At 51.9% G+C, this 70,734-nt stretch overlaps 3 protein-coding genes and 1 long non-coding RNA gene across 5 annotated transcripts in view; 2 read left to right on the top strand and 2 right to left on the bottom strand.

Moving 5' to 3' along the window:
- ntmt1 (N-terminal Xaa-Pro-Lys N-methyltransferase 1) overlaps window positions 1–739 on the top strand; it is a 6,236-nt gene extending 5,497 nt beyond the window's left edge. Inside the window, 1 exon segment of the mRNA XM_067969983.1 lies at window positions 1–739. This exon segment is cut by the window's left edge and continues 941 nt beyond it. The gene's annotated coding sequence lies outside the window, so the exon portion shown is untranslated.
- Window positions 740–6,723: 5,984 nt separating this feature from the next.
- Window positions 6,724–16,897, bottom strand: asb6 (ankyrin repeat and SOCS box containing 6). 2 transcript variants are annotated; one of them, XM_067969982.1, is made up of 7 exons: window positions 16,876–16,897; window positions 14,685–14,889; window positions 13,013–13,188; window positions 11,471–11,577; window positions 9,878–9,986; window positions 9,700–9,786; window positions 6,724–7,473 (listed from the first exon to the last, which is right to left on the bottom strand). In XM_067969982.1, exons 2-7 carry the CDS (start codon window positions 14,804–14,806, stop codon window positions 6,791–6,793), a joined length of 1,284 nt encoding a protein of 427 aa, XP_067826083.1. In that variant the 5' UTR covers window positions 14,807–14,889; window positions 16,876–16,897; the 3' UTR covers window positions 6,724–6,790. The 2 variants fall into 2 exon arrangements, with proteins under 2 accessions (XP_067826083.1, XP_067826082.1); XM_067969981.1 differs by lacking the exon at window positions 16,876–16,897 and adding an exon at window positions 15,189–16,820.
- A 2,480-nt stretch (window positions 16,898–19,377) lies between these two features.
- LOC137300356 (proline-rich protein 2-like) lies at window positions 19,378–20,904 on the top strand. The gene has a single exon (XM_067969439.1). The coding sequence runs from the start codon at window positions 19,378–19,380 to the stop codon at window positions 20,902–20,904; it is 1,527 nt and encodes a 508-aa protein (XP_067825540.1).
- Window positions 20,905–29,202: 8,298 nt separating this feature from the next.
- LOC137300445 (uncharacterized) lies at window positions 29,203–46,032 on the bottom strand. The gene is made up of 3 exons (XR_010958093.1): window positions 45,979–46,032; window positions 45,712–45,815; window positions 29,203–30,164 (listed from the first exon to the last, which is right to left on the bottom strand). It is a non-coding gene; the product is annotated as an uncharacterized lncRNA (long non-coding RNA).
- Window positions 46,033–70,734: the final 24,702 nt, after the last annotated feature.

The following is a 70,734-nucleotide window of genomic DNA, read 5'->3' as shown; positions in this document are numbered from 1 at the left end:
AGTGATCTGATTGAAATCTCAGCAAAGGAGAAGGCCATTTGGCCCATCATGCCTGTGCCGGCACGAGCTCTTCAACTGGAGCCTTCTCATCCCAATTCCCCGCTCTTTGTGTTCACCTAATTCCCTCTTAAATGCTGTGACTGATGTGGTTTCAATAACCCCTGTGGTAATCTATTCCGTATCCCAACAATCCTTTGTGTGTAAAAATTCCATCTTCCTCTCCCTCTGTTACCTAGTACTAATCCCGACTTTGTGCCTCCATGTTAGTGATTCACCAACTGGTGAAAATCGTTCATTATTTGCCCTTCGGATGTTTCTATTAGATTTCCCCCCCAACCTTAACTGCAGTAATCACAGCCCTAGTAAGTCGTTCAACATCCCAAGTCAATTTATATCACACCTTTCCCACAACAGACTGGCCCACTGCGAAGAGGAAGAGAGTTTTGGGATTTACGGATCGCAGGGAAAAACCAGGGCGGCACGAAGGGAGAAGTCACAATGATTCTTGTAAAGTTTTTCTTTTTAAAAGGTAATCTCTGTCCTTTCCCCCTCCATCCCCAGTAACTGAGCCTGAAGAAAATTATGCGCTGTTTGAAAACGGCTGATCTGCATCTTGAAAGGGGAACACTGGTTCCATGATCAAATAGCACAATTCATCGCAAATAATTTATTACTGTAAAAGTCAACTTTTACCAAAGCCATTTCTGCTTTTCAGGTATGAAAAATCCTGTTTAGTAAAAAAAAAAATCTGTAACTTTTTTTCTGGTTCTTTTCCTTGAGGGGATGGAGTTAACGGCCAGGGTAAGGTCAGTGCTATGGGCGGAACACTGTCCCACGCATGGGGCCCAGGTTCCACAGTAGAGGACCGTTCTGTAACAGGCTGGCCACTCGCTATCCCCTCCGCCCTTGGTGGATTACAAGTGGTGGATTCATCATCAATGTGCTTCAACAGTGCTTGACAACCGGCTGTTGGACTGTGGGGAACGTCAGAACTCGGGCTGATCCAAACACACAAACCTATCAGCCGGTGTCAACGGCACAGGAACCGAGGGCAGATTTTCCCTTTTCTAACCAAGGGGCGCTGAGGCCAATTGCTCCCTTAGCACAGGTGGGAATTTAAGTCCAGGCCCTCTGTCTGAGGACTCTTACTCCCTTCAACCACCCGCTGAAACAATGAAAGACCCGAGTCATGTCGATACACAGATGTATTGATTTAAACCGATTCTCGTTTTCAGAAGGTGCATTGCATGTTGTTGACACTGAGCAGACCTTAAAACATTCACTGTCATGTTGCACACAGCAGCGACAGACAAGTTAGTTGATTTAAAGTCTGTGACACGGACAAAATACCCCGTTTGTGGTACTGGCACCAGTACTGGGGAAAGAGGGAGCTTTGTTCCGACAGGACGGGCTCCACTTAAACCGAGCTGGGACCAGCGTCCTAGCGAATTGAATAACCAGGGCTGTAACTAGGGCTTTAAACTAAATAGGGGGGGGGGGTCAGGTGAGAGGAAATTTAGAAATCTAATGAGAGAAGTTAAGACAATAGAAAACAGTGTAGTGACTTGGGTAAAGATAAGCAGAGTGTGGCAGGAAGGGACAGAGAGTTTACCAATAATAGAGCAACAACAAGTAAGGTCAAAGCAGGAAAAAATGGTAAAAAGTCAAAATTAAAGGCTCTTTATCTGAATGGACGGAGCATTTGAAACAAGATCGATGAATTAATTGCGAAAATAGAGATAAATGGGTTTGACCTAATAGCCATTACAGAGACATGGTTGCAAAATGACCACAGTTGGGAACTAAATATTCCAGGGTACACGACGTTTAGAAAAGACAGGCAGAGTGGAAAAGGAGTGGGTGCAGCCCTAATAATAAAGGATCCTGGCTCGGAAGATCAGGAAGTAGAATCAATATGGGTGGAAATTAGAAATAACAAGGGGCAGAAAACACTGGTGGGAGTAGTTTATAGGCCCTCTAATAGTAGCAATACCATTGGACAGAGTATTAATCATGAAATAATAGGAACTTGTAACAAAGGGAATGCAGTCATCATGGGGGACTTTAATCTGCATATAGACTGGGCAAATGAAATTCACAAAGGTAGTTTGGAAGACGAGTTAATGGAATGTATTCGAAACTGTTTCCTAGAGCAATACTTCATGCAACCAGGGAACAGGCTATTTTAGATCGTATATTATGTAATGAGATAGTTAATTAGTAATCTCGGAGAAAAGAACCTCTGGGGAACAGCGATCATAATATGATAGAATTTCACATTCAGTTTGAAAGTAATGTACTTAAGACAGAATCTAGAGTCTTCAACTTAAATAAAGCCAATTACATAGGTATGAGGGGAGAGTTGTCAAAGGTAGATTGGAAGGTAGATTGGGAAAAATTAAATTAAAGGGTTTGACAATTGAAAAGCAATGGCAAACATTTGAAGAAATATTTCAATATTCTCAACAAGTATACATTCTATCGAGAAACAAAAACTCCACGGGAAAAGCGATCCACCCGTGGCTAACTAAAGAAGTTAAGGAGAGTATTAGATTGAAAGAGGCCTATAATGTTGCCAAGAAGAGTAATAAGCCTGGGGATTGGGAGCATTTTAGAAACCAATAAAGGACGACCGAAAAATTGAAAAAAAGGGAGAAAATAGAATGAGAGTAAACTAGCAAGAAATATAAAAACAGATTGTAAGAGCTTCTACAAGTTTGTAAAAAGAAAGCAGCAAAATTAAACTGTCCCTTAGAGGCTGAGATGGAAGAAATTATAATGGGGATCAGGAAATAGCAGAAATATGAAACAAATATTTTGTATCTGTCTTCACAGTAGAAGACACAAAAAAATGCCAAAAATAGTGGGGAACCAAGGGGTAAATGAGAGTGAGGAACTTAAAACAATTAATATCACTAGAGGAAAAAGTACTGGACAAACTAATGGGACCGAAAGCCAACAAATCCCTTGGACCTGATGGCCTACATCTGAGGGTTCTAAAAGAGGTGGCTGCAGAGATAGCGGATGCATTGGTTATGATCTTCCAAAATTCCCTAGATTCTGGAACTGTCCCAGTGGACTGGAAGGTAGCAAATGTAACCCAGCTATTCAAGGAGGGAGAGAGAAAACAGGGAACGACAGGCCAGTTAGCCTGACATCGGTCATTGGGAAAATGCTAGAATCCATTATTAAGGAAGTAGTAACAGGGCACTTAGAAAATCATAATATGATTAGGCAGAGTCAACATGGTTTTATGAAAGAGAAATCATTTCTGACAAATTTATTAGAGTTTTTTGAGGATATAACGAGCAGGGTAGATAAAGGGGAACCAGTGGATGTAGTATATTTGGATTTTCAAAAGGCATTCGATAAGGTGCCACAAAAAAGGTTGTTACACAAGGTAAGGGCTCATGGGGTTGGGGGTAATATATTAGCATGGATAGAGGATTGGTTAAAGGACAGAAAACAGAGAGTAGGGATAAATGGGTCATTCTCAGGTTGGCAGGCAACAACTAGTGGGGTGCCGCAAGGATCAGTGCTTGGGCCTCAGCTATTTACAATCTATATTAATGACTTAGATGAAGGGACCGTGTGTAGTGTATCCAAGTTTGCTGATGATACAATACTAGTTGGGAAAGTAAGCTGTGAGGAGGACACGGAGTCTGCAAAGGGATATAGACGGATTAAGTGAGTGGACAAGAAGGTGGCAGATGGATAATGTGGGGATTATTCACTTTGGTAGGAAGAACAGAAAAACAAAATATTTTTTAAATGGTGAGAAACTATTAAATGTTGGTGTTCAGAGAGACTTGGGTGTTCTCGTGCAAGAAACACAAAAAGTTAGTATGCAGGTACAGCAATTAGGAAAGCAAATGGCATGTTGGCCTTTATTGCAAGGGGGTTGGAGTACTAGAGTAAGGGAGTCTTACAACAGTTTTACAGGGCTTTAGTGAGACCTCACCTGGAATACTGAGCACAGTTTTGGTCCCCTTATCTAAGGAAGGATATACTTGCCTTCGAGGCGGCACAACAAAGGTTCATTAGATTAATTCCTGGGATGAGAGGGTTGTCCCATGAGGAGAGGTTGAGTAGAATGGGCCTATACTCTCTGGAGTTTAGAAGAATGAGAGGTGACCTAATTGAAACATAAGATTCTGAGGAGGCTCGACAGGGTAGATGCTGGGAGATTGTTTCCCCTGGCTGGAGAGTCTAGAATTAGGGGGCATGGTCGCAGGATAAGGGGTCAGCCATTCAAGACTGAGATGAGGAGGAATTTCTTCACACAGAGAGTTGCGAATCTTTGGAATTCTCTACCCCAGAGGGCTATGGATGCTGAGTCATTGAATATATTCAAGGCTGAGATCGACAGATTTTTGATCTCTGGAGGAATCAAGGGATATGGGGATCGGGCGGGAAAGTGGAGTTGAGGTCGAAGATCAACCGTGATCTGAATGAATGGCGGAGCAGGCTCGAGGGGCCGCAGGGCCTACTCCTGCTCCTCCTACTTATGTTTAGTGCTCAGTCTCTCTGCAGTAAACTGTGTGGATCGGGGACTCTCAGACTGGTGAAAATCTTATTACAGTATGGGGGGGGGGGGGGTGCACTACCCCCACCCCGTGTCATCTCACCCAGCATCCCCTGACCGCAGTCCCTGGGGGAAAAGCACAGTCAGGGTCCACATGCCCCCTCCTGTGAGAAAAACAGATAATGCTGGAAATGCAGCGGGGAATCTGTCAGCATCTTAAAAATGTTGATGGGGGAGATGAGTGGGAGCATCAACACCGACATAGACTGGTTGGGCCAAATGGCCTGTTTCTGTTCTGTAAATTCTATGTAGAAACAGTCAGCCTTTCAGGTACCGACCCTTCAGCAGCCTGTGTCAGCCGTGGCTCACTGGGTGGCTCTCTTGCTTCTAGATCAGAGGCTTGTGGGTTCAAGCCCCAATCCAGAGACTTGAGCACCAAATCTAGGCTGACACTCCCAGTACAGTACTGAGGGAGCGCTGCACTGTCGGAGGTGCCGTCTTTCAGATGAGACGTTAAATCGAGGACCCGTCTGCCCTCTCAGGTGGACGTGAAAGATTCCACGACCACTATTTCGAAGAAGAACAAGGGAGTTTTCCCGGGGTCCTAGCCAATATTTATACCTCAATCATTATCTCATTGCTGTTTGTGGGATCTTGCTGTGCGCAAATTGGCTGCCGCATTTCCTACAGCAGTGACACTTCGAAAGTACTTCATTGGCTGTGAAGCGCTTTGGGACATCCGGAGTTCATAAAAGGTACTATAAAAATGCAAGTCTTTCTTTCTTTGCTCGGAATGGGTCTACATCCAAATCATTCACTTGTTTTCTCACTTGCCTGTACCAATGACCCTGCTGTAGGCTGCCTTTGAATCTGGCATCTAACCCCCCTCTTCAGGCGATGTGACTACAGTTCCCGATTCAACCAGGGTGTGGAATTTTGTATTCTACGCAGTTATTTTGTCCCTGTCCCATGCTCCCTCTTAGCGAGGAGGGTTACCCGTGCTGTGAACAGGCCCCCGGGAGAGGTGTGAAAATTGTTGTAACTTCTCTTTCCCATCAAATAAGAGGAAATTGAACTTTGGAATCAGAAATCAAACAGAAGATGCTGGAAATACACCGCCAGAGAGGAGGGAGGATGGGGCCGTGGGGAGGGGCCAAGGGGGGAGCTTCACCCCAGCCCCTCCATAGTCACTTAACAATCGGTGCTGGGCCCACATGACCATCCCCATTCCCACTCAAATTACTGGCCCCTCACTTACACATTACCTCATCTGGCTGCTGCCAAACTCCCATTATGCAACACATCATTTAATCTGTTTGTAAGGAGCCTTGCCTTTATACAGCGCCCCATCACATCTCAAAAACAAAGCACTTGTTTTTGCAGTGCAGCAACCTGTTTTGGAGTGAAACGTGGAAGACATTATATGCACAGCAAGATTCCACAAACAGCAATGCGATGACCAACCGACCTGCTTTGGCAGAGGGTGGAATGTTGGCCAGGAGAACGAGAGAGCTCCCTGCTCTAAATGTGTCATGGACCACCGGTAAAGGGGAGGGGTGGTCTTGGTTTAATATCTCAATCAAAGGATGGCACCTCCGACAGTCCAGCACTCTCTCAGTACTGCACCAGAGTATCAGCCTAGTCCCAATGTGGCACTTGGAGTTCATAATTCTCAATATTGGACAGTTAATCTGGTCACACATTCTCTGTTTGCAACCATTAGAACTGGGAGGAAGGAAATGAGACAATGGAATGTACAGGCTGACTATTCAGACTCATGATCTCACTGAATAATCATGAGATTACTCGAATACAGTGGAATCTCTGGAACTAAACTGATCCGCAGATTAAGCAATATGGATCCACCCTGGGCTACAGCCTCTTCATGATCCTGCCTGTCGAATTGCCCAAGTTCAATGACCAGATGAGATTCCAATTAACAGCTACACCACGGCAGGCAACACAAACCCACAGTAGGTACAGTCCTGCACTAACTCCAACCATGTCAGTGCCCCTAATGTCCAGCATCCAAAGCTCAATGTGTACTAAAGCTCAACAAAAACATCAAGGGACCAACATCAACAGGACAACTCTTTCTCCACTTGACTAGAGTCTGTTCATATTCCCGTATCCCCAATACTGGTTCAAGCAGTCAAATGTGTTGAGGTTACTGAAGATTACCGTACAGCCAACCAACACAAAAGTTGAGAGTGCCTCCCACAGACACCAGCCGGTCTTCAATCGCTGCCAAGTTGCCCTCGGCCATTACTGTTGCGCCTCCTCTTCCTCGTCTTTGCCGTTTTCCAGCAACAGGAACCACTTCAGCCGGTCTGGCAGAGGCAAAGACTTCACCTTGGGATCCAAGGGCACGGGCCTCAGAAGCCGTCGAATGTCCACCCTGCAGAGGTGCTTCAGTGAGGCTGGAGAAAGCTCCAGCAGTTTCAGGGGCCTGTACAACGCCAGCACTTGGTCCGTGTAGATGGAGTAGGCCGTAGGTTTGATTACCCACCCCGGAGGTAGCCAGGGACGAGTTGTACTGCCCACCATCAGCTCCAGGACCGTGTCTGCCCGTTGCAAAGCCTCTCGGTGGGTGATGCCGGACTCGGGGCCGTTTAACAGCGCGCGCAGTCTCTCGAAGAGAAGGGTGAATCCGGACCAGCAGGAAGGGCCGTGGTCGGGGCAATGGCCGGAAGCCCCAGAGTCCAGGAGAACTCGTATGATGGGAAGGTGGACTTCAAACTGGTTGATGCAGGTATAGAGGAGGGAGTCCTCGGGCTGACAGGCATCAGGGTTAGCGGTGTGGGTGAGCAGCAGCTGCGTGGTCTGCAGGCAGTAACGCCTGAGGGTCTCTGCCTCCTCCTGGTCTCTACCTTCTGTCTCGCCCAGAAGAAAGACGATAAATGTGAAGACATTGTCGCCATCCATCATGATTGCTTTGACATTTGCACCTAAGAATCAACACATGAACTTTAGATTAGGTGCTTCAGATAGGAATGGATTAAAAAGAACTTGCATTTATTTAGTACCTCTCAACCTCAGGACATCCCAAAGTGCTTTACAGCCAATGAGGTACTTTTGAAGTGTAGTCGCTGTTGTAATGTAGGAAACGTGGCAGCCAATTTGCGCACAGCAAGATCCCACAAACAGCAATGTTTTCAAGACTGAGATCGATAAGATTTTTGTTAGGTAAGGGTATCGAGGAATACGGAGCAAACGTAGGTAAATAGAGTTAAGGTGCAGATCAGCGGTGATCCTATTGTATGGCGGAACAGGCTCGAGGGGCTGAATGGTCTCCTCCTGTTCCTGTGTCTCGCCTCACAAATGAGGAATGGCCACTTCAGTAAGGTTCTGGAGCGCATCTGGTCCCCAAGAAACTCTGAATTCAGCGTCAGTCCAGAGAGGAGGGGAGAAAATTCATGGGATCGTTTTTCTTTGGAAAAGCAAATAAATTACAACCCTCGCCTGTGTGCGGAGTAAATGGGATCCCAGCTCTGAGCAAGAAGCAGGAAGGCCTCACCGCTGAACTGTTGTACTGTCTTGATGCAGATCAGGACTAATGATGTGTATCTGATGAGATCAGAGGGATGAGGCAGTTAAGTAATTTGCTGAAAGGTACAAGAGGATTAGCGTAGGGATTACAGTGGTTCAGGGAGCAGTTGACGTGATATTTATGATGGTGTCTCTACAGAAAGTGATCTGACGGGGGCGCCAAAGCTCTACCAAAATTTCCATCTACCTCACCCACTGACAGCCCCCCCCGGGAAATCCCAACGCTGCTCTGAACGAGTCACTGGGAGACCCCTGCAGCAGATTACGGTGAGTTTCCCCCTCCCTGCCTGTGAAGAAATACCCATCATCCTCAAGATTAGAAAAGGTGCCAAAACTGTTATCCTCTTGTAACACCTCACACTGGACACAGGAGTCCACCCAGCCAAGGATACCTTTGCAACTGTGAGTCCCACCACTAATGGGTTAGAGCACCTTCCTCCACCTTGCTGATAACACCCCCTATTCTACCCACTTCACATCCCATCAAAAAACTTAAGACAGTCACTAATAAATTCAATAAGGAATTCAGTAGAAACTTCTTTACTCAGTGGTTAGAATGTAGAACTCGCTACCACAAGGAGTGGCTGAGACGAATAGCAAAGATGCATTTAAGGGGAAGCTTGATAAACACATGAGGGGAGAAAGGAATAAAAGAATATGCTGATAAGGTGAGATGAAGTAGGCAGGGAGGAGGCTCGTACGGAGCATAAACACCGGCATGGACCAGTTGGGCTGAATGGCCTGTTTCTGTGCTGTAATTTCTATGTAACACAGCCCAGGGCAACCAAGACAGTGCTGGGGGCCCCAGCACACCAGTGCTTCCCAGACCTCCATTCACCCAGGCCCAGACCTCCGACCCATCACTCCGTGGGGAGGGGGGTCCCCTGGCCAAGACCTCCGACCCATCACTCCGTGGGGAGGGGGGTCCCCAGGCCAAGACCTCCGACCCATCACTCCGTGGGGAGGGGGGTCCCCAGGCTCAGACCTCTGACCCATCACTCTGTGGGGGAGGGGGGTCCCTAGGCCAAGACCTCCGACCCATCACTCTGTGGGGAGGGGGGGTCCCCCGGCCAAGACCTCCGACCCATCACTCTGTGGGGGGGGGGTCCCCAGGCTCAGACCTCCGACCCATCACTCTGTGGGGAGGGGGGTCCCCAGGCCAAGACCTCCGACCCATCACTCTGTGGGGGGGGGGTCCCCAGGCTCAGACCTCCGACCCATCACTCTGTGGGGAGGGGGGTCCCCAGGCCAAGACCTCCGACTCATCACTGTGGTGCTCGAGGGTCAGTTGCAGGATTGCTGAAAGACATTGACTGGGATTATGAGCCTCAACAAATAATAAAATTCAAGTGAGTAACACTGCTCTAAACGGCACTGTGCAGCTCCCCCGCAGGATCTGGTGCTAAAAGAACAACGAACTTGCATTTATACTGCGTTTTTCACGACTGCGGGACGTCCCAAAGCGCTTTATAGCCAATCAAATACTTTTGAAGTGTCGTCACTGTTGGCAAAATCCTACATGTCAGGAACCGGGGGTCTCCATGACACTGACCCCCAGCAAGGGTCAGCGCCCTCAGGAGAGGAGGGGGAGGGGTGAAAGTTAAGAGAAAGCTCTGTTACCGTACCCCTCTCGAGGAGCAGTTTGATGTTGTCGGTGTTGTGCACCTGGACTCCGTCACTGCTGGCTAGCGCGTGGAGTAAGGCCGATTTTCCTGAGAGAGTGAGAGACACACTACGTTTAATTCGAAGATGTCGGCACGGACGAGATTGCAAAAATAAAGAAATAATGAAAAGACGACCGACCGGTCTTGTCCACCCCGTTTATATCGGCGCCGAGGTCAAGCAGCCGTCGCAGGCAAGGCAAGCGTTCCACCTCCTCACTCGCCAGGTCCAGCGGGCTGCTGCTGTGAACCTACACCAGGGGCAAAGAGGCATCATTAGATCGAAAACCCACATTTATACAGTGCCCTCGTACCCTCCGGACGTCCCAAAACCGCTTCACAGCCAGTGAATTACTGCGTGAAGTGTAGGCAACTGTTTATTTTGTAGGAAATGCGGCAGCCAATTTGCGCACAGCAAGATCCCACAAACAGCAATGAGATAACTATCAGATAATGTGTTTTGGGGATGTAGATTGAGGGATAAATATTGTCCAGGACACCGGGGAGAACTCTCCTGCTCTTCTTCGAATATTGCGGTGGCGTCTCTTGCGTCTACCCGAGAGAGCAGACGGGGTCTCAGTTTAACGCCTCATCCGAAAGATGGCACCTCCGACAGTGCAGCACTCCCTCAGTACTGAACAGGGAGTGTCAGCCTGGATTATGGGCTCAAGTCTCTGAAGTAGGACTTGAACCCACAACCTTTTGACTCAGAGGCAAGAGAGCTACGAACTGAGCCAGGTTATTATCGTAGAATAACAGGTATTAAACACCCCCCCATCCCACTCCCGAAAACCCTTAGCTGACCTTGGGGAATGCAGCGCTAGGGGTCACTATACTAACCCACTCCCTGTAAGGGCTAACGTGGAGAGAGGAGACAAGCGATCACAAAGCACTGGGAGGCAGTGAGCTGGTACTTCACTGTCCCACAGAGCCGAGGGATGGATAATGAATGCACAGGGTCAGGTCCTGGATCTGACACGTGGTCCCTGGAGCTAATTAATGTTCAGATCCTATCGACCGATAAACTCCAATGTTCACTAAAATCACCAAAACATCTTGCATTTATACAGTGCCTTTAACGTAGTAAAACGTCCCAAGGCGCTTCGCAGGAGCGTAAATCAGACAAAAATTGACACTGAGCCAAAGAAAGAGACATTAGGACAAGAGACCAAAAGCTTGATCAAAGAGGTAGATTTTAAAAGACTTGCATTTCTATAGCGCCTTTCACAACCTCAGGACGTCCCAAAGCGCTTTACAGCCAATGAAATACTTCTGAAGTGTAGTCACCGTTGTTATGTAGAAAACGAGGCAGCCAATTTGCACACAGCAAGATCCCACAAACAGCAATGTGATAATGACCAGATAATCTGTTTAAGGAGCGTCTTAAAGGGGGAAGAGAGAGGCGGAGAGGTTTAGAGAGGGAATGCCAGAGCTGAAGGCCTAGGCAGCTGAAGGCACGGCCGCCAATGGTGGGGTGAAGGGAGCGGGGGAGATGCAGAGGAGGCCAGAGTTTGAGGAGTGCAGAGTTCTGAGAGGGTTGTAAGGCTGAAGGAGGTGATAGAGATAAGGAGGGGCGAGGCCATGGAGGGATTTGAACAGGAAGATGAGAATTTCTTTTAAATGGAGGTGTTGGTGGACCGGGAGCCAATGTGGGTCAGCGAGCACAGGGAGCGATGCAATCAGTACTTTGATATTTTAGACCTTTATTCAGGAGAGTTCACGATGTGCCACTTACCCGGTCCCTCTTGTTGATGTCTGCTCCGTGCCGCACCAGCAGTTCCACCACATCGGGCTGGTTACGCAGGACCGCGACATGCAAGGGCGTGTAATAGGTGACGGGATCTACGGAAAAGACAAGACGGTGCCACACCATTAGAGGAAGATCCACCGGAGAGAACCAGTCATCTCACGCCGTGCACCCGACGCCGCGCATCGCACCCCACCCACCGCACCCCACACACCGCACCCCACACCAGGCATCGCACCCCACCACACCCACCGCACCCCACACACCGCACCCCACACCAGGCATCGCACCCCACCACACCCACCGCACCCCCACACACCGCACCCCACACCAGGCATCGCACCCCACCCCACCCACCGCACCCCACCCACCGCACCCCACCCACCCCACCGCACCCCACCCCACCCACCGCACCCCACCCACCGCACCCCACACCAGGCATCGCACCCCACACCAGGCATCGCACCCCACCCGACGCCTCGCACCCCACCCGACGCCTCGCACCGCATCGCACCCCACCACACCCACCCCACCACACCCACCACACCCCACCCACCCCACCACACCCACCGCACCACACCCACCGCACCCCACCCACCCCACCACACCCACCGCACCCCACCCACCGCACCCCACCCACCGCACCCCACCCACCGCACCCCACCACACCCACACCCACCGCACCCCCCCACACCCACCGCACCCCACCCACACCCACCCCATCGCACCCCACCCCACCCCACGCATCACACCCGACGCCGTGCATCGCACCCCGCGCACTCGACGCCACACACCCCACCCCACGCAACCAACGCCGCACCCCGTGTACCCGACAACCGGACAGAGTGTAGGTGAGGCTCAAGCTGTTCATGGAGCCGGGGGGGTGGGGAGGAAGACATGGAGAGCTGTGGCTTGGTTTTGATTATCCACTGTTCGGTACGCTCTGCTGACCGCAAACACAATTCTCTAACAGCCTAGTTCAGATGAAGAGCTTGTTAGCCAAGCTGAGGGGCAACAGGGAATAATACCCAAAAATCACTCACTACAGGTACAGCTATAAGGAAAGAATGAACAGGCTACAGCTCTTTTCTCTATTAAAGAGAAGGCTCAGCGATGACCTGATGGCGGTCTTTATGATTATGAAGGGGTTCGATAGGGTAAACGTAGAGAAGATGTTTCCACTTGTGGGGGGAGTCCAAAACTAGGGCCCATAAATATAAGATAATCACAAATAAATCCAATCGGGAATTCAGGAGAAACTTCTTTATCCAGAGAGTGGTGAGAATGTGGAACTCGCTCCCACAAGGAGTAGTTGAGGTGAATGGCGTAGATGCATTTAACGGGAAGCTAGATAAACACATGAGGGAGAAAGGAACAGAGGGATATGTTGATAGGGTTAGAGGAGGCTCATGTGGAGCATAAACACTGACGTAGACCAGTTGGCCTGAATGGCCTGTTTCTATGCTGCACATTCTATGTAATAAAATGACCGAAAGGGCCATTGTGTCCCGCCGTCCGGACAATTCTAACCTTCGAAGTTAAGGTCAGCTCCGTGTGTCAGCAGTTCCTCAGCAGCACCCACCAGGCCGGCCTCAGACACTTTGAGCAGTGAGTAGCTGATGGCTTCCTCGTAGAAGGACGATCGCGACTCTCTCTCCAGCAGCCCCAGGAGAGCTGCCGAGTCTGTCCCATTCACAGGGCCCTCGCTGTAACCCAACCAGAGAAACGATAAGAAAGAAAGGACTTGCATTTATACAGAGCCTTTCACAACCTCAGGACGTCCCAAAGCGCTTTACAGCCAATGAAGTACTTCTTGAAACGTGGTCACTGTTGTAATGTAGGAAATGTGGCAGCCAATTTGCGCACAGCAAGATCCCTCAAACAGTAACGCGATAATGATCAGATCATCTGTTTTATTGACGTTTGAGGGATAAATATTGGCCCCAGGACACCAGGGAGAACTCCTCTGCTCTTCTTCTAAATAGTACCACGGGATCTTTTACATCGAGGGCAGACGGGCCTCGGTTTAACATCTCATCCGAGCGATGGCACCTCCGACAGTGCGGCGCTCCCTCGGCACTGACCCTCCGACAGCGCGGCGCTCCCTCGGCACTGACCCTCCGACAGCGCGGCGCTCCCTCGGCACTGCCCCTCCGACAGCGCGGCGCTCCCTCGGCACTGCCCCTCCGACAGCGCGGCGCTCCCTCGGCACTGCCCCTCCGACAGCGCGGCGCTCCCTCGGCACTGCCCCTCCGACAGCGCGGCGCTCCCTCGGCACTGCCCCTCCGACAGCGCGGCGCTCCCTCGGCACTGCCCCTCCGACAGCGCGGCGCTCCCTCGGCACTGCCCCTCCGACAGCGCGGCGCTCCCTCGGCACTGCCCCTCCGACAGCGCGGCGCTCCCTCGGCACTGCCCCTCCGACAGCGCGGCGCTCCCTCGGCACTGCCCCTCCGACAGCGCGGCGCTCCCTCGGCACTGCCCCTCCGACAGCGCGGCGCTCCCTCGGCACTGCCCCTCCGACAGCGCGGCGCTCCCTCGGCACTGCCCCTCCGACAGCGCGGCGCTCCCTCGGCACTGCCCCTCCGACAGCGCGGCGCTCCCTCGGCACTGCCCCTCCGACAGCGCGGCGCTCCCTCGGCACTGCCCCTCCGACAGCGCGGCGCTCCCTCGGCACTGCCCCTCCGACAGCGCGGCGCTCCCTCGGCACTGCCCCTCCGACAGCGCGGCGCTCCCTCGGCACTGCCCCTCCGACAGCGCGGCGCTCCCTCGGCACTGCCCCTCCGACAGCGCGGCGCTCCCTCGGCACTGCCCCTCCGACAGCGCGGCGCTCCCTCGGCACTGCCCCTCCGACAGCGCGGCGCTCCCTCGGCACTGCCCCTCCGACAGCGCGGCGCTCCCTCGGCACTGCCCCTCCGACAGCGCGGCGCTCCCTCGGCACTGCCCCTCCGACAGCGCGGCGCTCCCTCGGCACTGCCCCTCCGACAGCGCGGCGCTCCCTCGGCACTGCACTGAAGCAACTGGGAGAATTCTTTTTAAAAAATCAAATAATGGACGGAGTTGTTAGAATTTTAATAAAATCTCTAACCAGTCGGTGTGAAGAGACCTGTAACAGCACCAGGGAGCTGCTGGACCTCATTAGGAAGCCTCTCTACGCCCACAGCACAGACTGGTTTAAAGTCGCTGGACCGTTCCTCGAACTCACCTGCCTGGGTGTCCGTCACCTCTCTCTCTGCTCGGTTCCTGTAACCCTACCACCCCGAGAATTTCATCAACCAACGGCTGATACTCGAAGATGATACGTCGGAACCCGTGCAGGTACGGCATGGCTTCCCCGATCTATCTCTGGGCAGCACCTGACACAAAGCACATTCTCTCTGTGTAGCTGAAACGGGCACTGACACGAGGAGCTGAGAGGGAAAGAAACACGTTAAAGGAGCAGTTTACAAACACACGCACAATGCCAGGCAGGAAAAGACCTACTGGTCCATCCATCCTGCCCCACATAGTCGGGATGCCTCGTGTATCACGATTCAGACACCCCCCACCCCACCAGAAACCATATGATCTCCTGGGAGAGACGAGAAAACAGATACAAACCCCATGCCAATTAGAGGGGGAGAAATCTGGTAATTCCTCTCTGACCCCTTTTAGGCGATCAAAACTAGTCCAGGAGATCACTGTGGTCCTGATTTACGTTAGCAGGTACCTATTTCTGGTACAGGTGATCTCCGCCACAGCCAGAAACAGGTCCAGCTCTTGCTTGAAGGGATTCAATAGATCAACGTCCACCACGAGCTGGCAGCCTGTTCCAGAGGTCCACTATTCTCCGGGAAAAGAACCACCTCCTGACATCTAACCTCGATAACTTGGGATTGTGACTCCTGGTCCTCTCTAACCTAGTTATTTTTACCCTTTGCTTTGAGGAGCATTAGATGCTTCTGACCTACGTTACAAAACACAGTGACTACAGAGTCACGGGGAAAAACGCTCTCCCTCTCAAATTACCCACTGGTAAAAGGTTAGAGGGTGACCTGCTCCCAGACTCTGTCAGTGATACTCGAGCTGGTCACTAGGTAGCAGACAAGTGCAGTCCAGGCAACGCAATCTCCAATTTCTTTCCTCTTTGCACCCTGTGCTTGGCACCCTTCCTCCTCCCAAACAGCACAGCAGGACTCCATCAAACCGAGCTGCTGTCCCACCCATGTGCAGCACACTGCGGTACAATTACAGCCAGGGGTCCCCACAGAATGGGGAACTGATCTGCCAGAAGCAGTGACGGGCAAACTGTGCCCCAACCACAGGCCTCAGTCCCACTCCCAGCAGATCGATGCTTCCTGCATCGGGGTGACATTCCCACACCGGGAGACCCCGTAACCTCTCAGGGCGAGGTCGCCAAATAGCAAGCAATCCGTTGTCAACTTAAAGCTGGGCCGGGACCTTGGCTAACTCGTGCTAACCGGCACAAAGGAGGCTTTCGCCCTATCAGACCGGTGAATGCAACGAGCATTAATAACCCGAGAGACTGTGCCAAACCGTCCGCCATGCACCAGCCCAGGTACCGACACCGACAGGGACCGGGAGGGACGGGGATGTATCCAGTCAGATGCACCCAGTGAAACCCCTGGCGAGGAGGGGGATGCGATAACTGTGCCTGTAACAAGCTCACTGGGTCATTTGCACAACACGGCCCGGGACAGTGATCTCACCCTCAGAGATCTTTTCGGGGGGGGGGGGGGGGGTTGGAATATTAGTTCAGTTTTCCAGCAGTTTCTACCCTCACTGCTTAATAATTTCAATTGCATTAATATCCTGCCCCCCTCCGCCAGATCTCAGGAAATTCAACCGCGCCCCCACAGGAAATTTCGCTCCTCCACCACCTCAGGAAACGTAACCCCTTCCCCACTTCAAGAATTGGAGCCACGACAGGACATTCAGCCCCTCCCCCCGGGGGGGTCCCAGGACATTCAGCCCCTCCCCCCGGGGGTCCCAGGACATTCAGCCCCTCCCCCCCGGGGTCCCAGGACATTCAGCCCCTCCCCCTGGGGGGGGGGGGGGGTCCCAGGACATTCGGCCCCTCCCCCCGGGGTCCCAGGACATTCGGCCCCTCCCCCCGGGGTGCCAGGACATTCGGCCCCTCCCCCCGGGGGGGGGGGTCCCAGGACATTCAGCCCCTCCCCCCGGGGTCCCAGGACATTCGGCCCCTCCCCCCGGGGTCCCAGGACATTCGGCCCCTCCCCCCGGGGTCCCAGGACATTCGGCCCCTCCCAATGAACAACAGAAACTGCCTGGAATCCGAGGGCCTCTCTCCGCCTCTCTCCCCCTCCCTCACCTCCCTCCCCTCTCCCCCCTCCCTCCCTCTCTCCCTCCTCCCGCTCGGGGCCCGATTCACTCACCTCCACCACCGGAAACCCGCCGTCTATTCCCACCGGAGGGGGAACAGCACTTCCGCCATCCCCGGGAGAAAGGTTCCGGGATGCTCTGGTTCCGCATGCTGTGTGTGTGCGATCAGCTGGAGACCTTCACCTGCAGCAACTCTCGGCTACCGCTGTCAGCGGGGCCTCCAACACAACAGGATCTGAGTGAGATCCCGAAAAACCCATTCAAACAGCGACATTGTCAAACTGACTAAAGCCCAAAGTCACCCCCACCCCCTGGATCAAACCCCCTGGACCCCCACCCCCTGGATCAAACCCCCTGGACCCCCACCCCCTGGATCAAACCCCCTGGTCCCCCACCCCCTGGATCAAACCCCCTGGTCCCCCACCCCCTGGATCAAACCCCCTGGACCCCCACCCCCTGGATCAAACCCCCTGGTCCCCCACCCCCTGGATCAAACCCCCTGGTCCCCCACCCCCTGGATCAAACCCCCTGGACCCCCACCCCCTGGATCAAACCCCCTGGACCCCCCACCCCCTGGATCAAACTCCCTGGACCCCCACCCCCTGGATCAAACCCCCTGGACCCCCCACCCCCTGGATCAAACCCCCTGGACCCCCACCCCCTGGATCAAACCCCCTGGACCCCCACCCCCTGGATCAAACTCCCTGGACCCCCCACCCCCTGGATCAAACTCCCTGGACCCCCACCCCCTGGATCAAACTCCCTGGACCCCCACTCCCTGGATCAAACCCCCTGGTCCCCCACCCCCTGGATCAAACCCCCTGGACCCCCACCCCCTGGATCAAACCCCCTGGATCAAACCCCCTGGTCCCCCACCCCCTGGATCAAACCCCCTGGTCCCCCACCCCCTGGATCAAACCTTCTGGTCCCCCACCCCCTGGATCAAACCCCCTGGTCCCCCACCCCCTGGATCAAACCCCCTGGACCCCCACCCCCTGGATCAAACCCCCTGGACCCCCACCCCCTGGATCAAACCCCCTGGACCCCCACCCCCTGGATCATACCCCCTGGACCCCCACCCCCTGGATCAATACCCCTGGACCCCCACCTCCTGGATCAAACCCCCTGGTCCCCCACCCCCTGGATCAAACCCCCTGGATCAAACCCCCACCTCCTGGATCAAACCCCTTGGACCCCCACCCCCTGGATCAAACCCCCTGGATCAAACCCCCTGGACCCCCACCTCCTGGATCAAACCCCCTGGACCCCCACCCCCTGGATCAAACCCCCTGGACCCCCCACCCCCTGGACCCCCACCTCCTGGATCAAACCCCCCGGATCCCCACCTCCTGGATCAACCCCCCTGGACCCCCACCTCCTGGATCAAACCCCCTGGTCCCCCACCCCCTGGATCATACCCCCTGGACCCCCACCTCCTGGATCAAACCCCCTGGACCCCCACCTCCTGGATCAAACCCCCTGGACCCCCACCCCCTGGATCATACCCCCTGGACCCCCACCCCCTGGACCCCCACCTCCTGGACCCCCACCTCCTGGATCAAACCCCCTGGACCCCCACCCCCTGGACCCCCACCCCCTGGATCAAACCCCCTGGACCCCCACCCCCTGGATCAAACCCCCTGGACCCCCACCCCCTGGACCCCCACCCCCTGGACCCCCACCCCCCGGACCCCCACCCCCCGGACCCCCACCCCCCGGACCCCCTGGACCCCCACCTCCTGGATCAAACCCCCTGGACCCCCACCTCCTGGATCAAACCCCCTGGTCCCTCACCCCCTGGATCAAACCCCCTGGACCCCCACCCCCTGGATCAAACCCCCTGGACCCCCACCTCCTGGATCAAACCCCTTGGACCCCCACCCCCTGGATCAAACCCCCTGGACTCCCACCCCCTGATCAAACTCCTGGACCCCCACCTCCTGGATCAAACCCCCTGGATCAAACCCCCTGGACCCCACCCCTGGACCCCCACCTCCTGGATCAAACCCCCCGGACCCCCACCTCCTGGATCAACCCCCCTGGACCCCCCACCTCCTGGATCAACCCCCTGGTCCCCCACCCCCCTGGATCAAACCCCCTGGACCCCCACCTCCTGGAACAAACCCTCTGGACCCCCACCTCCTGGATCAAACCCCCTGGACCCCCACCCCCTGGATCATACCCCCTGGACCCCCACCCCCTGGACCCCCACCTCCTGGGTCAAACCCCCTGGACCCCCACCCCCTGGATCAAACCCCCTGGACCCCCACCCCCTGGACCCCCACCCCCTGGACCCCCACCCCCCTGGATCAAACCCCCTGGACCCCCACCCCCTGGACCCCCCACCCCCTGGACCCCCACCCCCTGGACCCCCACCCCCTGGATCAAACCCCCCGGTCCCCCACCTCCTGGATCAAATCCCCTGGACCCCCACCTCCTGGATCAAACCCCCTGGTCCCCCACCCCCTGGATCAAACCCCCCTGGACCCCCACCCCCTGGATCAAACCCCTTGGACCCCCACCCCCTGGATCAAACCCCCTGGACCCCCCACCCCATGGATCAAACCCCCTGGACCCCCACCTCCTGGATCAAACCCCCTGGACCCCACCCCGTGGATCAACCCCCTGGACCCCCACCCCCTGGACCCCCACCCCCTGGATCAAACCCCCCGGACCCCCACCTCCTGGATCAAACCCCCTGGACCCCCACCTCCTGGATCAAACCCCCTGGTCCCCCACCCCCTGGATCAAACCCCCTGGACCCCCACCTCCTGGATCAAACCCCTTGGACCCCCACCCCCTGGATCAAACCCCCTGGACCCCCACCCCCTGGATCAAACCCCCTGGACCCCCACCTCCTGGATCAAACCCCCTGGACCCCCACCTCCTGGATCAAACTCCCTGGACCCCCACCTCCTGGATCAAACCCCCTGGACTCCCACCCCCTGGATCAAACCCCCTGGACCCCCACCTCCTGGATCAAAGCCCCTGGATCAAACCCCCTGGACCCCCACTCCCTGGACCCCCACCTCCTGGATCAAACCCCCCGGACCCCCACCTCCTGGATCAACCCCCCTGGACCCCCACCTCCTGGATCAAACCCCCTGGTCCCCCACCCCCTGGATCATACCCCCTGGACCCCCACCTCCTGGATCAAACCCCCTGGACCCCCACCTCCTGGATCAAACCCCCTGGATCATACCCCCTGGACCCCCACCCCCTGGACCCCCACCTCCTGGATCAAACCCCCTGGACCACCACCCCCTGGATCCCCACCCCCTGGACCCCCACCCCCTGGACCCCCACCCCCTGGACCCCCACCCCCTGGATCAAACCCCCTGGACCCCCACCCCCTGGACCCCCACCCCCTGGACCCCCACCCCCTGGATCAAACCCCCTGGACCCCCACCACCTGGACCCCCACCCCCTGGATCAAACCCCCCGGACCCCCACCTCCTGGATCAAATCCCCTGGACCCCCACCTCCTGGATCAAACCCCCTGGTCCCCCACCCCCTGGATCAAACCCCCTGGACCCCCACCCCCTGGATCAAACCCCTTGGACCCCCACCCCCTGGATCAAACCCCCTGGACCCCCACCCCATGGATCAAACCCCCTGGACCCCCACCTCCTGGATCAAACCCCCTGGACTCCCACCCCGTGGATCAAACCCCCTGGACCCCCACCCCCTGGACCCCCACCCCCTGGATCAAATCCCCCGGACCCCCACCTCCTGGATCAAACCCCCTGGACCCCCACCTCCTGGATCAAACCCCCTGGTCCCCCACCCCCTGGATCAAACCCCCTGGACCCCCACCTCCTGGATCAAACCCCTTGGACCCCCACCCCCTGGATCAAACCCCCTGGACCCCCACCCCCTGGATCAAACCCCCTGGACCCCCACCTCCTGGATCAAACCCCCTGGACCCCAACCTCCTGGATCAAACCCCCTGGACCCCCACCTCCTGGATCAAACCCCCTGGACCCCCACCCTCTGGACCCAACCCCCTGAAACCCCACCCTGGACCCCCACACCCTGGTCCCCTCCCTGTGGACCCCAACCCCATGATTTCCACCCCCTGAACCCCATCCACTTGGATTTTCACTCCCTGGATCTCACCCCCTGGACCCCACCAGTCTCGCAGTTAAATGATCTTCAGGGTGAACTTGTTGGGATGTTTCAGATCTTCACTGATGGAGTTTGTTCACCCCTCCTTGTCCCAAAGACGCTGCTGACTCTCATTGGAGAATAGTTCCACTGCCCTCTGGTGCCTCATCAAAATGGCCGTTTTTCGTGTGTGATGCTAGTCAGCAATTCAACCACGGAGGGCATCACGGCTGAACCTGATCCTGTCAACGCCAGACATCCACACAAACACGCTCACAATTTAGTGTTGCCAACCCTCCAAGATTGTCCTGGAGTCTCCAGGGATTTCTGGTCTGTGTATTTTTGCTACTTACTAGGGGTGTCACTGGAGTGTCCTGTGAACCACAACTAACTCCCAGTGCAGTACTGAAGGAGTGCTGCACTACCGGAGGTGCCGTGTTTCGGACGAGACGTTAAATCGAGGCCCTGACTGCCCTCTCGGATAGATGCAAAAGATCCTACAGTTATTTATCTCATTGCTGCTTGTGGGATCTTGCTGTGCGCAAATTGGCTGCTGTGTTTCTTACATTACAACGGTGAACGCGCTTCGAAAGTATTTCATTGGCTGTAAAGCGCGTTGGGACGTCCTGAGGTCGTGAAAGGTGATATATAAATGCAAGTTCTTTCTTTCTAAATCCCTCAATGGCGTTGCCCCTCGCTATCTCAATAATTTCCTCCAACCCTTACACTCCCTCTCCAGGGCTCTCCGATCCTCTTGTGCCCGCCCTTTGTCCCAACGTTGACCCCGAAATGCCAGTCTCTGGTGTTCGTTCCATAAACCCCTCTGCCTCCAGGAAATCGGAAAATAAAAATGACAGAAAAAAGAGAAAGTATGTGAAAGTTTAAAAACAATTGATATGGAAAAGTTTTATACTGACATTTTTAATATATATTTAATTTATTGTGGAACTCAGGAAGGGATTGTAAATCCCTCACATCCCCAATCAGGTCGCACTGAATCTGCATTCTAATTTTACCCAGTTACACAGCCGTGAGCAAACTTTAAGTCTCTAAGACCTCTTGCTGTGGGAAACGCTGCTCAACTCAGCAGCCAGATTAAGAGTGGACTGTGGTTAGGATTTGGGTTTGAAGGTCGGGGTGGGGGGGGGGGGGGGTTAAAGGTCAGGTAGGGTCAAACTAGATGGTGGTGCCTGTATTTTGGGCTGATTATGACTTTAAAGCATCGTTCACAGCTGCACAGAACGGTAAAATACCGCATCAGAAAATAAAACAAGCTGAGGAAATATCTGTCCGCACTGTTCAAACAGTCGGGCCTTTCCAAATGGCCAAGCTAAACTTATAGTGAAAGAAGTTTCTCCCTTCCTCTTAAGACTGCACCGACTCTCACTGGGGTAAAGGTTCTGCACCCTCATCCAAATGGTGTGTGAGTCCAGACAATGTCAACGGGCTATTCGACCACAGGGGCAGCATCACAGCCAAAGCCCAATTTGTCCTTATCTGAGATCTGCATACACAGGCACTTCCCAGTAGGGGTCGCTGATTGACGATCAGGGAGGTGGTTCTTGGCATGTTTCCCCCCCCCCCCTTCCCTACCAACCCTGGGGCAATGACACTAGCCCTGATTTTAACCCTGCCTGCCTGGCATGAACGGTGCGTGTGAGGGCGCTACCCGCTGCGTTTCCAACATGTTCGTGGCAGTCGCCAGTTTCATCCTCCCCCCCCACCCCCCCCAATTCAGTCCGGCCCCAGCTCTCCCACTCCGGGATAAAATCGGGCCTTCTATTTCAAGCATCCCAATTATCAGAGCTCAAAACAGCAAACTCAGCACCTCACTGAAATAAAGAAAGACCTGAATTTCTATAGCGCCTTTCACAACCTCAGGACATCCCCAAGCACTTTTGAAGTGCAGTCACTATTGTAGTGTAGGCAAACACAGCAGCCAATTTGCACACAAACATCAATAAAATAACAACCAGATAATCTGTTTATGTGATATTGTTTGAGGGATAAACATTGACCAGGGCACCAGGGAGGATTCACACCTGCTCGTCTTCAAATGGTGCCATAGGAGTGCTTGCATCTACCCAAGAGGACAGACGGGGCCTCAGTTTAATGTCTCATCCGAAAGACGACATCATCGACAGTGCAGCACTCCCACAGTACTGCACTGGGAATGCCAGCCTAGATTGCATGCTCAAAGTCTCTGGAGTGGGGCTCGAACCCATGACCTGGTGACAGTGCTACCCCCTGAGCCACAGCTGACACCTTAATTAACACTAGCTACCAGTGCATCTTTAACCAAGTTCCTGCTCTGGCAGTTTTCTGTGTCTGTTTCTGATTCCAGCATCTGCAGTTTTTTTATTTTGCCCACTAATGGCAGTTCCTCCAGAAGGTGTCACTATTCTTCCACAGAAGCTGCCTGAAGTCTGCCGATTTCAGCTTCAGGAAACTCCGATTTGCTGCCTGCAAACTTTTCAGTTTAATTACGATTTGCCTGATCTGGCGATACGCGGAGTGAAACTTAACTTGACAGATTTACATTGGTTCGATGCTGGGAACAGACACAGGTGTCTCACTCCACACTTCAGGCAGACAGAGTTCTGCGACAGTGGAGAGAAATTTTACACCGGGGGGGGGAGGGGGGAGTTTCAACTTTTTAAAATCACAAATATTAAAAATAATTAAAATGTGAAGTACTGGACTCTGTTGTCACAATGAGAGCCTGTTTCCTTCACCAGAGTCTCCTCACCCTTTGTTCCTTTTCATGTATTTTCATGATTTCTCCCTCTCTCTGTACCTCTCTCTCTCCCTCTCTCTTTAACTCTTTCCGTCAGACTTTCTTTTTCTGTCTATCTCTCTCTTTTTCTGTCTATTTCTTTGTGCCTTTTAGTTTCACTCCCTCTCTCTGCCTGTGTCTCTCTCCCTCTCCAATTCTTTTTGTCTCCATCTATTTCTCACTCTATTTGTCTCTTTCTGTCTACCTGTCTTTCTCTGTCTATATCTCTCTTACTTTTCATGACTCTCTCTCCCTATTCATATTTATTTCTCACTCTCTCTACGTCTTTCTCAGTCTCCCTATAATTTTATCAGTTCTTTTTTCCGTTTCTGATTTTCAGATCCTCGTCTTATTTTATTATCCATTGCTTCTTTTCAACTTCACTCTGTTCAAGTGTTACAGAGGGGCTGAAACCAAGAGCTGAAGGTTCAGAGCGTTTGACCTGGATGGGTTTAGGGAGGAGAAAGAGTGTGTAAGAAGTAGGAAGAGTTTGTAGGGAGGAGGAAGGGAGGAGGAGGTGTGGAGGGAGGAGGAGGTGAGGGAGGAGGAGGTGAGGGAGGAGGAAGTGTGGAGGGAGGAGGAGGTGAGGGAGGAGGAGGTGAGGGAGGAGGAAGTGTGGAGGGAGGAGGAAGTGAGGGAGGAGGAAGTGTGGAGGGAGGAGGAAGTGTGGAGAGAGGAGGAAGTGTGGAGGGAGGAGGAAGTGTGGAGGGAGGAGGAAGTGTGGAGGGAGGGAGGAGGAGGTGTGGAGGGAGGAGGAGGTGTGTGTGTGAGGAGGAGGTGTGTGTGTGAGGAGGAGGTGTGGAGGGAGGAGGAGGTGTGTGTGTGAGGAGGAGGTGTGGAGGGAGGAGGAGGTGTGGAGGGAGGAGGAGGTGTGTGTGTGAGGAGGAGGTGTGGAGGGAGGAGGAGGTGTGGAGGGAGGAGGAGGTGTGTGTGTGAGGAGGAGGTGTGGAGGGAGGTGGAGGTGTGGAGGGAGGAGGAGGTGTGTGTGTGAGGAGGAGGTGTGGAGGGAGGAGGAGGTGTGGAGGGAGGAGGAGGTGTGGAGGGAGGAGGAGGTGTGTGTGTGAGGAGGAGGTGTGGAGGGAGGAGGAGGTGTGGAGGGAGGAGGAGGTGTGTGTGTGAGGAGGAGGTGTGGAGGGAGGAGGAGGTGTGGAGGGAGGAGGAGGTGTGTGTGTGAGGAGGAGGTGTGGAGGGAGGTGGAGGTGTGGAGGGAGGTGGAGGTGTGTGTGTGAGGAGGAGGTGTGGAGGGAGGAGGAGGTGTGGAGGGAGGAGGAGGTGTGTGTGTGAGGAGGAGATGTGGAGGGAGGAGGAGGTGTGGAGGGAGGAGGAGGTGTGTGTGTGAGGAGGAGGTGTGGAGGGAGGAGGAGGTGTGTGTGTGAGGAGGAGGTGTGGAGGGAGGAGGAGGTGTGGAGGGAGGAGGAGGTGTGGAGGGAGGAGGAGGTGTGGAGGGAGGAGGAGGTGTGGAGGGAGGAGGAGGTGTGGAGGGAGGAGGAGGTGTGTGTGTGAGGAGGAGGTGTGTGTGTGAGGAGGAGGTGTGGAGGGAGGAGGAGGTGTGTGTGTGAGGAGGAGGTGTGGAGGGAGGAGGAGGTGTGGAGGGAGGAGGAGGTGTGTGTGTGAGGAGGAGGTGTGGAGGGAGGAGGAGGTGTGGAGGGAGGAGGAGGTGTGGAGGGAGGAGGAGGTGTGTGTGTGAGGAGGAGGTGTGTGTGTGAGGAGGAGGTGTGGAGGGAGGAGGAGGTGTGTGTGTGAGGAGGAGGTGTGGAGGGAGGAGGAGGTGTGGAGGGAGGAGGAGGTGTGTGTGTGAGGAGGAGGTGTGGAGGGAGGAGGAGGTGTGGAGGGAGGAGGAGGTGTGGAGGGAGGAGGAGGTGTGGAGGGAGGAGGAGGTGTGGAGGGAGGAGGAGGAGGTGTGTGTGTGAGGAGGAGGTGTGGAGGGAGGAGGAGGTGTGGAGGAGGAGGAGGTGTGGAGGGAGGAGGAGGTGTGTGTGTGAGGAGGAGGTGTGGAGGGAGGAGGAGGTGTGGAGGGAGGGAGGAGGAGGTGTGGAGGGAGAAGGAGGTGTGGAGGGAGGAGGAGGAGGTGTGGAGGGAGGAGGAGGTGTGGAGGGAGGAGGAGGTGTGGAGGGAGGAGGAGATGTGGAGGGAGGAGGAGATGTGTAAGGAGAGTTGTTTGGAGGTTGAGAGGGAGCGATGCCCAAATTAATATCAAAAAACCAGAGAGAGGAAGAAAGGCTGCAATAATTAGAGGTTAGAGGTGAGAGAGGGATGGCCTTTCAGATGACGAGTATTTTCTGTTATCCTCTCCAGCTAGAAGAGTTTCCTCAGATACAGGATCAGAATTTGAGTCTTGGACAAACTTAGGATTAAGAGATAGTTCAGAATTGTTGAGGGAAAAGGACTGTTTGGCAGCAAGAAGCAAACCAAGGTTCATGGGGCCAACTTTAGTGATGGAGATATGGGACCAGAGGAGACAGTGAGACTGAGAACATCGACAGCTGGAGGACGGAGGGTGGAGCCAGTGAAGGTCAGAGGTGGGAGCTGTTGGCTGTGTGCACGTGTGAGTGCATGTGTGTGTGTGCATGCGTGTGTTTGAGTGAGTGCATGAGTGCGTGAGTGATTGCGTGTGTTCATGAGTGTGTGTGTGAAGTACGAGTACATCACCGACTCTTACAATGTGCTGAGGGAGGATGATATTGGGATGCACTGGGGCAGGGGGTTAGCTCTGTCCACTGATGTATTATGGGTTAATGCAGTCTCCTGGAGCTTGGTTTGATTGCCTTAAGGAGTCAGGAAGGAAATTTAATTGACCATTTATTTCATTGCTGTTTGTGGATCTTGCTGTGCGCAAATTGGCTGCCGCGTTTGTCTACATTATAACATTGACTACACTTCAAAAGGACTTCATTTGCTGTAAAGAGCTTTGGGACGTCCTGAGTTGGTGAAAGGCACGATATAAATACAAGTCCTTTCTTTCTCGGGGATAAGGTGAATAGACCTACGGCTCTTTTCTTGCCCTCTAATGATGATATACTTACTTTCTCTCCTTCACTGGAACTTACGTTGTTCGAATCACTGGTAAATCCCCGCCTGGAGCTTTAGAAATCGATGAGATCCTCTAGATTAACGGAATGATATTGGATGGAGCCTGCAGCAGGCTCCAGCTCCCCTGCTGGTCCATCCCATTGATGCCAAAGCTTCTCTCGTGCTTCCTGGCAGCCTCTGTCAGTGAGACAAGTAACCTGTTTGAAACTCCAGCAATGTTACTGGTGATCTGCTCAGTGCATGGTAACTCGATACATCAGTAATTACTGCAATGGACTTGTTTGGGTTTAAACCAATGACTTTGAGAGTAATGGATACCCGGGAGTGAGTTCTAAGTTGTGATAGATACTGCGAGCGAGGGACAGCGGGAGCGAGGGACAGCGGGAGCGAGGGACAGCGGGAGCGAGATACGCAGAGAGTGATGGATATCGGGAGTGAGATACGCAGAGAGTGATGGACACCAGGAGTGACACACGCAGAGAGTGATGGACACCGGGAGTGAGTTACACAGAGAGTGAGTTACACAGAGAGTGAGTTACACAGAGAGTGAGGGATACTGAGAGTGAGGGATACTGAGAGTGAGGGATACTGAGAGTGAGGGATACTGAGAGTGAGGGATACTGAGAGTGAGGGATAGAGAGTGAGGGATAGAGAGTGAGGGATAGAGAGTGAGGGACACAGAGTAATGAATACAGAGTGATGGATACAGAGAGTGAGGTACACAGAGTGATGGATACAGGGAATGAGGTACACACATAGTGATGGATACAGGGAATGAGGTACACACAGAGTGATGGATAATGGGTGTGAGGTACACAGACTGATGTGTACAGGGAGTGAGATACACAGAGTGATAGATACCTGGTCATGAGAGGGTGCTCCTGAAGCTGATCACACTGAGCTTTCCAGGTAAATCCTTCGGGATGTGATCCCGGTGATTGTGCCGCAATTGTGCACCACAGGCACTGACACAGTTGCTGTTTGTGAGGGGCAGAGAAGGGTACCTCAGAACATAGGAACAGGAGGCCATTCAGCCCCTCGCACCTGCTCCACCATTCCGTTAAATCATGGACCAGATGCCCTCCAGAACCTTACTGAAGTGGCCAGTCCTCATTTGTGGAACAGGGGGAGACCATCTGACCCATCTCCATTTACCCGCCTTTGCTCCACATCCCTTATCCAACAAAAATTTTATCAATCTCAGTCTTGAAAGCTCCAATTGACCCCCAGCATCCACAGCCTTTTTGGGGGAGAGAGTTCCAGATTCCCACTCCCCTTTGTGTGATGAAGTGCTTCCTGACATCACCCCTGAATGGCCTGGCTCTAATTTTAAGATTATGCCCCCTTGTTCTTGATTCCCTGACCAAAGAAATTTGTTTTGCTGTATTGACCCTATCGAATCCCTTTATCATTTTAAAGACTTCAAACTGATCTCCCTTCAACCTGTCTACATTAACACCTGGATTCAGAAACCCAATGCAAACCGGTTAAGTGCACAAATGACCCTAAATTAAGGGTGGGGAGTAGGAGTTGAGTATGAAGGAACAGGCAGAATTAGATTTAAAGACATGACTGACACTACAACATCTTATCACATCTTGTGGAAAAAAAAGTGCTTCACATACAATGAATCGCTTTAAAGTCTAGTGATTAGAATTAGAAGTTTACAACATGGAAACAGGCCCTTCGGCCCAACATGTCCATGTCGCCCAGTTTATACCACTACGCTAGTCCCAATTGCCTGCACTTGGCCCATATCCCTCTCTACCCATCTTACCCATGTAACTGTCCAAATACTTTTTAAAAGACAAAATTGTACCCGCCTCTACTACTGCCTCTGGCAGCTCGTTCCAGACACTCACCACCCTTTGAGTGAAAAAATTGCCCCTCAGTTTTGTATCTCTCCCCTCTCACCTTAAATCTATGCCCCCTCGTTATAGACTCCCCTACCTTTGGGACAAGGTTTTGACTATCTACCTTATCTATGCCCCTCATTATTTTATAGACTTCTATAAGATCACCCCTAAACCTCCTACTCTCCAGGGAAAAAAGTCTCAGTCTATCCAACCTCTCCCTATAAGTCGAACCATCAAGTCCCGGTAGCATCCTAGTAAATCTTTTCTGCACTCTTTCTGGTTTAATAATATCCTTTCTATAATAGGGTGACCAGAACTGTACACAGTATTCCAAGTGTGGCCTTACCAATGTCTTGTACAACTTCAACAAGACATCCCAACTCCTGTATTCAATGTTCTGACCAATGAAACCAAGCATGCCGAATGCCTTCTTCACCACCCTATCCACCTGTGATATGTAGTAAACGCAGCAGCCATTTTGTGCACAGCAAGAGCCCACAAACAGCAAATGAGATGAATGACAAGTTAATCTGCTTTTAATGATGTTCATGATGTGGAGATGCCGGTGATGGACTGGGGTTGACAATTGTAAACAATTTTACAACACCAAGTTATAGTCCAGCAATTTTATTTTAAATTCACAAGCTTTCGGAGATTTTCTCCTTCCTCAGGCAAATGATGTTGGTTGAGGAAGGAAGGTTGGCCAGGACACCGGGGAGAACTCCCTTGTTTTTTAAATAGGGTTATAGGACTCTGACCCCTCCCTCTTGTTTTAAGGTATTTGTTTAGCATATCAGCAATATTCCATCAAGATTTAATAAACATAAATGCATACAAGTTAATAGGAAAATTTGGACTGAAGTACAAGTGTAAAGATTCATTTATAAATATAGAATCATAGAAGCTTACTGCACAGAAGGAGGCCATTCGGCCCATCATGCCCGTGCCAGCTCTTTGAAAGAGCTATCCAATCCACTCCCCCTGCTCTTTCCCCACAGCCCTGCACATTTTCCTTTTCAAGTATTTATCCAATTCCCTTTTGAAAGTTATTATTGAATCTGCTTCCACCGCCCTTTCAGGCAGCGCATTCCAGATCAGAACAACTCGCTGCGTAAAAAAAATTCTCCTCATCTCCCCTCTGGTTCTTTTGCCAATTACCTTAAATCTGTGTCCTCTGGTTACCGACCCTCCTGCCAGTGTTAGACGAGCAACAAAGCGAACCAAAATGTAAAAGCTCGTTACGTGTACACTATAGAAATAAGATTTAAAAATAAAAGTTAATTTGAAATAATAACAGGGGGGCAACCGTATTTGTTGGGCGCAGTAGAAATTGACGTCAGTAACAATCCGTCCCTGGCTACGGGCCTGGTTAACGTACCACGAGGCATTATGAGAGAATTGGAAATGGAGCTTGGCCAGACTTGTCCAGTTTGGAGACAGGTGGAGATACAGTACTGGAAGAGAGAGAGTGAATGTGGCATGAGGCCTTTATGCCCATCTACAGTAGGGACTGCCAGCCCTCCAGGACTGTCCTGGAGTCTCCAGGAATTATAGATGAATCTTCAGGTCACTGCTGCAAGAAAAAACAGGAGAAAAATCATAGGCGGCATTACAAAAAAAATTGTGTTATTGTTATTTTCTTTCAACACTTTAATTTCTTGCTATAAACATTTTTGGAGATGAGGGAGAAAAGGCTGTTTCACTAACAACATCAAATATCATCCAATTGGGTAACCAAGAGTCTCTTCCCTTTCCAATTGGCCATGGGAAGGCCCGGAAGATGGACCAATGGCGGGAGAGTAGGGGCGGGATGGTTTGAGGTGGGAGATCATGTGGTGAAACCTCCAGGAATACATCCAACCAGAGTTGGCAACCCAATCCTACAGGTGGAGTCAGCCATGACAGCAGACAGTTGAGCCTGAGTAACTATGGCAACCACTAGTACTACTTATTAAGCAGCTTAAAGACTTCAAAGTACAGGTGTACTGGAGGTATTATGTGAGAGAACAGTGGTCTCCAGTCTCTGAGAAAGCCCTGAGGTGGGATAAACATTAGAAGTCAGATCCTGTTGTTAATTATTACTTGTTATGTTGCGCAGACAAACTTTGCTCTCTCTCTTTTATCAATCTATTTATACGTTATTCTCGACCTCCAGCTTCCTTTCTTTTTCCAAGCACCTGGAAAGGATAAGACGTACTTTACATAGAATTTACAGCACAGAAACAGGCCATTCGGCCCAACTGGTCTATACTGGTGTTTATGCTCCACACGAACCTCCTCCCACCCTACTTTATCTCACCCTATCAGCACATCCTTCTATTCCTTTCTCCCTCATGTGTTTATCGAGCTTCCCCTTAAATGCATCTACACTATTCGCCTCAACCACTCCATGTGGGAGCGAGTTCCACATTCTCACCACTCTCTGGGTAAAGAAGTTTCTCCTGAATTCCCTATTGGATTTATCAGTGACTATCTTATATTTATGGCCCCTAGTTCTGGTCTCTCCCCACTAGTGGAAACATCATCTCTACATCTACCCTATCAAACCCCTTCATAATTTTGAAGACCTCCATCAGGTCACCCCTCAGTCTTCTCTTTTCTAGAGAAAAGACCCCCAGTCTGTTTGGTCTTTCCAGATAGTTCTGGTATCATCCTTGTGATAGTTCTCAGTTCTGGTATCATCCTTGTGAATCTTCTTTGCACCTTTTCCACGAGACCAGAACTGTGCACAATACTCCAAGTGTGGTCTAACCAAGGTTCTATACAAGTTTAACATAATTTCTCTGCTTTTCAATTCTATCCCCCTATGAACCCCAGGGCTTTGTTTGCATTTTTTATGGCAGTATTAACCTGCGTCGCTACTTCTAATGATTTGTGTATCTGTACCCCAGATCCCTCTGCTCCTCTACCCCATTTAGACTCTTATTTTCCAAGGAGTGTGTGGCCTCCTTATTCCTCCTACCAAAATGCTCCACCTCACACTTATCTATATTGAAATTCATTGTACTTGTGTAAGTCTTTATCGTGAATGTCAGTTTGGCTCATTTGGTATGCCTCAGGCCTCCGAGTCCCTCGCCACTGATTCCAACCGCCTCCCCGGCCACTCTCTCAAGGCCGCACTGCGTTGTATGTGACCTGGGTGTCCCGTTCAGCCCTGACTCCATAATCCTCTCCGTTACAGAGACCGCCCATTTCCACCTCTGCATCATTACCCACTCCATCCTACCTCAGCCCCTCAGACACTGGAAACCCTTATCCGTACCTTTATCACCTGCAGCAGCTGTGGCTCAGTGGGCAGTACTCTTGCCTCTGAGTTAGAAGGTTGTGTGTTCAAACCCCCCTCGAGACTTGAATCCAGACTGACAGATTTTTGATGTGTAAGGGTATTGAGGGACACGGAACCAAGGCGGGTAAATTAAGTTAAGATACAGATCAGCCGTGATCTAATTGAATGGCGGAACAGGCTCGAGGGGCTGAATAGCCTCCTCCTGTTCCTATGTTACTGAGGGAGTGCTGCACTGTCGGAGGTGCCGTCTTTCGGATGAGACGTTAAACCGAGGCCCCGTCTGCCCCCTCAGGTGGATGTAGAAGATCCCATGACACAAATTCGAAGAAGAGCAGGGGAGTTCTCCCCGGTGTCCTGGTCAATATTTATGCCTCAACCAACACCTAAAAACAGATTATCTGGTCATTATCTCGTTGCTGTTTGTGGGATCTTGCTTGCTGCGTTTCTTACGTTACAACAGTGAGTACACTTCAAAAGTACTTCGTTGGTTGTAAAGCGCTTTGGGACGTCCTAAGGTTGTGAAAGGCGCTATAGAAATGCACGTGTTTCTTTCTTTCTACGTGTCTCTGCACGCGTGTGTGTGTCTCTCTGTGTGCTCGTGTGTGTGTGTGTGTGCGTCTCTGTGTGCTCGTGTGTGTGTCTCTGTGTGCTCGTGTGTGTGTGTGTCTCTGTGTGCTCGTGTGTGTGTGTCTCTGTGTGCTCGTGTGTGTGTGTCTGTGTGCTCGTGTGTGTGTGTCTCTGTGTGCTCGTGTGTGTGTGTCTCTGTGTGCGCGTGTCTCTCTGTATGTGCATGTTTGTGTGTGTGTGTCCCCGTGTGTGTGTGTTTGTGCGTGTTTCTGTGTGCATGCCTGTGTGTGTGTGTGTGTGTGTGTGTCTGTGTGTGTGTGTCTCTCTGTGTGTGCGTGTCTCTGTGTGTGCAGGTGTGCATGTGTGTATCTGTGTGTGTGCGTGTGTCTGTGCCCGTGTGTCTCTGTGTGTGTGTGTGTGTCTGTGCCAGTGTGTCTCTGTGTGTGTGTGTGTGCCCGTGTGTCTGTGCCCGTGTGTCTCTCTGTGTGTGTGCGTGCGTGTCTCTGTGTGTGTGTGTGTGCCCGTGTGTCTGTGCCCGTGTGTCTCTGTGTGTGTGCGTGCGTGTCTCTGTGTGTGTGTAGGGACAGTGGGAGGAGTCTGACCAAAGGTTACAATTGTACAGCAGCGATGGAAGTCTGCGAGGTTGAGGGGGAGGGGAGGAGCAGGAAGCAGCGAGTGAGTGTTTGCATTCTGCTGTGTCTGTGTAATGGAAAATCCCCTCTGGGGTGGGATGTGTGCAGCAGTATATCGAGTTACAGCGTCTGATTACCGGCTCAATTCTGCCTCCATCACTCCTCGCACAGGCCTTTGTCAAACCTCTGCAAACTGTTTCCTTTTGATCTAGGAGGGGAACATTACAGATTGCCTCTCCTACCCTGCACTCGAAAGACTTTGATTAAAAAAAAGTAACATTTACTATTACACATTGGCCGAATGAAACTAGTGTGTGTGTGTGATTAGGACGCGGGTTCCTGACACGTCGACCCCTTGTACAGGGTAGAATGGTCTTTGTTCACGACTGTTTGAGTGAACTGATTTCTGTTAACTTTTTGTAAAATTATACAAATTGGTTTCTCTCGCACTAGGCTAATTTCCATCCTTTCCCTTCCAGTTTTCTCTCCCTCCTCTCCTGAAGGTGCTGACTCTCACTCGGGTTTTACTCTCCCGGTTGGTTTTACTCTCCTTCCTCTCCTGTATCTTTGGAATTCTGCACATTCTAATCATCATCTGTATCTCAATAATACTCTCTCGTTCCTCCTAAGCTGCAATTGCAACATCCTACACAACTCTTAGGGATATAGGAACAGGAGGAGGCCATTCAGCCCCTCGGGCCTGCTCCGCCATTCAATTGGATTATGGCTGATCTGTATCTCAACTCCATTTCCTGCCTTTGCTCCATATCCCTTGATATCCTTTTACCCAACAAAAATCTACTGATCTCAACCTCGAAAACCCCAATTGTCCCCCAGCATCCATGGCCTTTTGGGGGAGAGCGTTCCAGATTTCCACCTCTTCCTTCTCCTTTACATCCTCCCTGTGTTGAAACCAAGATTGTCTACACCATCTCCAACTCTAACTCATTCTTTGCCAAGGGCTCAGACCTCCTCCCCTCCTCCAGTCTTCCCTTCCTCTTACAATCTGCAGGATTTAAAACTCAAACTTGGCGTCGCCACACCGCTACATCTCAATTTGCTTCATCTTCCCTCCTAATCTTTCCACCCTTGCTGCTGTCCGGTCCTTCACTTGGGTTTCTTAAATAAAAAGGCAATTTCTTTTTAAAAAAAAATTAATTCTGGGGATGTGGGCGTCGCTGGCAAGGCCGGCATTTATTGCCCATCCCCGAGTTGCCCTGAGAAGGTGGTGGTGAGCCTTCTTCTTGAACCACTGGTAGCGGGTTTGATACAACCCGAAGGGCCTCTATCCGTGCCGTATGACTCTATGACTCTATGACAACTGAGGGCCTTGCTAGGTCACTTCAGAGGGCAGTTAAGAGGCAATCATGTTGGTGTGAGTCACATATAGGCCCAGACCGGGTAAGTGAACCAACTGGTTCACTAATGTCTCTGAAGGGACGTTAATGAACCAGTTGGGTTTTTATGACAACCCGACAGCTTCAGGGTCACTTTTACTGATGTTCAGATTTTTTTAAAAACTGAATTCAAATTCTCAAACTGCCCATGGTGGGATTTGAAATCGGGTTCCCTGGGTCACTAGTCCAGTTTTAAGGCTGCTTGAGGAGCCGTTGATAGTTAGGGTCACGTACCCCTCCGAAAGCTACTCCCCACGGGTCAAGTGGGGAGCTCGATGTCCCGCAACACGTGAACTGACTTGGAGTGAGGGAAGAGGTCACACTGTCAACTGGGAGGGAATCAGCATTCAGTTCAGCTCACCCTGACCTAACACAGAGAGATCTCTACTGACTTTTATCAGTAGGTACATTGTGCATCCAAAAATAATATTGGCAGATTCTTATATAAGAAATATAATTTTCCTTCTCTAGAAAAGAGAAGACTGAGGGGTGACCTGATAGAGGCCTTTAAGATGATGAAAGGGTTTGATTGGGTAAACGTAGAGAAGATGTTTCTACTTGTGGGGGAGACCAGAACTAGGGGCCATAAAAATAAGATAGTCACTAATAAATCCAATAGGGAATTCAGGAGAAACTTATTTACCCAGAGAGAGGTGAGAATGTGGAACTCGCTCCCACAAGGAGTGGTTGAGGCGAATAGAATCGATGCCTTTAAGGGGAAGCTCGATAAACACATGAGGGAGAAAGGAATAGAAGGATTTGCTGATAGGGTGAGATGAAGTAGGGAGAGAGGAGGCTCGTGTTGAGCATAAACACCAGCATAGACCAGTTGGGCCGAATGGCCTGTTTCTGTGCTGTAAATTCGATGTAACTCACAAAATTCTGAAGACACGAGAAGTCACTTCCAACGTTCTCTTCTGTACCTCAGGTGACCATTACTTCACCTGTCAGCCTCCAAATTGAGTGGCTCTAAAGATATTCATCCATGGTGGCATCACAGCCAAGCTCGATCTTCGGTTGACATCCACGCACGGACACCTTCCAGCGAGGGTCACTGGATAGTGATCGAGAGGGGATCCCTGGATGATTTTTATTCCACCCCCCTCCCCTGCCTCTGTAGTCCGAGAGTTTTGAGAACAATTACTGCAACCCAGTCATCTGCCCAGGTGAGTCCATCTACTTCAGGACAGCCCAGGGATCAAACTCGGGACCTTCCTGATCTGCATAACTCACTATCACATCAGGCGGTGTATTTAGTCACTGGAGGAGATCAGTGGCTCTCTTTAAGTTTGATATTTCATAGAATCTTCCAGCACAGAAGGAGACCATTCAGCCCATCGAGTCCGTTCCGGCTCTTTGAAAGAGCTATCCAATTAGTCCCACTCCCCTGCTCTTTCCCTGTAGCCCTGCAATGTTTTTCCTTTTTGAACTATTTATCCAATTCCCTTTTGAAAGTTATTATTGAATCTGCTTCCACCGCCCTTTCAGGCAGCGCATTCCAGATCAGAACAACTCGCTGCGTAAAAAAAATTCTCCTCATCTCCCCTCTGGTTCTTTTGCCAATTACCTAAATCTGTGTCCTCTGGTTACCGACCCTTCTGCCAGTGTAAACAGTTTCTCCCTATTTACTCTATCAAAACCCTTCATGATTTTGAACACCTCTATTAAATCTCCCCTTAACCTTCTCTGCTCTGAGGAGAACAATCCCAGCTTCTCCAGTCTCTCCACATAACTGAAGTCCCTTTTCTTGTCTTGGATTGAGTTTGAAATGTCTAGTCCTGTTAAGGATCCTTGAAAATTTAGGGGGTAATTTTCATAGAATCACACAGCACAGAAGGAGGCCATTCGGCCCATCGTCCCTGTGCCGGTTCTTTGAAAGAGCTGCCCAATTAGACCCATTCCCCCTGCTCTTTCCCCATAGCCCTGTGAATTTGACCCTAATCTGGCTGGGTGGGAAGAGGTCGGGTTCGAGTAAGTTGCCTGTTTTATACCCCGCCCGATTTTATTCTCTGTTGAAATCAATGGACAGTAAAATCGGACAGGGTGTAAAACCAGTGTCTGACCCGAACCAGTTGTTTCCCGTTTGACAGTTTAAATTAAAATGACCCCCTTAGTGTCACAGGCCCTTCCTGAGACCCCCTGGATAACTTGGGCTGCTGTAGACTGGGTGTTGACCCCTCCCCTCTATGAGAGGGGTACTGCAGCTCATTCTGTACAGAAGCCTGGGTCACCTTGACCTAAACTCAGTATGATCTCGGCTGAGTTTTATCTCCCACCGGTATTCTGCATCCAAAAATAATATTGGCAGATACCACTTTTAAAAAAAAGTTGCCTCTCCAAGTGACAGCAGTGAGACATTCCAATTCTTATTCATCACAAACATTTTTCCTCCCTCAGTCCCTCAACATGCCAACTTGCTGCTGAGTTACAATCCCACTGGCACCGTTCGCCATCGCGAACCTGGTCCAAGCAGCCAGTTTACACTCATGATCCTACACTGAGTATTGGCTATTCGACCACGAGGGCATCACGCTCTAGCCTAATCATCCCTTCAAGACTCTTATCTTCACCTTGAAATCCCTCCACTGTGGCTCAGAGGGTAGTGCTCTCGCCTCTGAGTCATAAGGTCATGGGTTCAAGCCTCACTCCATAGACTTGAGCCCATAATCCAGGCTGACACTCCAGTGCAGTACTGAGGGAGTGCTGCACTGTCGGAGGTGCTGCCTTTTGGTTGAGACGTTAAACCGAGGCCCCGTCTGCCCTCTCAGGTGGATGTAAAAGATTCCGTGGCTACTATTTCGAAGAAGAGCAGGGGAGTTCTCCCTGGTGTCCTGGCCAATATTTATCCCTCAACCCAACATCACTAAAACAGATTAACTGGTCATTATCTCATTGCTATTTGTGGGACCTTGTTGTGTGCAAATTGGCTGCTGCCAACAGTGACTACACTTCAAAAAAGTACTTAATTGGCTGTAAAGAGCTTTGGGAGATCCTGAGTTTGTGAAAGGCGCTATATAAATGCAAGTCTTTCTTTTTCCCATGGCCTACTTTAGCGATCTCCACCTATATATCCCTGAACACATCCCCCGCTCCCCCAACACCAGGTCACTCCTTCTCTGCTATTCCCTCCGATGGCTGCCATTTCATGCATCAGGGTTGTGTTGTCTAAAACTTCCCGCCTGATTCCCTCTGCCTTTACACCTCCCTCCCTGCTTTTAAGAACCTTCTAGAAGACCCGGATTTTCCTTTATCTCCCTGCATGAACACCTCCATTAAATCTCCCCTTATCCTTCTCTGCTCTAAGGAGGACAATCCCAGCTTCTTCAGTCTCTCCACATAACTGAAGTCCCTCATCCCAATGGACCAAACCACTTCCATTTCACTCCCATTGTACAGAATCCCAATAGACAACTGTCCAAAAGCTTGGTCAAAGAGGTAGGTTTTAAGGAGCATCTTAAAGGAGGAGAGAGAGGCGGAGAGGTTTAGGGAGGGAATTCCAGAGTTTAGGGCCCAGGCAGTTGAAGGCACGGCCGCCAATGGTGGAGCGATGAAAATCGGGGATACGCAAGAGGCCAGAATTGGAGGAGTGCAGAGATCTCGGAGGGTTGTAGGGCTGGAGGAGGTTACAGAGATAGGGAGGGGCGAGGCCATGGAGGGATTTGAACACGCAGATGAGAATTTTAAAATCGAGGCGTTCCCGGACCGGGAGCCAATGTGGGTCAGCGAGCACAGGGGGTGATGGGTGAACGGGACTTGGTGCGAGTTAGGATACGGGGCAGCAGAGTTTTGTTTGAGCTGAAGTTTACGGAGGGGGGAAGATGGGAGGTCGGCCAAGAGAGCATTGGAATAGTCGAGTCTGGAGGTAACAGCACGCACCATTTGATCGTTAGCTGCATTAGGGGTAATAAATGTGGAATTAAAACCATGGGTTTTTTTTTGATACTGTTAATCAGTGTGTCCAGGAGGAGCTGTGTTGAATTACAAAGGATCAGCAGCAGGGAAAAGGAAAGCAGAGATAGAAACAATGAGGCGCTGGAGTCGGAGGGATAATCAGGCTGATGTTAATTGCAAGCTGGCAAGTTGCTTTGTTTTAAGTCTCAATGAAACCTGGAGAGAAACTCACCCCCTGGCTGGTTGGTGAGAGAATTCTGTGATACCCCATCGACACTGATACCCACCCCAGTGTCATTCACACTGATTGCACTCCGGGGAAGGGCCCTGGCAAACTTCCCAGCATTCCCCTCATTCTGCTTCAGTTCAGTTTGGAGCTGACTGTATGAATCTCCATGACCTTGTGTACGTTTCCAGTACATTGCGGAGTTTCCCTCGGAGCTGGTGTAACCTGCTCACTGCCTTTGTCCATTCCGACACGGTGTGTGCTCGGCCAGCTCCCCCGGGGGAGCAGTGGGCGCATGGCGGTCTGGATCTCCCGGGAGCTGAGGGTCGAGCGCTCGTTGTAACACGCCAGGCGGACAGCCTCAACCCGCCACGCGCTCGATAATATTGGTCACAAAGGAGTTCATGATGCTCATGGCCTTGGAACAGATACTGTGACTGGGGTGAACCTGCAGCATCACTTTGTAGATGTACAACAACAGCAACTTGCATTTATATAGCGCCTTTGACGCTTCACAGGAGCGATTATCAAACAAAATTTGACACCGAGCCACATAAGGAGATATTAGGACAGGTGAGCAAAAGCTCGGTCAAAGGAGGAGAGAGAGGTGGCGAGGTCTCGGGAGGGAATTCCAGAACTTAGGGCCGAGGCAGCTGAAGGCACGGCCGCCAATGGTGGAGTGATTAAAATCGGGGATGCGCAAGAGGCCAGAATTGGAGGAGCGCAGAGATCTCGGAGGGTTGTAGGGCTGGAGGAGGTTACAGAGAGAGGGAGGGGCGAGGCCACGGAGGCATTTGAAAACAAGGATGAGAATTTTAAAATCGAGGCGTTCCCGGACCGGGAGCCAGTGTAGGTCAGCGAGCACAGGGGGTGATGGGTGAACGGGACTCGGTGCGAGTTAGGATACGGGGCAGCAGAGTTTTGGATGATCTCAATTTTATGGAGGGTGGACGGAGTAACACGCCTTCATCTACCTCCTCGGCTGTTTGTCGCCCTTTGCTGGCGTTTCATTCAGAGCTTCCTCGTCGTCCTTCTCGGGTGCTGATTCCTTCTGAAGGTGCCTCGGGTCCAGACCCCGTGGGCACTGGCTGCCCTACAGCAACCTCACTCTTACTGAGTCAGCCAAGGGAGTGAGAGTGTCGGCCAAGGTTATACAGCCAGGGAAGGGATAATCACAATCCCGTCCTCGCCCTGCTTTCTGGGAGGAGTCACTGGGCAGTAATTGGAAGAGACGACCCGGGCTGATTTTCTCCTTCCTCTATCTCCAGGGGCACTGAGGCCAAAATCATCGCACTGACTCCAGAGTGAGATTAGCTAACTCGACACAGATCTAAGGATTGGTGTCTGTGGCTCAGTGCTGCACCAGGCCATGCACCTTCCCACCAAACAATCACCAGCTGAGGTTAACCTTTACACGCATTGCCTCACATTTTTGCTGGAAGATGTGAGACTCGCTAAATACTTTGGTTTATCCAGCTGGTAGGATACACTATAGACTAGGAAGAGCTCCCGGTTTGGTGCCCAGCCTGCACTGAGTTAGCTTATCCCGGGATACTACAATTGGCCTCAGTTCCCTGAAGTTAGGGAGAGGTTCCTGATCCCAACACTCTGACCACGGAAAGCACCTTTTGGTTGTCCGATCTTTCCTAGTTGCTGACTCTCACTAAAAGCAGATGATCTGGTCATTATCACATTGCTACCTGTGGGATCTTGCTGTGCGCAAATTGGATGCCATGTTTCCTACATTACAACAGTGACTACACTTCATAAAGCACTTCATTGGTTGTAAAGTGCTTTGGGACATCCTGAGGTCACGAAAGGCGCTATATAAATGCAAGTCATTCTTTCTTCGATGCAGAGTAATTTGGGGCTAGGTATTGTGACATGCCCCCTCTCAAACATTTGTTCTCCCCTTTTATCTCCTCCTCTGCTCATGGCAGTGGTGCATGCTGGCGGCTGATGCTGTTCATCTTTCAGTATCTCGCCTTGCGTGAACCCAGACGGGTGGCTATTGCACCATGGGCGGCATCACAGCCAGGCCTGATCCTGTCTTCAGCCCATGTTCTCACACACAGGCACAGACACGTTACGGCTGGAGTCACTGGGGGGTGTGGCGGATTTTATTTTTCCTAGTCTGGGGAGGGCACTGAGGCCAACTCTAGTGCCCCAGTCAAGGTCCCAGCTCATGGATCGATAACCCAGCATCACACATTGCGAAGTGCTGGGAACCGAACCTGTTCTCTGGTCAAGGTTTTGTTCTTAAACTAGAATCGTCTCAGAACACTCAAAACAAGGGAGTTTTCCATCCAAACAGGAAGGGCTTCACTCCTGGAAACGCTGCACAAGGACCCAAACTGAACTATCAGAAATCACGGTATGGGGATGCCTGCAGGGAGCAAACCATCTGTGACCTGCAGAAACCTGGTAATTTTGTCCCACAAACTGATGAAAAACACATGGGTCCATGAGCACAAATCCAACATTCTTCTGTTGCTGTGAGCCAAGCAAACAGGAACATTTTGTCCCTTTTAGGCATCCATGCTTGTGTTTACATTTAAATTTATCACGGTCACAATATTGGGCCCAATAGTGAAATCTTGAGCCTCATAATCCAGGCTGACACTCCCAGTGCAGTACTGAGGGAGTGCGGCATTGTCAGAGGTGCTGTCTTTTGGATGAGACGTTAAACCGAGGCCCCGTCTGCCCTCTCAGGAGGACGTAAAAGATCCCACGGCCACTACTTCGAAGAAGAGCAGGGGCGTTTTCCCTGGTATCCTCTGCCAATATTTATCACTCAACAAACACAACTAAATCAGATTATCTGGTCATTATCACATTGCTGTTTGTGGGATCTTGCTGTGCGCAAATTGGCTGCCACGTTTCCTACATTACAACAGTGACTACACTTCAAAAGTATTTAATTGGCTGCAAAGCGCTTTGGGACGTCCTGAGGTCGTGAAAGTTGCCATAAAAATGCAGGTCTTTCTTTCTTTTCTTTTTCTTAACATTAATTGGACTGGGCCCGAAACTCCGTGGGGCTTCTATTAGCAAACTTACAGCAGCAGACCAGCAAAACCCCTCCCCCACCTCCCCAGGGAAATGGCGGAGATCTGGTTGTGCCGGGGCTCCGCCGTTTCCTGGCTGCCTGGTGAGGGATGGGACCTCTGTCTGCCCCTTCTGAGGAGCCTGGGGTGGGGGGTGGGCGGAGACTCCTTAAACCCGGGATTCCCCCACCCCCCCACCCCTGTGCCGGGTGGGGGACCTGAGTTTGGGTGAGCCGAGAGAGTGGGGGTGTACCGGCCTCCACAAGAGCCACACTGGTGAGGTCCAACCCATCCAAATAGCTTGAACCAATTCCCCACCCACTCCCCCCATTGTTGTGCAATGAGGAGGAAATTCATTCAAGATCATAAAACTGGCTGTGTGAATGGTTCAGTTGGTAATTTTCTCGGGATGTGGGCGTCCTTGGCAAGGCCGGCATTTATTGCCCACCCGAGTTGCCCCTTGAGAAGGTGGTGGTGGGCTGCCTTCTTGAACCACTGCAGTCCGTGTGGTGATGGCGCTCCCACAGTGGGGCACTAACTGAGCTGTACGGACCAGGAAGTTCCAGGTACAATCCCTGTTCTGTGCTGATCCCAGCTGGGGCGATACAATTAGCTTCTGTGATCCATGTTACAGAGCGGGGAAATCGGCCTTGATGCCTGCTCTTTATTACTCTCCGGTGATTCCCGCAATAGAGAAAGATAGATGTTGCAGTATTTTTTTTTATTTGTTCATGGGATGTGGGCGTCGCTGGCGAGGCCGGCATTTATTGCCCATCCCTAATTGCCCTTGAGAAGGTGGTGGTGAGCCGCCTTCTTGAACCGCTGCAGTCCATGTGCTGAAGGTTCTCCCACAGTGCTGTTAGGAAGGGAGTTCCAGGATTTGACCCAGCGACGATGAAGGAACGGCGATATATTTCCAAGTCGGGATGGTGTGTGACTTGGAGGGGAACGTGCAGGTGGTGTTGTTCCCATGCGCCTGCTGCTCTTGTCCTTCTAGGTGGTAGAGGTCGCGGGTTTGGGAGGTGCTGTCGAAGAAGCCTTGGCGAGTTGCTGCAGTGCATCCTGTGGATGGTACACACTGCAGCCACTGCGCGCCGGTGGTGAAGGGAGTGAATGTTTAGGGTGGTGGATGGGGTGCAAATCAAGTGGGCTGCTTTGTCCTGGATGGTGTCAAGCTTCTTGAGTGTTGTTGGAGCTGCACTCATCCAGGCAAGTGGAGAGTATTCCATCACACTCCTGACTTGTGCCTTGTAGATGGTGGAAAGGCTTTGGGGAGTCAGGAGGTGAGTCACTCGCTGCAGAATACCCAGCCTCCGACCTGCTCTTGTAGCCACAGTATTTATATGGCTAGTCCAGTTAAGTTTCTGGTCAATGGTGACCCCCAGGATTTTGATGGTGGGGGATTCGGCGATGGTAATGCCGTTGAATGTCAAGGGGAGGTGGTTAGACACTCTCTTGTTGGAGATGGTCATTACCTGGCACTTGTCTGATGCAAAGGTTACTTGCCACTTATCAGCCCAAGCCTGGATGTTGTCCAGATCTTGCTGCATGTGGGCACGGACTGCTTCATTATCTGAGGGGTTGTGAATGGAACTGAACACTGTGCAATCATCAGTGAACATCCTCATTTCTGACCTTATGATGGAGGGAAGGTCATTAATGAAGCAGCTGAAGATGGTTGGGCCTAGGACACTGCCCTGAGGAACTCCTGCAGCAATGTCCTGGGGCTGAGATGATTGGCCTCCAACAACCACTAACATCTTCCTTTGTGCTAGGTATGACTCCAGCCACTGGAGAGTTTTCCCCCTGATTCCCATTGACTTCAATTTTACTCTGGCTCCTTGATGCCACACTCGGTCAAATGCTGCCTTGATGTCAAGGGCAGTCACTCTCACCTCACCTCTGGAATTCAGCTCTTTTGTCCATGTTTGGACCAAGGCTGTAATGAGGCCTGGAGCCGAGTGGTCCTGGCGGAACTCAAACTGAGCATCAGTGAGCAGGTTATTGGTGAGTAAGTGCCGCTAGATAGCACTGTCGATGACACCTTCCATCACTTTGCTGATGATTGAGTGTAGGCTGATGGGGGGGTAATTGGCCGGATTGGATTTGTCCTGCTTTTTGTGGACAGGACATACCTGGGCAATTTTCCACATTGTCGGGTGGATGCCAGTGTTGTAGCTGTACTGGAACAGGTTGGCTAGAGGCGCAGCTAGTTCTGGAGCACAAGTCTTCAGCACTACAGCTGGGATGTTGTCTGGGCCCATAGCCTTTGCTGTATCCAGTGCACTCAGCCGTTTCTTGATATCACGTGGAGTGAATCGAATTGGCCGAAGACTGGCTTCTGTAATGGTGGTGATATCGGGAGGAGGCTGAGATGGATCATCCACTCGGCACTTCTGGCTGAAGATGGTTGCAAACGCTTCAGCCTTGTCTTTTGCGCTCACGTGCTGGACTCTGCCATCATTGAGGATGGGGATGTTTACAGAGCCTCCTCCTCCCGTTAGTTGTTTAATTGTCCACCACCATTCACGACTGGATGTGGCAGGACTGCAGAGCTTTGATCTGATCCGTTGGTTGTGGAATTGCTTAGCTCTGTCTATAGCATGTTGCTTCCGCTGTTTAGCATGCATGTAGTCCTGAGTTGTAGCTTCACCAGGTTGGCACCTCAGTTTTAGGTACGCCTGGTGCTGCTCCTGGCATGCTCTTCTACACTCCTCATTGAACCAGGGTTGATCCCCTGGCTTGTTGGTAATGGTAGAGTGAGGACTATGCCGGGCCATGAGGATACAGATTGAGCTGGAATACAATTCTGCTGCTGCTGATGGCCCACAGCGCCTCATGGATGCCCAGTTTTGAGCTGCTAAATCTGTTGTGAATCTATCCCATTTAGCACGGTGGTAGTGCCACACAACACGTTGGATGGTGTCCTCAGTGCGAAGACGGGATTTATTTTGGGCCTCTTGTGGCATCAGGATGTCCCAGAGCATTTACAACTAATGAATTTCTTTTGAAGTGTAGACACTGTCATAATCTACCCAAACGCGGCAGCCAATTTGAGCACAGCAAGCTCCCACAAACTGCAATGAAATAATTGACCAGTTAATCTGTTTTTTACTGATGTTGGTTGAGGGATAAATATTGGCCGCGTTACTGGGGAGAACTCCCCTGCTCTTCTTCGAATAGTGGCCATGGGATCTTTTACATCCACCTGAGAGGGCAGGTGGGGCCTCAGCTTAACATAGAATCATACATTCCATGAGAACATTCGGCCCATCGTGCCCGTGCCAGCTCTTTGAAAGAGCTATCCAATTAATCCCATTCCCCTGCTCTTTCCCCATCGCCCTGCAAATTTCTCCTTTTCAAGTATTCATCCAGTTCCCTTTTGAAAATTACTATTGAATCTGCCTCCAGCAGTGCATTCCAGATCATTACAACTCACTGCATAAAAACATTCTCCTCACCTCTCCTGTTTCTTTTGCCATCTTATCCAAAAGACAGCACCTCTGACCCTCCCTCAGTGCTGTACTGAAGTGTCAGCCTACGTTTCGTGCTTAAGTCCTGCAGTTGGGCTTAAACCTTTGACTCAGAGGCAAGAGTGTTACCACTGAGCCAAACTGCACTTAAAGAAAAAAAGAACTTCCATTTATACAGCACCTTTCATGAGCTCAGGATGTCCCAAAGTGTTTTACAGCCAGTTAAGCTGTTTTAATGCAAAGTCACTGTTGTAATGTAGGAAACATGGCAGCCAATTTGTGCACAATAATCCCACAAACAGATAATCTGTTTTAGTGACATTGGTTGAGGGATAAATATTGACCAGGAAGCACTCCCCTGCTCTTCTTCAAATAGTGGCCATGGGATCTTTTATGTCCACCTCAGAGAGCAGACGAGGCCTCGTTTTAACTTCACATCTGAAAGACAGCACCTCCAACAGTGCAGCACGCCCTCAGTACTGGCACTGGGAGTGTCAGCCTGGATTTTGTGTTCAAGTCTCTGGAGTGGGTTTTAGAACCCACGACCCTCTGACCCAGGGGTGAGAGGTGAGCCACAGCTGACACCCAACTAAAGCTGACTAACCTGCTGACATTCATCATCCAGGCAGACACAGGAATGGCCATTTGAGTGGATGTATCAGAGGGCAGTCGGTGTCTGTTTAACTAAATCCCAGTGAGAGTCATCACCTTCAGAAGAGAAAGGGAGAAAACTGTAAGAATCAAGCCATAAAAACCAGCACTTCACGGGTTAAAATTCTTTGTAAACCGGGGCAGGCGAGAGAGAGAGAGAGAAAGAGAGGGTTTTTTTTATTATTATTCTGTTCCCACAGCTTGAAACCGACTCTTTCACCTTTGCTCCTTGGATCCCGGGAACTGGCAGAAATTACCAGAGGCTGGGAACGAGGAAAAGAGGCCCTAAACCTCATTCCAGACAGTGTCTAGACAGGCTGCAATTACTGCCAGCACAGAACAGTCAAGCACAACTATTTGAAGTGAAGGGAAACTCAACAAGAATTAAGGAGCAGTGCCTGCCCACTCAGGAACTTTCAAATCAGTTCATTTTTCTTTCTTTCTCCCCCTCCCTCCATCACCACTGTTCATTGGGCTGTACTTTAAATTATTGGCTGTACATTATATCACATGCTGTGCATTTATAGAGGTAATTTTTCTGACTGCGCTGCCATTGGAGTGTCTCGGTCCCATTCACTCCCATTGTACGGAATCCCAATGGACCAAACCCCTTCCCATTCACTCCCATTGTACGGAATCCCAATGGACCAAACCCCTTCCCATTCACTCCCATTGTACGGAATCCCAATGGACCAAACCCCTTCCCATTCACTCCCATTGTACGGAATCCCAATGGACCAAACCCCTTCCCATTCACTCCCATTGTACGGAATCCCAATGGACCAGACCCCTTCCCATTCACTCCCATTGTACAGAATCCCAATGGACCAAACCCCTTCCCATTCACTCCCATTGTACGGAATCCCAATGGACCAGACCCCTTCCCATTCACTCCCATTGTACAGAATCCCAATGGACCAAACCCCTTCCCATTCACTCCCATTGTACAGAATCCCAATGGACCAAACCCCTTCCCATTCACTCCCATTGTACGGAATCCCAATGGACCAAACCCCTTCCCATTCACTCCCATTGTACGGAATCCCAATGGACCAAACCCCTTCCCATTCACTCCCATTGTACGGAATCCCAATGGACCAAACCCCTTCCCATTCACTCCCATTGTACGGAATCCCAATGGACCAGACCCCTTCCCATTCACTCCCATTGTACAGAATCCCAATGGACCAAACCCCTTCCCATTCACTCCCATTGTACGGAATCCCAATGGACCAGACCCCTTCCCATTCACTCCCATTGTACAGAATCCCAATGGACCAAACCCCTTCCCATTCACTCCCATTGTACAGAATCCCAATGGACCAAACCCCTTCCCATTCACTCCCATTGTACAGAATCCCAATGGACCAAACCCCTTCCCATTCACTCCCATTGCATAGACACATGTAAAACAATTAGACTGTAAATCCTGTCCCAAGAACAAAATATTTCTCAATGATTTGGTTTGGATGTTCAGCCGTTAAATACAGTCTATCTGGAGCCATGTCTCAGCTGGAGACAGCAGCAAACTCTCAGTGTGTCAGCTCAACGCTGCCCATTTGTTGATGAGGTTGAGCTGCTAAACCAATGATTCAGTGGGCCGTGGGACCGAGGGTTGTAAATTTCTGGTTGTGACTTTGAATGTCCGATCCAAGCAAAACATACTTGGGAAAAATGTATTTTTTCCGATTCTGTGATATTTCAAAGAAGTCTAAAGACAAGCCGTAGAAAAGAAGTGGATTCTTCATCCTCATCCCTCCCTCTCCGCTCAGTTTTCTCTCTTCCTCTTCTAAGGGCACTGAGTGTTGCTGGCATACAGTTCCATGGGACCCAACAGCACCCCCACCCCCCGCCCCCCCCAGCCCTGTAACTCAGCCAAGTACTTGAGCTTAGATAGTGACAGTCTGCAGGCTACTTGTTCATGGAGACATCACAACTGAGACCGGTCTCATCTTCACCAAACACCCCCACAGTCAGTAGTCCCTGGAATGAGAGCAGGACCTGGAGTCTATCTGATTTTCACCTCACCAACTCCAGGAACCCCCCCAAGACCAGTTCCAGTGCCCCACCTGCTCCCCTTGGCTGAGATAGGAACAGGAGGAGGCCGTTTAGCCCCTCGAGCCTGTTCCGCCATTCAATTAGATCAGGGCTGATCTGCATCTTAACTCCATTTACCCGCCTTGGTTCTGTAACCCTTAATCCCCTTACCCAACAAAAATCTATCAATCTTAGTTTTGAAATTTTCAATCGACCCCCAGCCTCAACAGCTTTTTGGGGGAGAGAGTTCCAGATTCCCACTCCCCTTTGTGTGATGAAGTGCTTCCTGACATCACCCCTGAACGGCCTGGCTCTAATTTTAAGGTTATGCCCCCTTGTTCTGGACTCCCCCCACCAGAGGAAATAGTTTCTCTCTATCTACCCTATTGAATCCTTTAATCATCTTAAACACCTCGATTAGATCACCCCTTAATCTCCTATACTCGAGGAAACATAGGCCTAGTCTATGCATCATGGTTCAGCTAATTCGGAACCTCACCCTGCGTATGGCTCAGCCACTCGGCCATCAGGGTGAGTAACCTACACTTAACAACTGAGGTCACAACTTGTCCAACCTTATTGGTTGGTTTGCATCTTCGCTGGACACCAAGCTGAGGCACACATCTGTCCACTCTTCCTTCTGTACACATTTCTTTTCACTTGGCCCTATTAAATTTCATCTGTCGTTGATCTGCCCATTTATATCATTTTGTCTAACTCACCCTTTGTCTCACCTTTCTCTTTCTCAGTTGTCCCTCTTTCTCTCTCTCCTTTGTTTCCCTTTTCTCTCTCCATTGCTGTATTCTACTCTTTAACTTTCTGCTCTCTTCCTTTGGGGGGGGGGGGTGGGGGGGTGATTTTAAACCCCAGGAACGGGTGGGTTGGGGGCAGGAGGGAGTTGAAAATAGTTGGGTTTTTTTTTTGGATCACAACCGCAAAATTTTCGGACTTTGCATTCCCAGTGGGAAGCCTGGACTTTTCCGTGCCGACGTTAAATCCGGAAATAAAGCCGGGCTGGGTCGCGACCCAAAAAAAAACAACTATTCTCAACTCCCATCCGGCCCCAACCCACCTGCTCTTAGGGTTTAAAATCACACACTCTGTCTCGGTGATCTCCCTGCCGTCTCTCATCAGTTCTTTTTTTGCCTCTCGTGTTTCTCCTCCGCCTCCCACTCCCCCATCCCTTTTTTCTCTTTCAAAGTTCCTCTCACACATCTTTCTCTCTCTCAATGTTTCTCTTTCACTAGATATCAACGGATGGTAAAAATCTCATCCATCCATGAACAGTCTACGGTCCTCTGCCTTTCGCAGGAGATGTCTGCCCTCTCAGGTGGATGTAAAAGATGCCTTGGCACTATTTGTAGAAGAGATGGGGAGTTCTCCCCAGTGTTCTGGCCAATATTTATCCCTCAACCAACACCTAAAAAAACAAATTATCTGGTCACGATCACATTGCAGTGTGTGGGATCTTGCTGTGCGCAAATTAGTTGCCGTGTTTTTTACATTACAAGTGACACTTTAAAAAAGTACTTCATTGGCTGTAAAGTGCTTTGGGACGTCCTGAAGTCATGAAAGAAGCTATATAAATGCAAGTTTATAGAATCATACAGCACAGAAGGAGGTCATTCGGCCCATCATGCCTGTGCCAACTCTTGGAAAGAGCTATCCAATTAGTCCGATTACCCCCTTTCCCTGTAAGTTCTTCCTCTCTTTTCATTCTTTCACAGCATCCAACTGTTTCTTAAATGATTCCAGGGTTTCTATCCTCACTCCCTTTGCCCAGTCAATTCCCTGTGTACATCACTCTCTCTGTGTAAAGAACCTCCTGACATCAGTCCTAAGTTTGCTCCTTGCACTATTGTCACAATTGGGTTTGAAGTATTGGGGTTGATTTTACCCCCAGCCTGGTGAGGGTGAGGGAGTCACGCGGCATTCTCAACACACTGCTGCCCTAGGCCATCATAACTTACCTCAGAACAGGCACAAGATGACCGCCTGCCCCAGGCAGGTGTGGGGCCTACTTTACACAGAAACGTCTCAGCCCAATGACATCGCCAGTGGGCGACACCATTTTTATTCACTGATTCAGGTGGCCGATCCCAACAACTCTGGTTGGACATATTCCTGGAGGTGTCATCGCATGACCTCCTGCCTTCAACTGCCCCGCCCCCACACTCCCGCCATTGGTCACCCGATGTGTCCATCCTCGCAATGTTCCCTGCCCCGCCCCCACACTCCCGCCATTGGTCATCCGATGTGTCCATTCTTGCGATGCCCCGCCTTCCCATGGGCAATTGGAACGCAGAGACTCAATTATTACCCAATCGGATGATTCTTGGGACGTCCCGAAGTCATGAAAGGAGCTATAAAAATGCAAGTTCATGGAATTATAGAATCTTACAGCACAAAAGGAGGCCATTCAGCCCATCGTGCCTGTGCTGGCTCTTTGAAAGAGCTATCCAATTAGTTCCACTACCCCCCCACTTTCAACATCCAATATTTTTCCATAGCCAATATTTTTACAACTAATAAACAAAAGCGTTCAAAGAATTCAATTTTGTTTAATGCCCCTATTTCTCCCGATGTTGGATGTAGCAGTGTCCTGGAGATTCCTGGAGGGTTGGTGACCCTAGTGGGCCGGGTAGGACAGGAGTGCTCCCCACACTGGGGTCCCGCAAGGAGTCCTTGGGCCTCCCCAGCCCCAGCTTTGCCTCTCCCTCCCATCTTCACCCAACCCCTCTCCCTGGGAGTTAACCTCAACTGTTCCCTTGGTCCTCGGACGCCTGGCCCGATCTCTGCCGGCTGCTGCTTTCGGGTGGGTGCTGGGATATTTAAATGAGGCCCCGGGGCTCGAGTTGAGCTACCCCCGGGCAGGGGTTGCCCCTCCCACCCCACGCCCCCCAACCAGTTAAAACTGACTCCAATTGTTCCAGATCTACCGTTTCAAACCATTTACTATCTCACATACCCCTCCCTGTGGGGGTCTCATGTCAGATGCCTCCTCTCAAGGTTGCAGAGCCAAAGTCCCTCCAATCTCTCCTCGTAATTCAGCCCCCAGACGCTGGGGATCAGCCCTTACACTGTGGAACAGTCCCCTTACACTGGGGAACAGTCCCCTTACACTGGGGATCAGTCCCTTACGCTGGGGATCAGTCCCCTTACGCTGGGGATCAGTCCCCTTACGCTGGGGATCAGTCCCCATACACTGGGGAACAGTCCCCTTACACTGGGGAACAGTCCCCTTACACTGGTTATCAGCCCCTGATGCTGGGGATCAGTCCCCTTACACTGGGGAACAGTCCCCTTACACTGGGGAACAGTCCCCTTACACTGGGGATCAGCCCCCTTACACTGGGGATCAGCCCCTGATGCTGGGGATCAGTCCCCTTGCACTGGGGATCAGTCTCCTTACACTGGGGATCAGCCCCTGATGCTGGGGATCAGTCCCCTTGCACTGGGGAACAGTCCCCTTACACTGGGGATCAGTCCCCTTACACTGGGGATCAGTCTCCTTACACTGGGGATCAGTCCCCTTGCACTGGGGATCAGCCCCCTTACACTGGGGATCAGCCCCCTTACACTGGGGAACAGTCCCCTTACACTGGGGATCGGTCCCCTTGCACTGGTGATCAGTCCCCTTACACTGGGGATCAGTCTCCTTACACTGGGGATCAGTCCCCTTACACTGGGGATCAGTCTCCTTACACTGGGGATCAGTCCCCTTGCACTGGGGATCAGCCCCCTTACACTGGGGATCAGCCCCCTTACACTGGGGAACAGTCCCCTTACACTGGGGATCGGTCCCCTTGCACTGGTGATCAGTCCCCTTACACTGGGGATCAGTCTCCTTACACTGGGGATCAGTCCCTTACACTGGAGATCAGCCCCTTACACTGGGGATCAGCCCCCTTACACTGGGGATCAGCCCCTTACACTGGAGATCAGCCCCCTTACACTGGGGATCAGCCCCTTACACTGGGGATCAGTCCCCTTACACTGGGGATCAGCCCCTTACACTGGGGATCAGTCCCCTTACACTGGGGATCAGCCCCTTACACTGGGGATCAGTCCCCTTACACTGGGGATCAGTCCCCTTACACTGGGGATCAGCCCCTTACACTGGGGATCAGCCCCTTACACTGGGGATCAGTCTCCTTACACTGGGGATCAGTCCCCTTACACTGGGGAACAGTCCCCTTACACTGGGGATCAGTCCCCTTACACTGGGGATCAGCCCCCTTACACTGGGGATCAGTCCCCTTACACTGGGGATCAGTCCCCTTACACTGGGGATCAGTCCCCTTACACTGGGGATCAGCCCCCTTACACTGGGGATCAGTCCCCTTACACTGGGGATCAGCCCCCTTACACTGGGGATCAGCCCCCTTACACTGGGGATCAGTCCCCTTACACTGGGGATCAGCCCCGTGCTTCTTCTCCGAGGTTTGAATGTCTCCCTTGTGTCTCGGTGACCAGAGCTGGACACAGTGCTCGGAGTGTGGTCTGAACAGAGCCCTGTATTGTTCGAGTCGGATCTCCTCTAACCAGCACCCTCTTCTGATGCACTCTATAGCTCCACATTCTATTAACTCTGGAGCTGCTGCTCTACGGTCATTGGATAGAAGCAGAGGTTGTTCCAGTGCGGAAACATGGAGCAGGATTGTGTCAGCTTTACCCCAAGATCTATTTCAACATTGCAATTCTCTATTTTGACACTATTCATGATCATGTGTGCTCCCATTTTCTCTTCCTGTGTGCAATACTTTACATTTGTCCGCATTAAATCTCAATTAGGTTCTTTGTCTAACTCATTCTATCCCTCTGTCTCTCTAGCTTTCTCAGTCATCTCTGTCCCTCTTTCTCTCTCTCTGTCCCTCTTTCTTTCTTTCTCTGTCCCTTTTTCTCTATCAGTCCATTATCTCTGTCCTTCTTTCACTCCCTGTCTCTTTTCCCTATCCACCAATTCGTAAACGTTCTGATTTTGGGTTTGCTTGTTTGTGTCGGCATATGTGTGTGTGTGTGTGTGTGTGTGTATGGGTGTTTCTGTGTGTTTGTGTGTGTGTGTTTGTGTGTGTTTGGGTGTTTCTGTGTGTTTGTGTGTGTGTGTTTGTGTGTGTGTGTTTGGGTGTTTCTGTGTGTTTGTGTGTGTGTGTTTGGGTGTTTGTGTGTGTGTGTTTGTGCGGGGATGTATGTTTGTGTGTGTGTGTGTGTTTGTGTGTGTGTGTTTGGGTGTTTGTGTGTGTGTGTGTTTGGGTGTTTCTGTGTGTTTGGGTGTTTGTGTGTGTGTGTGTTTGGGTGTTTGTGTGTGTATTTGTGCGGGGATGTATGTTTGTGTGTGTGTGTGTGTTTGTGTGTGTGTTTGGGTGTTTGTGTGTGTGTGTGTGTTTGGGTGTTTCTGTGTGTTTGGGTGTTTGTGTGTGTGTTTGTGCGGGGATGTATGTTTGTGTGTGTGTGTGTGTGTGTTTGTGTGTGTGTGTTTGGGTGTTTGTGTGTGTGTGTTTGGGTGTTTGTGTGTGTTTGTGTGTGTGTGTTTGGGTGTTTGTGTGTGTGTGTTTGTGCGGGGATGTATGTTTGTGTGTGTGTGTGTGTGTGTGTGTGTTTGTGTGTGTGTGTTTGGGTGTTTGGGTGTGTGTGTTTGGGTGTGTGTGTGTGTTTGTGTGTGTGTGTTTGGGTGTTTGTGTGTGTGTGTTTGTGCGGGGATGTATGTTTGTGTGTGTGTGTGTGTGTTTGTGTGTGTGTGTTTGGGTGTTTGGGTGTGTGTGTTTGGGTGTTTGTGTGTGTGTGTGTGTTTGGGTGTTTCTGTGTGTTTGGGCGTTTGTGTGTGTGTTTGGGTGTTTCTGTGTGTTTGGGTGTTTGTGTGTGTGTGTGTTTGGGTGTTTGTGTGTGTGTGTGTTTGTGCGGGGATGTATGTTTGTGTGTGTGTGTGTGTGTGTTTGTGTGTGTGTGTTTGGGTGTTTTTGTGGGTGTGTTTGTGTGAGCTTGTTTGCCATTTTTTTCCTTCCAGTCCACACAGGCATTAACAGCTCCGTGGGGTGTGGTTCGAGAGCACTCTTTGGGAACTCATGCAGCTGTGAGCCCGGATAATCAGCAGGCTATTCAACTGCATGATGCATCACAGCTTCCCTGTACACCGTCCAGCAGGAATCACATGATACGCGATCGAGGCCCGATTTTTTTTACCCCCTCCCTAAACCAGTAGCCCTGAGGCCTGTTGCTCCCACATCGTCACCCTGGATACAGCAGAACAGACCAGTGATTGTGGACAGGGCCTACTTGCTCTGTGTGGGCCTGAGTCATGGGAGGAGGAGCCAGGGTGGGTGGCCCTGATTCACAAATGTAGTGAAACAAGAAGGAGGTCATTTTACCCCCCACCAGGACGGGCGGGCGGGGAGTTAAATTTTTTTAAAATGTGAAACCTGACCCCAACTCGATGCGAACCGGGGCAGGTTGGGGGTCGGGCGAGTAACCTGCTCTCGAGAGGCGGGGCGGTAATTTTAATATGTTAATGAGCCTGCATGCGTCAAGATTTTGTCATCCATTTGGATTTAATGCCAACAACACGGGTTTCCCGGGGCTCAGGAAACACGGCAGCTAAAGGGAGGTGAGAGCAGAGGGATGCAGCAGGTAAATGTTTTCCCAGCGCTGCTCGAGGGCCAGGAGGAGAAGGAGAGCTTCCCCCGGCCCGTCAGACAAACCCGCCGTGATCTTCCGACCTCCTCACGGTGAGCCGATACCCCCTCCCGCGATCCCCAGACCCCCCCCGTGATCCCCAGACCCCCCCCGCGATCTCCAAACCCCCCCCGCTATCTCCAGACCCCTCCCGCGATCTCCAAACCCCTCCCGCGATCCCCAGACCCCCCCCGCGATCCCCAGACCCCCCCCGCGATCCCCAGACCCCCCCCGCGATCCCCAGACCCCCCCCGCGATCTCCAGACCCCCCCCGTGATCTCCAGACCCCCCCGTGATCTCCAAACCCCTCCCGCGATCCCCAGACCCCCCCCCGTGATCTCCAGACCCCCCCGTGATCTCCAAAACCCTCCCGCGATCCCCAGACCCCCCCCGCGATCTCCAGACCCCCTCCAGCGATCTCCAGACCCCCTCCCGCGATCTCCAGACCCCCCCCGCGATCCCCAGACCCCCCCCGCGATCCCCAGACCCCCCCCGCGATCCCCAGACCCCCCCCGCGATCCCCAGACCCCCCCCGCGATCCCCAGACCCCCCCCGCGATCCCCAGACCCTTCCCGTGATCCGATCACCCCTGCGATCAGGTCTCTTCCCTCCGCGCTCCCTCCCCGCTCCCTCCGCGCTCCCTCCCCGCTCCCTCCGCGCTCCCTCCTCGCTCCCTCCCCATCCCTCCCCGCTCCCTCCCCGCTCCCTCCGCCCTCCCTCCGCCCTCCCTCCCCGCTCCCTCCCCGCTCCCTCCCCGCTCCCTCCCCGCTCCCTCCGCGCTCCCTCCGCGCTCCCTCCCCGCTCCCTCCGCGCTCCCTCCGCGCTCCCTCCGCGCTCCCTCCCCATCCCTCCCCGCTCCCTCCCCGCTCCCTCCGCACTCCCCCCTCGCTCCCTCCCCATCCCTCCCCGCTCTCTCCCCGCTCCCTCCCCATCCCTCCGCACTCCCTCCGCACTCCCTCCGCACTCCCTCCCCATCCCTCCCCATCCCTTCCCGCTCCCTCCCCGCTCCCTCCCCATCCCTCCGCACTCCCTCCGCACTCCCTCCGCACTCCCTCCCCATCCCTCCCCATCCCTTCCCGCTCCCTCCCCGCTCCCTCCACACTCCTTCCCCACTCCCTCCGCACTCCCTCCGCGCTCCCTCCCCGCTCCCTCCTCGCTCCCTCCCCATCCCTCCGCACTCCCTCCGCACTCCCTCCGCACTCCCTCCCCGCTCCCTTCCCGCTCCCTCCCCGCTCCCTCCCCATCCCTCCGCACTCCCTCCGCACTCCTTCCGCACTCCCTCCCCATCCCTCCCCATCCCTTCCCGCTCCCTCCTCGCTCCCTCCCCGCTCCCTCCCCACTCCCTCCGCACTCCCTCCCCATCCCTCCCCATCCCTCCCCGCTCCCTCCCCATCCCTCCCCATCCCTCCCCGCTCCCTCCCCGCTCCCTCCCCACTCCCTCCCCACTCCCTCCCCATCCCTCCCCACTCCCTCCCCATCCCTCCCCACTCCCTCCCCACTCCCTCCCCATCCCTCCCCACTCCCTCCCCATCCCTCCCCGCTCCCTCCCCACTCCCTCCCCACTCCCTCCCCATCCCTCCCCACTCACTCCCCACTCCCTCCGCACTCCCTCCCCGCTCCCTCCGCGCTCCCTCCCCGCTCCCGCCCCGCTCCCTCCCCACTCCCTCCCCACTCCCTCCCCACTCCCTCCCCATCCCTCCCCACTCCCTCCCCACTCACTCCCCATCCCTCCCCACTCCCTCCCCATCCCTCCCCGCTCCCGCCCCGCTCCCTCCCCACTCCCTCCCCACTCCCTCCCCGCTCCCTCCCCAACTCCCCCCGCTCACTCCGCACTCCCTCCTCATCCCTCCCCGCTCCCTCCCCGCTCCCGCCCCGCTCCCTCCCCGCTCCCTCCCCGCTCCCTCCCCGCTCCCTCCCCGCTCCCTCCCCGCTCCCTCCCCAACTCCCCCCGCTCACTCCGCACTCCCTCCTCATCCCTCCCCGCTCCCTCCCCGCTCCCGCCCCGCTCCCTCCCCGCTCCCTCCCCGCTCCCTCCACACTCCCTCCCCATCCTTCCCCGCTCCCTCCACACTCCCTCCCCTTCCTTCCCCGCTCCCTCCCCACTCCCTCCCCACTCCCTCCCCACTCCCTCCCCACTCCCTCTGCACTCCCTCCCCACTCCCTCCCCACTCCCTCCCCACTCCCTCCCCACTCCCTCCGCACTCCCTCCCCACTCCCTCTGCACTCCCTCCCCGCTCCCTCCCCAACTCCCCCCGCTCACTCCGCACTCCCTCCCCGCTCCCTCCCCATCCCTCCCCGCTCACTCCGCACTCCCTCCCCGCTCCCTCCCCGCTCCCTCCCCATCCCTCCCCGCTCCCTCCCCATCCCTCCCCATCCTTCCCCGCTCCCTCCCCACTCTCTCCGCACTCCCTCCCCACTCTCTCCACACTCCCTCCCCACTCCCTCCCCATCCCTCCCCACTCCCTCCCCACTCACTCCCCACTCCCTCCGCACTCCCTCCCCATCCCTCCCCGCTCCCTCCCCACTCCCTCCCCATCCCTCCCCACTCCCTCCCCACTCCCTCCCCACTCCCTCTGCACTCCCTCCCCGCTCCCTCCCCAACTCCCCCCGCTCACTCCGCACTCCCTCCCCGCTCCCTCCCCATCCCTCCCCACTCCCTCCGCACTCCCTCCCCGCTCCCTCCACACTCCCTCCCCATCCTTCCCCGCTCCCTCCACACTCCCTCCCCATCCTTCCCCGCTCCCTCCACACTCCCTCCCCTTCCTTCCCCGCTCCCTCCCCATCCTTCCCCGCTCCCTCCCCACTCCCTCCCCACTCCCTCCCCACTCCCTCCCCACTCCCTCCGCACTCCCTCCCCATCCTTCCCCGCTCCCTCCACACTCCCTCCCCTTCCTTCCCCGCTCCCTCCCCACTCCCTCCCCACTCCCTCCCCACTCCCTCCCCACTCCCTCCGCACTCCCTCCCCACTCCCTCTGCACTCCCTCCCCGCTCCCTCCCCAACTCCCCCCGCTCACTCCGCACTCCCTCCCCGCTCCCTCCCCATCCCTCCCCGCTCACTCCGCACTCCCTCCCCGCTCCCTCCCCATCCCTCCCCGCTCCCTCCCCATCCCTCCCCGCTCCCTCCCCACTCTCTCCGCACTCCCTCCCCACTCTCTCCACACTCCCTCCCCGCTCCCTCCCCATCCCTCCCCGCTCCCTCCCCACTCCCTCCCCATCCCTCCCCACTCCCTCCCCACTCACTCCCCACTCCCTCCGCACTCCCTCCCCACTCCCTCTGCACTCCCTCCCCGCTCCCTCCCCAACTCCCCCCGCTCACTCCGCACTCCCTCCCCGCTCCCTCCCCATCCCTCCCCATCCTTCCCCGCTCCCTCCCCGCTCCCTCCCCACTCTCTCCGGACTCCCTCCCCACTCTCTCCACACTCCCTCCCCACTCTCTCCACACTCTCTCCCCACTCCCTCCGCACTCCCTCCCCACTCCCTCCGCGCTCCCTCCCCATCCCTCCCCGCTCCCTCCCCGCTCCCTCCCCGCTCCCTCCGCACTCCCTCCCCGTCCCTCCGCACTCCCTCCCCACTCCCTCCCCACTCTCTCCACACTCCCTCCCCACTCTCTCCACACTCTCTCCCCACTCCCTCCGCACTCCCTCCCCGCTCCCTCCGCACTCCCTCCCCATCCCTCCGCACTCCCTCCCTGCTCCCTCCCCGCTCCCTCCGCACTCCCTCCCCGTCCCTCCGCACTCCCTCCCCGCTCCCTCCCCGCTTCTTCCCCACTCTCTCCGCACTCCCTCCCCACTCACTCCCCACTCCCTCCCCACTCCCTCCCCGCTCCCTCCGCACTCCCTCCCCATCCCTCCGCACTCCCTCCCCATCCCTCCGCACTCCCTCCCTGCTCCCTCCCCACTCTCTCCCCACTCCCTCCCCACTCCCTCCGCACTCCCTCCCCGCTCCCTCCCCGCTTCTTCCCCACTCTCTCCGCACTCCCTCCCCACTCACTCCCCACTCCCTCCCCGCTCCCTCCCCACTCTCTCCGCACTCCCTCCCCGCCTCCCCGTAAATATCAGGGCCAAAATGTCTGGGATCTAACAACGTCAAACTGATCTAGAAAATGTTTTAATTTGGTTTCTTTGCTTCCTTCCTCGCTCTCCCTTTCTTCTTGCTCCACGGCTTTATTTTTATTTGTTGGCTTAACATCCTGAAAGTAAAATAACTGAGATTTCTGAGCAACCGCCATCCTTGCTTCACTGCTCCAGGCCTCCTCCACCAAGCCACACAGCTGACCCTGGAGAATTGCTCACTCTCAGCTCCTCCAAGGTTCCCAGCTCGAAGGAACCCTCATCCCACACCTCTCCCCCGCCGGCCGCCACCTCCCCCACCAAGCCTTTCCTCACCACCACTATAGGGCCTGTTTAATGAGCATTTGAAGACTCGAGTTTCCATGCAGCGTTTAACTCTTTCGCTCTAATCTAATCGTCAACTGGTAATAACAGTGGATGTTAACAGTAAATTTCAATTTTCATCCCCCTCCTCTCCTGAAGGTGCTGACTCTCACTGGGGTACAGGTCCCCTCCTGTCCTGAAGGTGCTGACTCTCACTGGGGTACAGGTCCCCTCCTCTCCTGAAGGTGCTGACTCTCACTGGGGTACAGGTCCCCTCCTCTCCTGAAGGTGCTGACTCTCACTGGGGTACAGGTCCCCTCCTCTCCTGAAGGTGCTGACTCTCACTGGGGTACAGGTCCCCTCCTCTCCTGAAAGTGCTGACTCTCACTGGGGTACAGGTCCCCTCCTCTCCTGAAAGTGCTGACTCTCACTGGGGTACAGGTCCCCTCCTCTCCTGAAAGTGCTGACTCTCACTGGGGTACAGGTCCCTCCTCTCCTGAAGGTTCTGACTCTCCCTGGGGTACAGGTCCCCTCCTCTCCTGAAGGTGCTGACTCTCTCTGGGGTTCAGGTCCCCATCTCTCCTGAAGGTTCTGACTCTCACTGGGGTACAGGTCCCCTCCTCTCCTGAAGGTGCTGACTCTCTCTGGGGTTCAGGTCCCCTCCTCTCCTGAAAGTGCTGACTCTCTCTGGGGTTCAGGTCCCCTCCTCTCCTGAAGGTGCTGATTCTCACTGGGATGTGGTAAGTTTTACTCCCTCCTCTCCTGAAGACGCAGACTCATGTTGGATTATGACTCCCCAGAGGGGAGCCGCCCTGCAGTACTTTCCCCAAGTGCCCATTCTTCATGAGCAACACTGGACAATGCACACCAACAGTCTATTTGGTCATGTAAGACATCATATCCCAGCCTGATTCCATCCACAGACGGGGATGTCACCAGATAGTCATCAGGAACAGGAACCCCGATTTTTCCCTCCCTAACCCAGGGGCATTGCCCCATCAAACACTCCCAGGGCAGGTACAGCACGGGTTACATATAGAGTAAAGCTCCCTCTACACTGTCCCATCAAACACTCCCAGGGCAGGTACAGGGTTAGATACAGAGTAAAGCTCCCTCTACACTGTCCCATCAAACACTCCCAGGGCAGGTACAGCATGGGTTAGATACAGAGTAAAGCTCCCTCTACACTGTCCCATCAAACACTCCCAGGGCAGGTACAGCATGGGTTAGATACAGAGTAAAGCTCCCTCTACACTGTCCCATCAAACACTCCCGGGGCAGGTACAGGGTTAGATACAGAGTAAAGCTCCCTCTACACTGTCCCATCAAACACTCCCAGGGCAGGTACAGGGTTAGATACAGAGTAAAGCTCCCTCTACACTGTCCCATCAAACACTCCCAGGGCAGGTACAGGGTTAGATACAGAGTAAAGCTCCCTAGTGCATCAGTGTGATGATTCAGGCGGCATCTGTGAAGAGAATAGATGCATTTTGGGAGGAAGAATGAGGAGAGGTAATATAAACTCAATGGTACAATTTTAAAGGGGGTGCAGGAACAGAGAGACCTGGGGGTGTATGTACACAAACCTTTGAAGGTGGCAGGACTAAGTTGAGAAAGCTGATAGAAAAGCAAACGGGATCCTGAGCTTTATAAATCAAGGCATAGAGTACAAATGCAAATTTGCAGGGCTATGGGGAAAGAGCAGGGAGTGGGACTAATTGGATAGCTCTTTCAAAGTGTCAGCATTGGAATGATGGGCTGAATGGCCTCCTTTTTTGCTGGAAGATTCTGATTCTGGTTCTGATGAAAGGGTCATCGATCTGAAACATTAACTGTTTCTCGCTCCACAGACGCTGCCTGACCTGCTGAGCATTCTCTGTTTTTGTATCAGTGTTTTTTTTTTATTCGTTCATGGGATGTGGGCGTCGCTGGCGAGGCCGGCATTTATTGTCCATCCCTAATTGCCCTTGAGAAGGTGGTGGTGAGCCGCCTTCTTGAACCGCTGCAGTCCGTGTGGTGACGGTTCTCCCACAGTGCTGTTAGGAAGGGAGTTCCAGGATTTTGACCCAGCGACGATGAAGGAACGGCGATATATTTCCAAGTCGGGATGGTGTGTGACTTGGAGGGGATCGTGCAGGTGGTGTTGTTCCCATGCGCCTGCTGCTCTTGTCCTTCTAGGTGGTAGAGGTCGCGGGTTTGGGAGGTGCTCTCGAAGAAGCCTTGGCGAGTTGCTGCAGTGCTTTTAATTATGATTAGTTATGTTTCCCACTAGTCCAGGGCAAGGGCTGCCCAGCTCGTTAATGTAAACCAGAGAAATGATTGGCGCAACTCCTGGACAACTGTGCAGAAAGTCATCCAAGGTTCCTGCTCCTGATCACTGTCCAGTGATTCTTCCCGAGAAGTGTGTGTGGACATCAGGTGAGAACAGGATCAGGCCCCTTAATACTGTTTAAGGTCCCTTTTTGTTCCTTTCTTCTGCAGGTGAGCAGGTGTCAGAGATTGGTAGAATCTTACAGCACAGAAGGTGGCTATTTGGCCTATGGTGCCTGAGTCGGCTGTTTGAAAGAGCTATCCAATTAGTCCCACACCCCTTGCTCCTTTCCCATAGCTCTGCAAATTTTTTCTTTTCAAGTGTATATCTAATTCCCTTTTGAAAGTTACTATTGAATCTGTTTATGTGTCATCGCAGAGTCGGGAACCAGGGTGATCTGTAACTAAGTCATCCACACTAAGGATTGCAACAGCATCACATGGCAAGTACACACTGAGTATCTTAGAGCTCACAACTGCAGTGTGCAGTGTCCTGTATCTGTTTAAATATCTTGTAATTGAGGGCAGTTCCTGAGTACTGTAAATTAAAGAACCTCGATTCCTCATAGTTCTATGTCTCGCTCACATTCTCTCCTCCTCTCAGCCTCTGTCTCCTATTTATCTCTTTGTCATTCTCTCTCTCTCTCTCTCCGTAGCTCCGAATGAGAGAAAAAGCTAGAGTGAGAATACATAAAAGTGGGTAAAATGAGAGGGAATGTGGAGAGAGAATTCATGTTTTCTCCCTTGCATTCTCTCTCAATCCCTTGCTTGCATTTTCTCTCTCATTTTATTTTTCTTTCTTTCAGTCTCTCTCTCACTCCCTCTAATCCTTTCTCAAATTCTCTCGTCTTCTTTCTCTTTCTCTCTCTCTTCAGTTTTTTTCCCTCTCTCACATTCTCTTTCAATCTCTCACATTTTCTATTTCCCTTTCAGACTCTCCCACTCCCTCTAATCCTCTCTCAAGTTCTCTCGTCCTTTCTCTCTCCAGTTTTTATCCCTCTCATTCTCTTTTATCCCTTTCTTTCAGACTCTCTCTCTCTCCCTCTAATCCTCTCTCAAGTTCTCTTGTCCTCTTTCTCTCCCTCCAGTTTTCTCCCTCCCCTCTCTCACATTCTCTATTTCGCCTCCCCTCTCCCCTCCCCTCCCCCCATGGCTTCAGTCACCACCTCACCTTTCATCCCCGCCTTCTCCTTCCATAATTCAAACCCTGTCACGCCTGTTCCAGACGACTGGCGCCAACAGCTCACAGACTCCCGTCAGGAAGAGGGAAAAAAAATGAAAGCATACGAAGAGACAAAGGCCCAGAGACCCGGGGGAAAAAAAAATCCCCCCCCCAAAAAAAAGCAAAAATTAAAATTTAAGCAATAGAGGAGAAAGGTGAAAAGGAACGACATGCACCTTTTCCCTGAGTCAAATGAAAATCAGAAGGAGATGGAAAGATTTACACAGAACAGAATCTCTGACAACAAAGTGCTTTATTGGACTTGTAGAGCAGGAGTTGATAAATTGATTTCTCAGGAGAGCCTTCTCTTTCTCTTTCTCTCTCTCTCTCTCTCTCTCTCTGTTCTCTCACACAGACACACTGCTGCAGTCTGCCTTACGCTACCAGCCAAACTTCGCTATAAAGCAACCCCCCTCCCACACCCCTTGCTCCTGCGTCTCACTGTAACTGCACGTTGAGAGTCAGCCAGGTTAGATCCCAGTCCAACAGTGGAAATCACGAAGTACAAAAACTTACAACGAATAAAAAAAGAACGTGCATTTATAATGCGTCTTTCACGGCCTGAGGACGTCCCAAAGAGCTTTACAGCCAATTAAGTACTTTTGAAGTGTGATCACTGTTTTTAATGTAGGAAACACAGCAGCCAATTTGCGCACAGCAAGGTCCCACAAACAGCAATGTGATAATGACCAGATAATCTGTTTTAGTGATGTTGCTTGAGGGATAAATATTGGCCCAGGACACCGGGGAGAACTCCCCTGCTCTTCTTCAAAATGGTGACCGGGGATCTTTTGCGTCCGCCCGAGAGGGCAGACGGGGCCTCGGTTTAACGTTGCAACCGAAAGACGGCACCTCCGACAGCATGGTGCTCCCTCAGCACTGCACTGGGAGTGTTCAGCCTGGATTATGGGCTCAAGTCTCTGGAGTGTGACATGTGAGGAAGATGCAAAGAAGCTTCAAGGGGATATAGACAGGCTAAGTGAGTGGGCAAGAACATGACAGATGGAATATAATGTGGAAAAATGTGAAGTTATCCACTTTGGCAGGGAAAACAGAAATGCAGAGAATTTTTTAAATGGTAAGATATTGGGAAATGTTGATGTTCAAAGGGACCTGGGTGTCCTTGTACATGAGTCACTGAAAGCAAACATGCAGGTGCAGCAAGCAATTAGGAAGGCAAATGGTATGTTGGCCTTTATTACAAGATAATTTGAGTACAGGAGTAAAGATGTCTTACTGCAATTATATAGGGCCTTGGTGAGACCGCACCTGGAGTATTGTGTACAATTTTGGTGTTCTTACCTAAGAAAGGATATACTTGCCATAGAGGGAATGCAACGAGGGTTCACCAGACTGATTCCTGGGATGGCGGGATTGTCGTATGAGGAGAGATTGAGTAGACTCGGCCTGTATTCTCTAGAGTTTAGAAGAATGAGAGGGGATCTCATTGAAACATACAAAATTCTTACAGGGCTCGACAGGGTAGATGCAGGGAGGATGTTTCCCCTGGCTGGGGAGTCTAGAACCAGGGGTCACAGTCTCAGAATAAAGGGGTCGGTCATTTAGGACTGAGATGAGGAGGAATTTCTTCACTCAGAGGGTGGTGAATCTTTGGAATTCTCTACCCCAGAGGGCTGTGGATGCTCAGTCATTGAGTACATTCAAAACAGAGATCGGTAGATTTCTAGATATTAAAGGCATCAAGGGATATGGGGATGGTGCAGGAAAATGGCGTTGAGGTAGAAGATCAGCCATGATCTTGTTAAATGGCGGAGCAGGCTCGAGGGGCCGGATGGCCCACTCCTGCTCCTATTTCTTATGTTCTTATGAACCCACAACCTTCTGACTCTGAAGTGAGAGTGCTACCCACTGAGCCACGGCTGACACACACTATCTGTAAGACTCCTAGATGGTTGAGTGGGTAGACCCACTGTACGGTGCGGGACTGAGCGTAAGGTTTGATCCCTGGGGATCAGCCTGGACAGCAGTAAGGGATACTGAACTTGGAATCAAGACCTCTGGGCTAAGGGTTGGGGGAGAGGGGGATTCAGAGTTCCTGTTATATAGTGGCGCCTTTTGGAAAATGCATGTAGGTGGATGTTAGAGAGGATGGCATTAGGCTTTGTTGTGATGCCCACTGCAGTCGATTAGCCAGCTCCACTCACTGCTAAGGCCAGCACATGAAGAATGGCGACTTAGCTGAGGTACTGAAAAAGGCAGTTGCAACTACAGTATTCTGTAAGAAATTGCTAGGTATCAAGCATTTAGATTGTTAAGAAAAAACCTGGATTATATATAGCACCTTATCAGCTCTGCAGGACGTCCCAAAGCATTTCACATTTAACTGTTGTTATGTAGGGAAACATGGCAGTCAATTGCACACAGCAAGATCCCCCAAACATTTTTTTTCAAAATCATTCTGGGATGTGGGCATTGCTGGCGAGGCCGGCATTTATTGCCCATCCCTAGTTGCCCCTTGAGAAGGTGAAGGTAGTCTCACAATGCAGTTAGGTAGGGAATTCCAGGATTCTGACCTGAAAAATAGGAGAAAAACGAGGGAAAGACGTGGGTTCAGGGCTAGTGCAGGGGGAGCCTGGGGTTGGGGTGGGGGGTTTCTGGATAGGCAAAGATAAAGGGGAGGTGGTTGGGGGGGGAGAGGAAGCAGCAGAGGCTGCTGAACAGATAGTCTCCATCTTAGTGACAAATAAATCAATGAGTTCCTTGCATTGGTTAAAAGTTTTGCCCACCCACTTAGTCTGTCTGTGTCCCTTGTAACTTCCTGCTCCCATCTACACAACTTACTGTAACTCCTAACTTAGTGTCATCTGGAAACTGAATATACACACTCTCTATTCATTCATCCAAGTCATGGATAAATGTGGGGAAAAGCTGAGGCCCCAGTAGATCCCTGGGGAACATCACTGGTCACATCCCGCCAATCAGAGAACAAATCCTCTCTCCCCACTCTCTGGGCCCGATATTAGGGGGGAGGCGGGTTGCCAGCGGGGGGTCGACTGGCTGCACGGGTAACGCGCCCAGTAAAATCGGTGGGTTCCCCACACGATCGTAAGTAAATTGAAGCCACTTACCTTGGCTTCCGGGTTTCGCGCTGGAAAGCTGCGCAGCGGGCGGACTGCGCACCCGCATCATAGGCTGTCAGCTGGAGGAGCCCGATTTAAAGGGGCAGTCCTCCACTGGCTGATGCTGCAGAAAGGAGCCAAAATTACAGCATGGAGCAGCCCAGGGGGAAGGCTGCTCCCAGGTTTAATGATGCCTCACTCCAGGTCCTACTGGATGGGGTGAGGAGGAGCGGGGAGGACAGAGATCTTCTCCCCGGCAGACGGAAGGAAGTGGCCTGCCTCTGCCACCACAAAGGCCTGGCTCGAGGTGGCAGAGGAGGTCACCAGCACCACCAACATATCACGCACCTGCATACAGTGCAGGAGGCGCTTCAATGACCTAACCAGGTCAGCCGAAGTGAGTACTCTTACTCATTCCCCTACACTCCGTCTGCCACATCACCGCCCCCATCCCACATCTCCTTCTGCACTGCTAACACTACTCTCTCACATCACTCCTCACACCCACTCAAAGCTCATCCTCATCTTACCTGCACTTCCTCACCTCCCCAGTACTCATCCCACCACTACCACTCAACCCAATCCTCATACAATCTCATGGCTCTATCTCATACTCACCCTCTCATGCATCTCTTTCATGGTCAGCCTCACCCCACCTGCCACTACCTGTGCTGCAGCCACAGGGCATTCATCACATATGTGTAGTAGGAACCGTAAGGCAAAAGTGTTGTGAGCATGAAGGGGATGCACAAGGGTGTTTGAGGGTTTGTCATGGTTTTTACTTATATTTGATTTCTGATCAACTCACATTACATATTATATTGTCACCACTACTGCCACGTCTTGGCCATTCTTGACTGGCTTGTGCAATAATGTTCTTTCATGAGGTTCTCCATAAACACTCTTGATGCCACCCATTGGGTCACCCTACAGTGGGTGTATGTGTAGTTCACGACTACTTTGTGCAGGTGCCTGTTGCGCAGCACTGTGTTGTGTAGCTCCACGTGGCGGAGGTGGACGGTGTGCCTGGCGAGGCTGGTGATGTTACTCATCCTCCAATGGAGTGATGAAGGCAGCTATGATATCCCCCACCCATCCTGACGGTGTGAGTGTGAGGGGGTCCACAAAGTAGGTAAATGTGTTTGGACAACAAAGTTTAGGGTATGATGTAATAATTTTGAGTGTGGAGACAACGGTGTGGCAGGCCAAACTTTGTCTGAGGTGGCAGAGTGCCCTGCTGCAATGATTGAGGTATTCCCCCCAACTGTCAAAGAATCCTCTGCATCTCCCAATGGCTGCTGGCTGAAACACGTCTGCAACAACAGGGAGTGTTTCCCACAGCATGGCAAACACGCTGAGGAGAGTCCAAAATCACATCCCTACTAAAATCTCTTCCCAATGAGGTCTGTCAATGACCTCAAGTACCTCCCTGACTATCTAAACTATCATCCCGATGGCTTTAATTGCCGGTGGGAGTCCTGCATGCAGGGGCTCCGCGCGCACCGATTCGCATCATTGGGGAACCCAGAAGTGGGCGGGTTGGAGCCGGGCTCCGGACTTAGAGTCATAGAATCATAGAAGTTTACAACATGGAAACAGGCCCTTCGGCCCAACATGTCCATGTCGCCCAGTTTATAATACTAAGCTAGTCCCAGTTGCCTGCATTTGGCCCATATCCCTCTATACCCATCTTACCCATGTAACTGTCCAAATGCTTTTTAAAAGACAAAATTGTACCCGCCTCTACTACTGCCTCTGGCAGCTCGTTCCAGACACTCACCACCCTTTGAGTGAAAAAATTGCCCCTCTGGACCCTTTTGTATCTCTCCCCTCTCACCTTAAATCTATGCCCCCTCGTTATAGACTCCCCTACCTTTGGAAAATATTTTGACTATCTACCTTATCTATGCCCCTCATTATTTTATAGACTTCTATAAGATCACCCCTTAACCTCCTACTCTCCAGGGAAAAAAGTCTCAGTCTATCCAACCTCTCCCTATAAGTCAAACCATCAAGTCCCGGTAGCATCCTAGTAAATCTTTTCTGCACTCTTTCTAGTTTAATAATATCCTTTCTATAATAGGGTGACCAGAACTGTACACAGTATTCCAAGTGTGGCCTTACTAATGTCTTGTACAACTTCAACAAGACATCCCAACTCCTGTATTCAATGTTCTGACCAATGAAACCAAGCATGCTGAATGCCTTCTCCACCACCCTATCCACCTGTGACTCCACTTTCAAGGAGCTATGAACCTGTACTCCTAGATCTCTTTGCTCTATAACTCTCCCCAACGCCCTACCATTAACAGAGTAGGTCCTGGCCCGATTTGATCTGCCAAAATGCATCACCTCACGTTTATCTAAATTAAACTCCATCTGCCATTCATCGGCCCACTGGCCCAATTTATCAAGATCCCGTTGCAATCCTAGATAACCTTCTTCACTGTCCACAATGCCACCAATCTTGGTGTCATCTGCAAACTTACTAACCATGCCTCCTAAATTCTCATCCAAATCATTAATATAAATAACAAATAACAGCGGACCCAGCACCGATCCCTGAGGCACACCGCTGGTCACAGGCCTCCAGTTTGAAAAACAACCCTCTACAACCACACTTTGTCTTCTGACGTCAATCCAATTTTGTATACCTCACCTTGGATCCCGTGAGATCTAACCTTATGTAACAACCTACCATGCGGTACCTTGTCAAATGCTTTGCTGAAGTCCATGTAGACCATGTCTACTGCACAGCCCTCATCTATCTTCTTGGTTACCCCTTCAAAAAACGTAATCAAATTCGTGACACATGATTTTCCTCTCACAAAACCATGCTGACTGTTCCTAATCAGTCCCTGCCTCTCCAAATGCCTGTATATCCTGTCTCACAGAATACCCTCTAACAACTTACCCACTACAGATGTCAGGCTCACCGGTCTGTAGTTCCCAGGCTTTTCCCTGCCGCCCTTCTTAAACAAAGGCACAACATTTGCTACCCTCCAATCTTCAGGCACCTCACCTGTAGCGGTGGATGATTCAAATATCTCTGCTAGGGGACCCGCAATTTCCTCCCTAACCTCCCATAACGTCCTGGGATACATTTCATCAGGTCCCGGAGATTTATCTACCTTGATGCGTGTTAAGACTTCCAGCACCTCCCTCTCTGTAATATGTACACTCCTCAAGACATCACTATTTATTTCCCCAAGTTCCCTAACATCCATGCCTTTCTCAACCGTAAATACCGATGCGAAATATTCACTTGCTCCAGGATTCCCCAATTTTAGGAATCCCCCCGCCACGAACGCATCCGCTCGGCCATCCTAAAATTGACCCCTCTGTCTCTGACTCCCCCACCAATTACCAACCAATATCACAATTCTGTGCGCTTTCATTTTTGCTAATAATCTCTTGTGCAGAACCTTATTAAATGCCTTCTGGAAGTTCATGTAGACACCGTACGTAGATACTCCCTTATCCACCATGCTAGTGACCACCTCAAAAAATGCAATGAGATTAGTCAGACATGACCTACCCTTCACAAATCCATGCTGATACATGTCTAAGTGCTCAGTCACTTTGTCCCTGATAATGGATCCCAGTAACTTCTCCACAATTGATGTTAAACTGACAGGTCTGTAGTTACCTAGTTTCAACCTCCTTCCCCTCTTAAATAGTGGAGTGACATTTGCAATTTTCCAATCCAAAGGCACAATTCCTGAATCTAGAGAGCTTTGGAAAATTATGACTAACGCATCTGCAATTTCTTCCCCGAGTTCTTTTAATATCCTGGGGTGGAAACCATCAGGTCCTGGAGATTTGTCTATCTTAAGTCCATTACTATTTTAAAAAGTTATATTAAATGCACTCAGTTCCTCCCCTTGACTTATTTTAAGTTCCCTTGTCCTCTTCCTCTGCTGTGAAGATTGGTACAAAGTCCTCATTTAACAAGTCTGCCATTACCTTATTATTACTTGTAATCTCACCTGCATCTGTCTTTAATGGGCCCATATTCCCCCTTTACCACTCTCTTTCCCTTAATATATTTATAAAACTTTTGCTGTTAGCTTTCATATCCGTGCAATTTTTTTTTCATGTTCTTTTTTTTAATCCCTTATTACTTTCTTTACGTCCCTTTGTTGCTATTTATGGTTCTCCCAGCGCTCTGGATTTCCCACTTTTCCTTGCAGTTGTGTAAGATTTTTCTTTTAACTTGATGCTGTCTCTTACCTCATTTGCTGACTGTGGTTGCTTAACTACAGAGGTAGAGCCATTGCCTTTTATGGGGTGTGTACTATTTTGGTATTGTACCTAATATTTCTTTGAATTCTTCCCGTTTGTCTGTAGGTTTACCCATTAACAGATCAGCCCAGTGGGGTTGAATTGGGCCCCAATAAGAAAGATGGAAGTTGCATTTATATAGCACCTTTCATGACCTCAGCTGTGATTTCCTCCACGGTTGAATAGCTTGCTGACACCGCGAAGATGGCGAACAGCACACACACTCCAGCAATGGTCAGCACCTCAGGAAAGAAAAGGGCAGATTTTTTTTTAAAAAAGCATCTCCTAGCTGCCTGAATTGTTAACAACAACAACTCGCATTTAACATAGAAAAATGTCCCAAGGCGCTTCATAGGAACAGGAGGAAGCCATTCAGCCCCTCGAGCCTGTTCCGCCATTCAATTAGATCATGGCTGATCTGTATTTTAACTTCATTTACCCACCTTGGTTCCGTGTCCCTTAATACCCTTACCCAACAAAACCTTATCTATCTTAGTTTTGAAATTTTCAATTGACCCCCAGCCTCAACTGCTTTTTGGGGGAGAGAGTTCCAGATTTCCACTCCCCTTTGTGTGAAGAAGTGCTTCCTGACATCACCCCTGAACGGCCTGGCTCTAATTTTAAGGTTATGCCCCCTTGTTTCGGACTCCCCCCACCAGAGGAAATAGTTTCTCTCTATCGACCCTTTCAAATCCTTTAATAATCTTAAACACCTCAATTATATCACCCCTTAATCTTCTATGCTTGAGGGAATACAAGCCCAGTCTATGCAGCCTGTCCTCATAATTTAACCCTTTTAGCTTCACAGAGCGCCAAGAACAAAAATGAACACCGAGTCAAAGAAGGAGATAATAGGAGAGGTGACCAAAAGCTCGGTCAAAGAGGTCAGTTTTAAGGAGGGACTTAAAGGAGGAGAGAGATGTAGAGAGGCGCAGGGGTTTGTGGAAGGAATTCCAGAGCTTAGGGCCTCGGCGGCTGGAGGCATGGCCGCCAATGGTGGG

Source organism: Heptranchias perlo, chromosome 31 (genome assembly GCF_035084215.1).
Source record: "Heptranchias perlo isolate sHepPer1 chromosome 31, sHepPer1.hap1, whole genome shotgun sequence".
NCBI classification, from domain to species: domain Eukaryota; kingdom Metazoa; phylum Chordata; class Chondrichthyes; order Hexanchiformes; family Hexanchidae; genus Heptranchias; species Heptranchias perlo.
Note: the sequence above shows the minus strand (reverse complement) of the source record. Positions and strands in the feature narration are given on the sequence as shown.

What these genes read in the sequence shown, in the direction of transcription:
- asb6 (XM_067969982.1), bottom strand. Translation starts at nt 14,806, where the DNA reads ATGCCGTACCTGCACGGGTTCCGACGTATCATCTTCGAGTATCAGCCG. An exon ending in AGCTGACCTTAACTTCGAAG is followed by an intron (nt 11,578 to 13,012) that starts GTTAGAATTGTC and finishes TCTTTTCCGTAG; the next exon opens with ATCCCGTCACCTATTACACG. An exon ending in AAACGGGGTGGACAAGACCG is followed by an intron (nt 9,787 to 9,877) that starts GTCGGTCGTCTT and finishes TCACTCTCTCAG; the next exon opens with GAAAATCGGCCTTACTCCAC.
- LOC137300356 (XM_067969439.1), top strand. Translation starts at nt 19,378, where the DNA reads ATGGATCAAACCCCCTGGACCCCCACCTCCTGGATCAAACCCCCTGGA.